We start from the raw sequence: 71775 nt of genomic DNA, 5'->3' as shown, positions 1-71775 counted from the left end.
ATGTGTGTGGAGATGGGACCAAGCTAGATGGATGCGATAATAGTATTCCTTGGAGATGGGAAACTGCCAGATGATCATAAAGAAGCACACAAGATTAGACAGAAGTCGGCAAGATTCAGTCTGACAGCAGAAGGACATTTTTACAGAAGATCTTTTGCTGGCCTCCTTTTGAGGTGTGTGCATCCTTCACAAGTTGAAAACTTCTTGTATGAAATACATGAAGGAGTATGTGGAAGCCACACTGGGGGCCGGTGTGGACGCGCCCTCGGTGCCTATGCTTTTCCACAGTTCGGACTCATTTGTCACAGTTCTTAATCTGATCCCACAATGTGCGATGTGAGATTGATAAATCACTAAAGAGTCCAAAACCGACAAATCGTTTTGGAAAACAGATTTTTGAGAAAGAAGTGCTAAATATGGACTGCTTTGCCAGATACAGAGTCACCACCTAAATATTTTATTTTGGGAGAATTTAAGAAACCCTGACTCGTGCCTAAGGCCACGTGTCCGTCATCACCAAAGTTGCCTCGGCTTGGGAACTTGGGTACGATTGGGGAAAGTTAGCTATGAGCACCCTCGCTCGCCCGATCAAAGATCGGCATTTACTAACCATGATATTGAGTTTTGAAAACATATGTGTTCTTATTCCGGTTGATTAGCTAATCTTACTATGTGATGCGCACAACACACAAGTATAGACTAGATCGCCTAATTTGGAACAAAACATCGCATATCCGTTTTGTCTTGGAAAATTGTTTGAAGTTTGCTACTCGTAAGTAGGCTAAAACACGTGTTTCGATGAATTATTCCAATTCAAACAACCCAACCTTCACCCACAGGCATTCAGGCAGTTATATCACATAAGCAAATAGCTTCATAGTAAGCATGCTGTCATGTTAACACTTACACACATGCAAGATGCTAAAACATAAATACTCACAGTGTACTCTGAGCCAAAACCAGGAACATGTTAGTAATCAAATGTATGATCCAAGTCCATGTTAAGATGGCTAATTCATCGCATACAAAATGCAACAAGAATAGGCTCGGCTAATCTAAGGATGGCATGTGAAATGCAACAACTCGATACACCTATTCAACTTGGAATCTGAAATACTATGTAGTTAGTATGATGCGCTGAGCCCGGTGCATGCAATACAGATGAATGATGCAAACATGCATAGCATAAGGATGCTAATTGAAACGTGCCCTAGAACTAACCATCATAAGCGGTTAAGTAAAAGGGGGAAAGAAATGGTAGTTGGAAGACATGCATCACATACACGCACGCTTATTACAAAATTGCCCTCTCTCGGAGGGTCCGAATGAATAATACAAATTAATTAACTAACAAGCTAATTAAATATTACAGTCCCTTAATTAATTAAACAAATTAATTAAATTACTGAAAGCAGTAAAATAGCCTCGGGAAGAGGGACGAAGGCATGCACGCTCAGCTCCGCTCGGAAATCCATTGCCATGTCACATGTTGCCTCTGTTTACACTGCTTTGCACCTCTGAGGACTGCACAAGTTTCCAAATTGCTTCTGAAATACTCCCTGAGAGTTGTGGGAGGCCACCGACCAAGAGGGAGCACCACCGGCCATGGAATTATGGTCATCGACAAAAAATTATATCACCGGCTGGGTATTGATAGTTGACCGGCACTGAAAGTTGCCGACCGGCCATTTCTTCCTGCAGAATACTGGTTTGCTGCAACAGAGGACAGACAAGGCATGGCGATGCATTTCAAAGCAATGTTTGCACCACCACCCTTGTTTGAGACTCAAAGGAGTATGGTTCTCGACCCTCGGGCCACTAATCACGCATTTCAAAGCATGATAGCCCAAGGTGCCAAGTGTGCAACTCAATATCAAATGAAATGCACAAAACACATAAAGGGCCCCAACCTCTATCATGATTGATCAAGAGGCAAGGAATGCACACACAATGCAATGCAACCTAGGCAAACAAGCAAGCAGGCAAATAACTCAAGTGCGCAACAAATCTAATGCAACATGAGCATGTTAATATGTAATATGCAATAGGCATACAACCTAAACATGTGGACATGTATAGCATGCAACAACATACAAAATGAAACAAGCATGCAACAACATGGTGAGATGGACTTACACTAACATGGGTAGCTCTCAAGCATGCCAAAATCAATGGCCAATATGATGCAACAAAAGCATGGAATAGATATGCAAACATGCATGCACAAAGGCATATCATCTAAGGCATAAAAGAGGCAACTCTTAAACACATTTAATAGAGACTAATATGGACAAATGATGAGCATGATAAGCTTTGAAATCATATTAAAAGTGGTGCCAAACCAATCAAACTACCCAAGTAAAGCATGCAAGGGAGTCCCAAAACTTGAGGCTAGTCGAGGGGTTCAAGCCATGACCATATCAACCAAGCCCCAAAGGGCCAAAAGGACTTAAAACAGTTCCAAGGCAGACCAAAACAAGGTTAGAGCATGCATGGAACAAGGCCAAAACATGCTAAGAAACGGGCCCAAAACAAAGGGTATTCAAAGCTACAAAAGGGAGCATTGCTCTACACCTATCACAACCAACCATGGCATGGATTATTCAATGCAAAACAGAATCATATCATGCCAAAATAAGCCCTAAAACCCACTTAGATGGCATCTAAATGGCCTACACATGATGGCATACACAATGGTCCAAACATGGAGCATAAAACAACAACTCTTTAAGGCATTAAAGGAGCATCAAATGTAAGTAAAACACATGTTACAACATGATACATGTTAAGGCCAAAACATGGGATTACAAGACAAGTGTATGGAGCATATATGGCATGTCTAAACCAACTTTGGACAGAGATAAATCATGGCAAAATAACACCAAATATCAAATGGGCAACATGAACTTAAACAAGGTGCTCACACATGAGGCAAATATGACAAGTATTGAAGACAACAATGAGAGGGGATGACCCTTTCCTTCTTAGGACCTTAGAACACTAAAGGGATTTCAGTGGTGAGAAAGCCAATACAAGGTGGTCCCGGAGCTCACAAAAAAGGCACAAAAATGAGGCCAAACAAGGCCTAAGAGGGGGTAAACAACCCCAAACACCAAAGTGATCTTAAACAACTATTTTAAACACTTAAAAATAGAACTTTTATCAGTTATAACTTAAGCTTAGAAATAGATTCAAGATAGGCTAAAAGCTTGTGCAAAAAAGGGGAATCTAAAGTAAGGAACTCACCCTTGTAGAACCTCTTCAAGAACCAAGCTCTTGCAGGTTTCTTTGATCAAAATCAGCTCAAAAACCTTAACAACAACCCTCTAATGCCTCAGCAACCCAAGGGTGGTGTAATGCTAGGTGTTTAAGTGCAAAAGTAAGACACAAACTCACTTTTGAGGCACAAAATGGGATCAAATAAGGGAATATAGATAGAAAGTTGTATCTCACTCTCTAACCCTAATTCTCTGAACCTGGAGGAGGGAGGAGAGGCTCCCCCTTTATAAAGGTTCAATTCTAAAGCTTCTAAGAGAAGCTAACCAAGAGGCAAATCCCTCCATACACGTGTATGGAGGGGGTGTAAAGTGGATGCCAGCTGTGACAGCTGGCATAAAATATCTACCAAAAGCAGATGGAAAGGGGTCGGCTGGAAAATATGGCTGATTGACCAACAAAAATGGCCGGCCGACCAAAAACATTGCTGACCGACCAAAATATTTGGTCGGTAGAAAGAAAACAGAGCCGGTGGCCTTACGCCAAGGTCGGTGAGGTGTGGGGATGGCCAACAAGCCATTCCCTGCCCTCAGAAGCAAAAACACAAGTGTTTGGTGTACAACCAAGCACAAAACAAACAAGTCGAGAGGTCTTGAGGCAAGGCGCGCGACCGGAACCTCCGAGAACTCAAGACAAACATGAACATGGATGATCACCTAGTGTTCAAACGGTGACGTCCAAGTCTTGAGGACGGTCAAGAATGAGGTGTTTACAGCAGGTCACTTGCTCATAGGGCCATTACTTAGGGGTACTGGTGGCCCTATATGCAGAAAGATACTGAAGCTTATGTCAGAAAGTGTGAGAAGTGTCAGAGGTTTGCACCTTTGATACACCAACCAGCAACAGATTTGAACCCAGTGTTCAGCCCTTGGCCATTTGCCCAATGGGGCATGGATCTTGTTGGACAACTACCTCAAGCGACTGGACAAAGAAAGTTCCTGCTAGTGGCAACAGATTACTTCACCAAGTGTGTTGAAGCTAAACCCCTTGCAAAGATTCAGGACATTAATGTAAAGAACTTCATATGAAAGAACATCATCACCAGGTTTGGGATCCCAAGGGCAATAATAGCATACAATGGTACGCAGTTTGACAGTAACCTAATCAAGAGCTTCTGTGTAAAGTACAAGATCAAGAATTATTACTCTACTCCAAGCTTCCCTCAGAGTAATAGTCAAGCAAAAGCAACTAATAAGGTTATCTTGGATGGGATCAAGAAGAGGCTGGAAGCAGCAAAGGGAAAATGGGTGGATGAGTTGCCCAATGTACTCTGGGCATATATGACTACGCCGAGAAGATCTACTGGGGAGTCCCCATTCGCTGTGGCTTATGGCACAGAAGTAGTTATTCCTCTGGAGGTTGGCATCCCAGGGATCAGAACCCAGGGAGTAGAGAATGAGACTAATGATGCATTTTTAGCCCGAGATCTGGACCTATTAGAAGAAAGAGGAGAGAAAGCAGCGATTTTGCTGGGGGCATACCAGCAGTAGCTTGCTAGGGCTTACAATAAAAAGATCAACCCACGAGAGTTTCAAGTTGGTGACCTCGTCTTGAGAAAGGTCGTCGGCAACAAGAAGGATCCCAGAGAGGGCAAGCTTGGCCCAAATTATGAGGGACCTTATAGAATCATCTTGGTCCTGGGCAATGAGGCATATCGGCTTGAAGATAGTGAAGGCAAAGAGTTGCCAAGGCCTAGGAATACTTGCAACCTGAAGTTTTTCTATCATTCGATTTCTTTTTGTTTTTTTTTAAGTTTTTTGTTATTAGCCGAAGTAATAATAAAATTTTAGCTTGATTTTTAATTTCAAACATGTGTAAAACGATTAACCAGTCCCTTGGCGATGTTTTTGATTGAAACATGATGAATAACTTAGACTTATTATATGGCAGAGTTGAATTATACTTGCATTAATACAGTTGAACTAAGTTGGCAATGTTTCTGATTGAAACATGACAAATAACTTAGACTTATTATATGACAGAGTTGAATTATACTTGCATATAATAGAGTTGAACTAAGGTGGCGATGTTTCTAAATGAAACATGACGAATAACTTAGACTCATTATATGACAGAGAAGAAATTATACTTGCATATGATGAAGTTGAACTAAGTTGGATTAACCTAGATTTGCCATATCGGCAAAGTCAAACATAGATTGAAATTAAGAGCATTTGAGTAAACAGAGGAATCCAGGTTGAGAATCTCGGCTAGTCTTTTTTTGAGTATAACTTCGGCAACAAGGTCATAGCCACATGCTTAATGAGAACCTAAGTGAAACTTAAGTTCACAATAGGGGGCATAGAGCTAGAGAATGATGCTTGGGAGTTAGAATTTACAAGCTAAAAGTTGGCTTAACACTTGTTGAAATTTTCAAGAAAAATTTACAAGTTGAAGTTAAATAGTGGTTATATTGTAAGAAGTATCTGCGTACTTGCCGAGATTACCAGGTTGCCAAAACTTGAAGTATGGAAGACTGAAGTCTTGATAGAAGACAATGAGAATGTGGCAAGTTTTAAATAAACATCTGTGAGAATATTTTTTACAAAATGTTTTCAAGTGTTAAGATAAGACCGAGATAAATAGTCAGCGGGTATATCCGAGGTATTTTACCCCAAGAAGATTGCACAGTTGAGAGGTACTCTGAAGACATGCAAATTATTCTAAGTATGGAATCATACAAGACAGTAAAGAAGACAAACATATAAACACTTAAAAGAATAAGTTGTACTTGCATTCAAAGAAGAAAAAGGGCACTTCGGCCTACAAAGGGATTACTTGTTTAGATTATAAAAGTGGCACATCAGCCAAAAATGAAAACTAAAAAACATTGTTCAGAAAAGTACTAAGTACAAAGAAAAAAGCTTGTAAATAGATTACTCGGCGTCGGTGGCAGGCTGTGTCTCGGCCTCAGAAGACAACTGGGAAATCTTCTCAGAAGCCTTCTTAGTCTCGAGCTTGGCGTCGATCTCTTGTAGAGTCTGATCGATGCTCTTCTCGGCGATTGGCGCCTCAGATGTTGTTTTCTGGGGGGAGGCACATTTTAAAACCTTGTCCTCCTCATCCTGAGTCAAGTCCAGGACTTGTTCATTCAGAGTTGGGGACTTGGTCCCAGCAGGAATTTCAACATCAGCCACCTCGGCCTCTTCGTCTTCGGCTTCCTCTCCTTCTTCTTCTTCTTTTTTTTCTTTTTTTTCTTCTTTTTTTTCCTCCCCAGTCTTAGCCTCGGATTGGCTTGAAACGGGAAGGAACGATAGCACAAGTCAGTCTACATCTCTAAGAGGAGAGTTCTTAAGGACAACCAACTCCTTCAGAACAGCCATCCAACCAAGGGTGTAACCCTTGTTGCATGTCTCTTTGACTTGTTTTTTGTAATCCTCGCGGACGTCGGCTGCCCCCTCGACATAGGCCTTTTCGTCCGCCGCTTTGATCTCGGCAGCTTTTGTGGCCAGGGCATCTCGGAGTTCGGCTTGGGCTTCGATCGTTTTTGCCTCGGCCCCTTTCTTTTCGGCCTTGAGGACCTCAGCGACAACCTCTGCAGCCCCGGCCCTTTCCTCGGCCTCATCTTGGGCTTGTTTGGCTGCCTTGGCCTGATTTATCAATGATTTCATCTTGACCTCGGCTTTATTTATGGACTTAAGCAAACCAGCAGCCTCCTTAGTCTTACGGACCAGCTCCTTCTTCATTTCCTCTGCTTGCATGGCAAAGGAGTGGGCATGCTAGATCACCTAAAAGAAATGCAGAGAACAAAGTTAGTATTTTCATTAAGTGTGAAAACAGAGAATACATAGAACCAAGTGTTAAGGATTTACCAATACAGAGTGCTACAGCATTAGAGCGAAATTCTCGTATTCGCTGACCTCAGTGTTGCGGTTGAGGTCGTTGGGAAGGAGTAAGGCAGTAGAGAGGGCAACGTTGACCTCGATGTTAGTGACGCTGTCACCGGCTCTAACTGGCTTGTTCTCAATTGTGATAGAGGGGCCCAGGGGTTATTAGACTTGAGAGAAACCGAGGTGGCTGCAGAGTCCGACCTCGGCTTCTTTGACTTAGTTGATTCGGAGGGGTCAGCCTCGACGGGCCTCTTCTTGGCGGCGGAGGAACTTTTTTCTACCTTAGCCATTTTTTAAATCGGCAAGGTGTCCTTAGAATCGATTTGAGTCACCGTTGCCTTTGCTTGGGCTTTCTTCAGTCTCTTTGGCTTCGGTTTGGGCTGGGATTGTGAAGGTGAAGATTGGTGTCATGACCCAAACCAGCCCCCGTGGGTTGAGGACATAACCGACCAGTAATCATGAGATTACCTACGGCCTCAAATCAAACCAAACGTATTTTAACAGAGTTAGAGGGGGGCCAAACGGAAGCAATTTAAAACTTTGTCCATAGAGCTGTGCTTACATGGCACATCATAACAAACCATACATATGCATATTAATAACTCACAACAAAATATGTACCACACCAGGTTCTGTACATATAGGATCATAATAGTCTAAGTCAACCCATCAAAACTATATACAACAGATGCAAAGTCTTCGCCAACATGATGGAATATAAATACATAACAAAAGGGCGAAGACGGGTCTCGTGCGTGAGACACAAGGGCTGACTCTCCAAAAACCTTGTTGTTCCACACATACTTCACTGGGGCTGGGTTTGGACTTCTCTTGGCTCACCTATAAACACATGAATGAGCGTGAGCGATAGCCCAGTGAATAATATCAAATACAAAAGTTATACAAACGATATGTAGAATAACATGCTTCAAACGGCCTTGGGCCCAATTCATATTTCTATTTAACATATATACACAATTTAGGTCAAGTGACTGTGGTTCCGAACAAACTGGCCTTTGGCCCATTTAAACTTTCATTTGTATCAAAATAGCCCTTGGCCCGGTTCCGAACAAACTGGCCTTTGGCCCATTTAAACTTTCATTTGTATCAAAACGGCCCTTGGCCCATTCAGATGACAAACTGACCTTTGGCCCATTCAAACTTTCATTTGTGTCAAAACGGCCTCCGGCCCATTCATTCGTGTCAAAACGACCTCCGGCCCATTCATTCGTATCAAAACAGCCTCCGGCCCATTCATTCATGCCAAAACGGCCTCTGGCCCATTCTTTCATGTCAAAACGGCTTCTGGCCCATTCATTTGATATAGCAAACATTGTCCACCAATTGAATCAATGAACTTATAAAACTTACATGGAAGTAAGCAATACAACAACATATTTCAAATATCTCTGTTAAGATATTACTCACAGTGATCGGTTGGTTGGTTTGCCCTGGAGCTCAACCCTACGCATTTCACGAACACAAAAGGATTACAAACAATTCAATCCGTTCTAAATTCACATTTTCCTCTTTAGGCTTCATTCTTATCTTTTTAACTCAATTACAATGCTCAATGCATGCCTAAGAGTACTTGGAAGTGAAAGAGAACAGAAAATGAAACACAGAATGTCTTTACAAAATTTCAGAGAACAGGGTCCCTGCTCGAGCGTGGACTTCCCCGCTCGAGCGGACCCTTGAGGCCTGCAAAAGTACTGGATGTGTCAAGTTTACGCTCGATCGCGAACTATGGCGCTCGAGCGGAAGGCCACACTACATGGCTTCTCGCTCGAGCGTGAAATTACCCCGCTCGAGCGGACACCATGTCTGCAAAAAGTGCTGGATGCATCAAAATTACGCTCGAGTGTGAAGTCTGGCGCTCGAGCTGAAGGTCTGTCTAAATAGTTCCTCGCTCGAGCGTGAACTTACCCGCTTGAGCGGACATCCAAGTCTGCAAAAATACTAGGAGCACGAATTTCACGCTCGAGCGGCGATTTACCCGTTCGAGCAGACATCAAAATTCTGGAAAACCCAGAACATGTACTTAAGCTTCAATTCGACATTCCATCCAACATTTGTTGCATGCAATAGCTCAAACTTCAAATATACTTGTACTAACATGGTATAAACCCCAAATTACAACCCAATGAAGCTCAATTTCACAAATAAATCACATGCATGTCCCAATCTTTCATCAAACTCATTCTAACATAACAAATTCATGCATTCAAGCTCATATTCTCATGAATTGTACATGCATGTGCTATATAACCCTTACTCTCAACTTTGATGATGAAGAGGTGATCAAAACATGAGCTTCAACTACAAACTTACATGGATCATACCCTTTGTGCTCAAACATGCAATATTCAAAGCAATTACACACATGCATGCATACATTGACCTTCAATTCAACATAATAACTCAATTTCATTTCAATTCTTACTCTTGATTACCCAACTAGCTTGTTTACACAAAATTACAAACTAGAATCCATGAATTACTCACCTAGGAGCTTTAATTCCCACAATTTATAGCAAATTCTTGAGTAATCTTCAAGGTTTCCAAGCTTTGAGATCAAACTTCAACTCTCTCTCTCTCTCTCTAGCCGACCCTCACTCTCCTTCCTTAGAGCAATTCGGCTCAAACAAACAAGAAAGAGGAATTGAGTATGTGTAATGCCCTTCTTTAAGTCCCACTAGTCACAATTATTTCTATATAAAATATTTAGGCACTAATTCATCAATTTAATCTAATCCGAATCAATTTTTAATTAAATTTCACCGTGGGCTCTAAAAATTATGCCAATCACAATGGCGCAATCAATTTCGATTTCTATGGCCGATGGGGCCTTCAATTAAATTTCCAAAGCAGATAATCAAACAGATGTTCCTACGGTGAATAGATAGAAATTCAAAATCACATATTTTTACATAATGGCACACAAAATCATATTAAACACATAATCATACACATATTAAGGACCAATTAACATATTACGGAACAGGGATATCACAGTCTTCCCCTCTTTAGGAAGTTTGGTCCTCCAAACTTATTTTACCTTCGTCGGGAAACAAATGTAGATAGCGTAGTCCCATTTCCTCCTCTTTTTCCCATGTAGCATCCGTCCCATAATGTTCTTTCCATTCCACTTTCACCATTGGGATGGACTTGCTTCTCAATTGTTTCACTTGCTGTTCAATAATTCGTTCCGGCCATTCGGCGTATTCCATATTTTCATCAATAGCTACCCGGTGATAATCAATCACATGAAACGGGTCTCGGAGGTAACCCCTCAACATCGACATATGAAACACGTTATGGATTTGTTCGAATCCCGGTGGCAAAGCAACTCTATAGACAACTGGGCCAAGCCTTTCCAGAATCTAAAACGGCCCAATGTAACGGGGAGACAACTTGCCCTTCTATCCAAATCTGACTTGGCCTTTCATCGGAGACACACAGATGAACACATGGTCACTAACCTCATACTCAAGAGGTCTTCTCCGAACATCTGCATAATTCTTTTGTCGGTCTTGTGCTGTTTTGAGCCTTTGCCGAATAATCTTGATTTTCTCAGAAGTGTCTTGCACAATTTCAGGCCCAGGTAAAGTTCTATCCTCGACTTCTGTCCAACAAATAGGTGATCTACACCTTTTACCATACAAAGCCTCGTATGGTGCTATACCGATGCTGGAGTGGAAGCTGTTATTGTATGCAAACTCTGTAAGTGGCAAATAATCTTCCCAACTCCCCTGAAAGTCCAAAGCACACATCCGAAGCATATCTTCCAAAGTCTGTATTGTTCGTTCTGATTGCCCATCGGTCTGTGGGTGGAATGCAGTACTGAATCTTAGTTCTGTCCCCATAGCTTCCTGCAAACTTTTCCACAATCTAGATACAAATTTCGGATCTCTATCCGACACAATAGATACCGGAACTCCGTGTAAACGAACAATCTCATCAACATAAATGGTAGCCAGTCTATAAGCATTAAACGTGGTTCTAACCGGTAGAAAATGTGCAGATTTAGTCAGTCTATCAACTACAACCCAAATAAAATCCATACCTCGAGAAGTCCGAGGTAGGTCAACAACAAAATCCATAGTCACATGCTCACACTTTCATTCAGGAATAGGGAGAAGTTGAAGTAGACCGCCTGGTTTCTGATGTTCAGCTTTAACTTGCTGACACTAAAGACATTTGGACACATATTCTGCAATTTCTTTCTTCATTTTAGGCCACCAATAAGTTTGTTTCAAATCCTGATACATTTTATTATTACCCGGATGCATAGTAAATACGGATCTGTGGGCTTCATCTAAAACCCTCTTCTTTAGTTCCGGAATATCTGGGACATACATTCTGTTTCAAAATTTCAACACTTCATTTTCAATACTGAACTCTGCCTTCGGACTTGTCTCAAATTCATCAATCACTTTCTTGAGGAATTCATCCTCTTTTTGTTTCTGCTTGATTTCGTCAATGATTGCCGGCTCGGCTGTAATAGCGGCTATCAATCCGCCCTGTTCACATACAACCACTTCAATTTCTGACTTCTCAAAATCTTGCAAGATCTCTTTCTGTTCAGTAAGCAAACAAGCCATATTCCCTGTCGATTTTCTGCTCAAGGCATCAGCAACTGTGTTAGCTTTCCTAGGGTGATACTGAATCTCTAAATCATAATCCTTTATCAATTCCAGCCATTTCCTCTGCCGCATATTCAACTCTTTCTGTGTGAAAAAGTATTTCAAACTTTTGTGATCTGTGTAGACTTCACACTTTGCCCCATACAGATAATGCCACCAATTTTTCAAAGCAAAAACAACTGCGGCCAATTCTAGGTCATGTGTTGGATAATTCTTCTCGTGTGGCCTCAACTGTCGGGAGGCGTAAGCAATAACCTTTCCATTCTGCATTAACACACAACCCAAACCTTTATAAGACGCATCACTAAAAATTACAAAATTCTTCGTACCTGAAGGTAGTGTCAAAATTGGTGCAGTGGTCAATCTTGTTTTTAGTTCATGGAAGGCAGCTTCTCTTTCGTCGTTCCATTCAAACGGTTGCCTTTTTCGTGTCAATTGGGTAAGAGGCACAGCTAATTTCGAAAAGTCTTTCACAAACCTTCTGTAATAACCAGCTAAACCCATGAAACTGCGAACTTCTGTCACATTTGTCGGTGTAGGCCAATTCACAATTGCCTCTATTTTCTGGAGGTCCACTGAAATTCCTTCCTTAATGATCACGTGCCCTAAGAAAACAATTTCATCCAACCAAAACTCACATTTCTTTAGTTTAGCAAATAATTTCCTTTCCTGAAGTATTTGTAGGACAGTTCTCAAATGATGTTCATGTTCAAGTCTATCTTTAGAATATATCAAAATATCATTAATAAAAATCACAACGAATTCGTCAAGGTAGGTTTTAAAAATTCGATTCATTATGTCCATAAATGCCGCCGGAGTATTAGTCACTCGAAATGGCATAACAAGATACTCAAAATGTCCATACCTCGTTCTGAATACGGTTTTCTCAACATCCTCTGCCTTAACCTTCAGGTGATGATACCCGGACCTCAAATCAATCTTAGAAAACACTTGTGATCCCTGCAACTGGTCAAATAAGTCACCAATATGGGGTAGGGGATATTTGCTCTTTATTGTTACCTTGTTCAATTCCCGATAATCGATGCACAAACGCAAAGTTCCATCTTTCTTTTTCACAAACAATACTGGTGCACCCCAAGGCGAAGTGCTAGGTCGAATAAACCCCTTGTCAAGCATGTCTTGCAACTGTTTTTTTAATTCTTTCATGTCGGCAGTAGCCATTCTGTAGGGAGTTTTAGAAATGGGCTGGGTGCCTGACACAGTTTCAATAGTAAACTCTATCTCCTTATCCACCAATTCCCCCGGTAATTCATTTGGAAACACATCTGGAAATTCTCTAACAATAGGGATATCATTCAATTCAACATTCACAGACTGTTTAGACAACACATAGCATAAATAACCCTGGCACCTTTTCCTGATTAGTTTACATGCTTTCATTGCAGATATCAAATAAGGTGGAGGCACTACCCCATTACCCACAAACACAATCTCTTTCTGTTCTAGTGGTTTAAACACAACCCGTTTTGTCACACAATTCATGGTGGCACAATATTTGGTCAACCAATCCATGCCCAAAATTACATCGAAATGCCTAAAGTTCAAGGATAACAAATCCACATATAGGATAGCATCCTCAACACGCATATCACAAAACCGGTATATAGATTCACACAATACAGATTCCCCAGATGGAGCAGACACACATAACAGATATGGCAGTAATTCTAAGGGTCTATTCAGTCTAGATGCAAATGCATATGTCATAAAAGAGTGTGTGGATCCGGAGTCAATTAATACAAAAGCATCCTGATTACATATAGAAATGGTACCTGAGACAATTGCATTGGCATTCTGTGTATCGCCCGGAACAAACGCAAAAACTCTTCCCTGTCTCACGGTATCCCCGGTGGTAGCAAATCTCAAAGTATTTCCGGACTTTGGGATCGATGCAGTGGAACTAGCAGCTATCTTTCCACCATTCTGATTACAATCTCGGGCCATATGCCCTTGTTTCCTACATTTGAAACAGGCTCCTGATGCACGGTAACAAACTCCACGGTGCCTTTTGCTACAAATGTTGCACATGGGAGCTGTGTCTCGGGAAGAATTTGAAGTATTTGAGGAGCCCGTGTTTTGCTTTTTCAAAAATTTCTTCTTTGAAAAGAAGCCTTGCCTTTTGTTGTCTTTCCATTCTGTCGTTGGCTTAGCTTGTCTAGCTATGTTAGCCTCTGATATGATAGCCCTGTCTAGCACCCCAATGTAGGTCTCCAGCTTCAAGACATTCATTTTTTCTAAAATGTCACTTCGAAGCCCACCTTCAAAATGTCTTGCCTTCTTATAGTCAGTGTCAATCACGTGTGGTGCAAACCTGGCCAATTCGGTGAATTTGGCCTCATACTCGACTACAGTCATACTATCTTGCCTTAGTTCCATGAACTCTGCTACTTTCTTGTCCCGAACACACTGCAGGAAGTACTTGTCATAGAAAATTTCCAAAAATTTCACCCAATCAACATCCTTGTGATTTTCTCGCATTAACATCCACCATCTTCTTGCCTCGTCTTCTAACATAAAAGTGGCTAGAAGCACTTTCTGTGTCTCTGAACACGGGAACACTTCAAACAGTTTCTCAATGCCAAGGACCCACGCTTCGACTTTCAACGGATCTAATCCACCATGGAACTGTGGTGGTTTCATTTTCTTGAATTCTTTGGTGAGAGCTATTATCCGATCATCATTTTGATTATCTGGCATGGGTGGTGCCGGAGGTGGAGGTGGCGGGTGTGGTTGCTGCCACTGCTGTTGCCACTCCTATTGCTGTCTCAAAGCTTCTGCCATTTCCTGAATCAACCTTTCCATTTTATCTATTCTAGCAGTAGAGGACTCTTCTATCTCATCACTTCTTGTTCTCACTATCTGATTAGACTTACATTATACTTTGCACAAAAGATTCACAGGTATGTATATATTAAAGAGCATACATATTCAAATAATTTGCAAAGTAAGCAAATCACAAACTTATAACACATAGTTGTTCACATTGAAACATTTAGATGCATTCTCGATACTATCAAAGTCATACTTATCACATGAATGCATCCTATATCTTTTATAGACGCTTATTGCTCTCTGGACAAGTGTGTGAGTTATTAACTCGTGCTCTGATACCACTCTGTCATGACCCGAACCCGCCCTCGTGGGTTAAGGACATAACCGGCCAGTAATCATGAGATTACCTACGGTCTCAAACCAAACCAAACGTATTTTAACAGAGTTAGAGGGGGGCCAAACGGAAGTAATTTAAAACTTTGTCCATAGAGCTGTGCTTACATGGCACATCATAACAAACCATACATATGTATATTAATAACTCACAACAAAATATGTACCACACCAGGTTCTGTACATACAGGATCATAATAGTCTAAGTCAACCCATCAAAACTATATACAACAGATGCAAAGTCTTCACCAACATGCCGGAATATAAATACATAACAAAAGAGCGAAGACGGGTCTCGTGTATGGAACAACAAGGTTTTTGGAGAGTCAGTCCTTGTGTCTCACGTACGAGACCCGTCTTCGCCCTTTTGTTATGTATTTATATTCCGTCATGTTGGCGAAGACTTTGCATCTTTTGATGGGTTGACTTAGACTATTATGATCCTGTATGTACAGAACCTGGTGTGGTACATATTTTGTTGTGAGTTATTAATATACATATGTATGGTTTGTTATGATGTGCCATGTAAGCACAACTCTATGGACAAAGTTTTAAATTACTTCCGTTTGGCCCCCCTCTAACTCTGTTAAAATACGTTTGGTTTGGTTTGAGGCCGTAGGTAATCTCATGATTACTGGCCGATTATGTCTTTAACCCACGGGGGCGGGTTCGGGTCATGACAATTGGACTATGACAACGTTGGGAATGTCAGCTAGAAGGTTATCTGCGACAGTCTTTTTGCGACCTATCTCGTCGACGGCAACGACGACAGTGACCTCAGTGCCGAAGTGGATCGTTGGAAGTGCAGTCGGTGGGTTGGCTGGATCGTAAATCGACGCTTCAGTACTTCGGCGTCTTCGGCTACGAGTTCTGCCTGTGGGGGCAAGCAGTGGGCTCGACGTCAGCGTTGGTGCTAAGAGGGTGAAATCAGTTGTGGAGCAGAATTTGATGGCTATTTTGTTGGGTCAGATGTTGAGGCTTGATCGGGCCTTAGTGATGAGGTAGTTGGGGGAGTTGTTGTTGACGGTGAAGACTTGCTCTTCTTGGGGAGGTCGAGAAGGACGGATTTGTAAGTCGGGATGTAGTTTAGCAGTAGAGGAGCCTTGCGCTGATTAACAGGCAAGTCCAGCAGCCTCTTGAAGTCTTTGTTGGGAAAGAATGTCTTGCGAAAGTCCTTTGGGGCTGAGGAAGGACTGCAAGTAAAGAAACAGATATTAGAACATACAAAAATATCAAAATATAAAGACTTGAAAGCAAGTAAAGTGACACTTGGCTCTTACCATTTCCCTCTTTGAACACTGTTCGGCTTAAGGGATAGAGGTGAAGGTCATCATCTAGTGAGAACTCCCAATTGTCCAAGATGATGAAATAATCATCTCCAGCACCCTTGTTGGAGTTTGGAAGGTCGGCGATAAGTTTGTATTATATGGATCTCGGCTTAAGGTAATAGATGTAGCCCTTTTTCTGATTTCAAGCCACACATTGTATAGTAGTACTGGATATCAGCTAAAGTTATCCTAGCATTCTCTCAGCTAGCTAGGGCAATTATACCATTAATAACTCGGTAAGATTTAATGGCAAGCTATATTGGGTTCAGTTTGTAATAGTTAAATACTTGGCGGAAGAGGATATCAAGGGGAAACTTAAGCCCACACTCAATAAAGGCTACTACAGGGAAAGGCATGGAGTCCCCATCAGGCATGATGGAGTCCTTCTCCCTTGCCAACCTAAGGTGGACATCGGCAGGGATGGCAAACTCCTACCTAAAATACTCTAGCTTAGCAGGGGTGTCTACTCTCCACCTAAACATACCTATGATGTCGACTAAGAGGGGCAAGGCGAGAATTCAGAAGAAAATGGTTTATATGGGTTTGAAGTACCTCGGCTAAACCCAAAACAGAAACGGGGGCAAGGGTTTTTCAAAGAACAAGGGAAGAGTGTTAAATTTCCTAAAGTTTGTGAGTTCTAAGGCAAATCCCAAACGTAGAGCTATTGAAGCAGAAATTAGGAGCAAGAATCTGGAAAATAAGACAAAAAGAAAACAGAAAAGGAATGTGATTCAGAACCCATAAAGCAAAAATCAAGAACGATTATACAAAAATGTGTGCAAATGAGTAACAAGCAAAGAACAGTAGTAAGATAACAAGTGTGTGAACCAAATGTGTACCCAGAAAAAGATGGCACATAAGCAGGATGGCAAACAAATATGATAAAATTCAAAAACATAAATAAGGAATTCAAGAACTTGAATGCATTCACAAAAACAGTATATAAGAGTAACAGAGTTCGAAGTAAGTCAAAAATCTTAAAAGAGGGAAGAACAATAACTTACCAAAGAAAATGGCATTGAAGTGAGATTCGCTGAAGTTAGACGACGACGGTGAATGGAACGGAGCGATGAATACTTCACTGAAATGGATGAATGGAGCAGGTTGCAGAGCTTGGGAGCTTGAAGCAATGGAGGATTTGGGAGATAAGCGTTAGAGAGAGATAGCGTGAGAGAAAACGAAGATGCAAAAGTGAAAAGACGGAGAGAGAGAGGCGTTTTTTTATCAAAACATGGAAAACAACAAATTTGCAATTAGTGTGCTTAGGACGACGTGTCCGTCAGGCGGCGTGCGTAGAAGCGACGCGACCTGATGGCGCGTGTCAGGTACAGTTCAATGGAGAAGAGACGCGTGACGAAACGGTTGAGTTACTGTGCGTGATAGCTCACACGCGTATAGAAACTCTTGGAGTTCTTGATTTAATTAAGCAAAGACCTCGGCTATGGGAACGATCTCGGTTAAAGAACTTGAAAAAACTTTGTTCTTGGTTCTAAGGCATTGATGAAAACAGATTACAAGTCTGGGTTATACGGAGCCGACGAATGATGACCTCGATAATGAAAGATAGAGCAAGCTTAGCCGACGTGCTATATGAACAAATGATATAGGTTCCATCACCTCAGGATGTCGAGGTAATAGAATTTAGGGGCAGTTGTGGGGACATATTTTTTGAATGACAACACGTGGCCTAGGTGGCACCGAAATGCCAGCCGAGGTGCCACGTGTCCTGGTCATGACGTCGAGATGATCTCCGCTAGGCCGAGGTTTCCTACGAAGATACCGGAATCCGAGATGAACGGATAAGGGAAAAGAGTCCTAGAATGAGGGAGGACTTCAGCCTGGATAAGGATAAAGCTCTTAGGGAGTTTATCTTTATCTATTAGGGAGTCCATGATGAGCATTAGTCCAGAGTCCAAGGAAAGCTAGGCTTCTACAAGGATCAGGTCAGTACTGACTATAAAAGTAAGGCACCTTCATGGGTTTAAGGTACGCTTTTTGTATTCTGACTAGTGAGTATCAGGGATGGCAATTTAAACCCGGCTTGACGGGGACCCGACCCCCTGTTCCCGATAAGAGTGGTTTTTTCCCGAAAAATACCCCTGACGGGACGGGGATGGTATTTAAAATTGAATCCCCGATTAGTTTCGGGCCAGGGACGGGGATAGCTTTCACAGCCCTGGACCGGCCCCGGCCTCGTTTTTCCCTCGAAATGAAATTACCATAATACCCTTTAATTTATTCATATATATAAGCCCCCCTTTGTTAATTACTCCTCTGAGTTGCCTCTCTCTCACTCACTCACTCACTCACTCACTTACTCACTCTCTCTCTCTTCTCCCACTCTCTCTTTCTTCTCCGCACGCAATCAGCAATGGCGTTGTCGCTCCTGCTCACCGCCTCCTCCGTCGGCGATGGCGTCCTCTGAGTTGCCTCCTTCGTCGCGCCTCACTGCCTCCTATTTCTTCTCCTCCTCCGTCACTTCCTCCTCCTCCTCCAAGCCATCGCCGAACCGTCGCCTCTCACTTCCTCCTCCCTCCGCCATAGCAGATCTGAACAGATTCTCCCTCTACTACTCAGATTTGAGCAGATCCTCCCTTCGCCACCGTCTGTCTCTATTTTTTTTTTTTTTAATGATGTTGCCATTGATTATGTTGTTGATGAAAATGATGTTGTTGGTGTTGATGATTTATTATTGATGATGTTGTTGTTCATTCATTCCATATACAGATTATTATTATTATTATTTTGGTTGAACAGATCTCTGTGTGTGTGTTGTGAACAGGTTTGTCGGAGATTTTTGGGTTGGAGAAACCCGATCCCCGTTAGGGGGCGGGGGTGGGGGAGGTGATGCCTTCCCCGTCAGGGATCGGGGCTGGGGCCGGGGACGGGGACGGGGACTTTTTAATCTTCGGGGATCGGGGACGGGGAGGGTGATCCCCGGCCCCGTTGCCATTCCTAGTGAGTATAAGCACTATTTGGTATCTTTGAGAGATAATTGAGTACTGACTTGATCATCGAAGTGCCCCTGGGTGGATGAACCACCGCCGGAGTTAGGGCTGGGCATAGGGTCATCCGACCCGCCCAAACCGCCCTACCCTACCCGAACCGAACCGCACGCATGTGGGTAGTTTCGCAAACACATTAGGGTAGGGTATGGTTTGAATTTTATATAATTTTGGGTTGCGGGCGGGTTGCGGGTTTGAACCGCACCCGCCCAACCCGCCCGCATTAAATAAATTTTTTTTCCTCTTTCAAATCTAAACCGTCCATCTCTTCTCTCACTCACCTATACTATAACAAACAAAACAAAAGAAAAAAGAAGCCCTAAATCTAATCGGCTCCTCTCCTCCTTCACTCTCTCTCAGTCTCATCTCACTGTCTCTCTTTCTCACTCTCTTCTCGTTTCTGCACCACACCGATCACTCTCATCTCATCGCACCGATCATCATCGCACAGCACAGCTGATCTACTTTATTCACAGGTGAACTCTGTCTCTCTCTCTCTCCCGATCGTTGATTTTTTGTGGATAAACAACAGAACTGATTTTTTTTATCTCTGATTTTTTTCATCTCGGATCTACTTCACAGGTGATCTCGCAGGTGATCTCTGATTTTTTTCATCATCGCACAGCCGATCACTCTCTTTCTCATCTCATCGCACCGATCATCATCGCACAGCCGATCTGCTTCACAGGTGAACTCTCTCTCTCAATCTCTGTCTCTCTCTCTCTCCCGATTGTTGATTTTTTATGGATGAACAGATTTGATTTTTTTCATCTCTGATTTTTGATTTTTGTTGTGGGATCTGATTTTTTGTGGACCAAAACAGATCTGATGGGATCTGATTTTTTGCAATACCTCTTGAACTTGTCACAGCTCCGATCATCTTCTTGGTTGGATTCTCATCATCAAGAAACAATTTTGGTTTTGAGACTACCTTGAAATGCTAATCGATTCAGAAAAATTCAATAAATTGAGTGAATACATCTTTTATTCTTAATTTTTTCTCTATCATATGATTAAAATCAAAGCAATTTGTTATATGGTGGAAAAAAAGTTCAATCCGCAAACTGCCCGCAACCGCCCGCACAACCGCGAACCCTATCCGCACAAACCGCAAACCGCATTGCGGACGGTTGTGGGTTGATTTTTTCCCAAACTGCATAGATGCGGGCGGGTCCAAACTGAACCGCAAACCGTCATAAACCGAACCGCGGACACCCCTAGCCGGAGTCTCATCTTTCTGTGACAGGTCGTTTAAGCGCAATCTATTCTGTCGGTATTTTCTAACTGAGTACCTGTTTGGTAGTGTAGTCAGAAAACAGTACACACAGGTAAAAGTAATAAAATTTATAATTTCATGTTACAGATGAAAAAACAACAAAATTATTGATAATAGATGATTAATTAATAACACATAAGACATTAAAGTGAAAAATTATTTTGTGATCTGGAGAGACATCATGGGACTTTATGCCTTGACTTGTTAATCACGAACCACCACGCCTTATTCCTCGTGCCTGAACCATCAAAATACCTTGTCCCTTGAAACACTTAGGGTTGATTTGGTTTGCAGATATAATTTTTGAAATTTTTTTTTTTAAAATTTTGTTTAATTTAAAATTTAAAATTTTTTTAAAATTATTTTTTTTTCTTACACATCAATTAATTATTTTTTCTCTCTCCTTTTTTTTCTCAATCACTTTTTCTCTCACACATCTATTCAACTATAACATAATATCAAATCATCTCAAATTACAAAATTATTTTCAAGACATACAACCAAACAAATCAAAAAAAATTCTAAACTTTCTTCTCAAAATTTTTTTTTTAAAATTTATTTCAAAACACAAACTCAGCATACCTCTAATATTTTTTTAAAAATTTTATTTTATGAAAATGACAGCCCACCACCACCCATCATAATTGGGAAGTTCGTGTGTTGGTTTGTTTTTTGATTTTTTTCACTAAAAGATAAATTTTTTATAAAATTAAAAAAAATAAATTCAAACAAAATATCACATCCAACCTCATAATTATTTCATTTTTTTTTCTCACAAATATCACATCCAATTACAAAAAAAATCAACTGTCTTTTCAAACACCAAAAAATTTTTCTTCCAATAATATCTTACAATTAAAAAAACCTAAATAAAAATCCACTTCTCAAACACCCAGATAATCCAAATAAAAATCCCAAGGCTTGGTTTAGAATGTGAATTGACTTTTTAGATTTTTAAATTTTTTAGAAAAGATTTTTGATTTTTTAATAATAGAAAAAATATAATAATTATGAATTAAATAAAATATCTAATTAAAATTAAAAGACCTAATTTATTTTTTAAACTATTTTAAGCCCAAACTCACTTCCTAAACAATGCCTAAACAAGAAAAAGCAAACCACCATCTCCATCGTACTTATTTAGGAAAACCGTGTCGTCGACGTTATTCTCCCTCCTCACTTTACTCTCTCTCTCTCTCTCTCTCATATCTCTATATCTCACCCACGTCGCGTAAAGGATTCAGCTGCAGACTCTGTAGTCCCCAAAAAAGCCAGACCACCCAAAACCATGAAGTCCATATCCACCAGCCTCTCAGCAGACTCAAACACGACCTCCACTTTCCTCAAAGTCGCCTCTCTCTCTTTCCTCTCCCTCTCTCTCCTCTTCCTCGCCAAGCTCTTCTCCGACTCCTTCCAACCCCACATCCTCTCCTTCTCCACCACCACCACCGCCATCGTTAATCCCAACACTTCTTCCCCTCCTCCTCCGCCGCCGCCTCTGGCAGTGGAGAGAACGGGGATTGTCGACGACAACGGCCTCATGACCGACGATTTCGTGGTCGGGGAGTTCGATCCGAGTGCAATTGAGAGCGTCGCGGACGCGAACGCGAGAGAGGGGAGACAGAGTGATGAGGATGATTTTAGGAACAGGGCTAGGGTTAGACTTGAGAAGTTTCGGGTGTGTGATGAGAGTATGAGAGAGTACATTCCTTGTTTGGATAATGTGGATGCGATTTCCAGGTTGAATTCGACGGAGAGAGGGGAGGGGTTCGAGCGGCATTGTCCTCAGAAAGAGAAGGGCTTGAATTGTTTGGTGCCGAGGCCCAAGGGGTACAAGCTCAAGATACCTTGGCCTCAAAGCAGAGACGAGGTAAAGCAATTGAATGTATGTGATTGTTGCCAATTAATATTTATTTATTTTTCATTTTGGATGAATTGTTATAGAATTGAATTGACTATTTTTTTTTATTTTTTATTTTTTATTATAGTTGTTATATATCACAATTTGAAATCAATCACTTTGTGCAAATAATGCCATATATTCGAAGTTTAGTTCAGTTGGAGCTAAAGCTAGTCTAGATAAATTATAGTAGGACTGTGCTTCAATTTGAGGTCTGGTTCACTGGTTTCAATGTAGATGATGTTATGATAAGACTCATAATAGTTATGGAGAGTCAAGTTCTTCACAAATAAAAGAAACCATCATTCATCAAAATGCTCACTTTAACAGTTTATATAAATGGGTGCCTTCATTAGAGACAATTGTCAGATGCAGCTTAAAAAATAAATCTTGGAAATGTAATTCTAGCACTTTGATTCATTAATCTTGAGTCCACACTATGTTCCCTGCATCATATCAACTGTTTATTAATTGGAGTTAGACCAGTTGACTTGCAATCTGCCTTATTGCATGATTAGACTGACAAAAGTCCTCTTGTTTTTTTTTTTTTTTTTTTTGTTTTGTTTTTTTGTTTTTTTTTTTCAATTTTTTATTCCGTGGTCTGTTGACTTTTATTGAGGTGGCTAACACCCTCGTGCATATAGGTTGATGTGTTACTAGAAATTGACCCAGGGTTAGCATGCTTTGGGAACATTTTTAGTTTATTCGTAGTTTCTAGGACTCACTTTCATTGTAGGATAGTATTGTTACAGTTTTTACCATGAGTACAGTGAGAAAAGAATTCAGATAGTCTCAGAATCTCATTAATCTTGTCTATTTTTGTCCTTTTTTTATTTTTGGCACAACAAATTTGATCACATTTAAACATCAGAGCCTATCATTTTGGTGTGTAATAATAGCTATTGGCATTGCTCCATGCAATAGGAAGGGTGTAACAATCTTTTTGAAAAAAAAATTCTTGCAATGGATGGTTCTTTGATTGATAGGCTTCATTCCTTTTCTATGACATGCTTTCCCTTCCTCTTGTAAATATCAATGTTGCAATTATTTTATCTCTAAACCTTTTTATGCACTATCTTATTGAATTTAGAATATCCTTTTAGCTGCTTTCAGGCTCGTGTTGAGTATTCTCCTAATATGAGTTGTGTAATTACTAATCAATGTGAAAGTACTCACGCTTCACGATTGCATTGAGTGAATTTCTTTTATTGGCTTGATCTTTAGTTGCAGTATATGACTGTTTACTTGATTCAGAGGAAGATGTCTCCACTAACTTTGAGATTTTAGTGCAGGTGTGGTTCGATAATGTACCCCATACACGCCTGGTTGAAGATAAAGGAGGCCAAAATTGGATATCAAGAAAAAATGATAAATTTATATTTCCAGGAGGTGGAACACAGTTTATCCATGGGGCGGATCAGTACTTGGATCAGATTTCCAAGGTTGGCTGCTTCTTCATTTCCCAAAGATTTTTATACTGTGTTTGGATAAAATTAAATCATCTTGTCATTTGAACACGCAGATGGTCCCTGACATTGCATTTGGCCAACACACCCGAGTTGTCTTGGATGTTGGTTGTGGAGTAGCAAGTTTTGGTGCTTTCTTATTTGATCGTAATGTGACTACTCTGTCAATAGCACCGAAAGATGTTCATGAGAATCAGATTCAATTTGCTTTAGAGCGTGGTGTGCCTGCCATGGTGGCTGTATTTGCTACACACCGTTTATTGTATCCCAGCCAGGCATTTGACTTGATACATTGTTCAAGATGCAGAATTAACTGGACTCATGATGGTACGGACTTTTCTATTTTATGTTTTTATGGTGGAAAGATGATCTCTCTCTCTCCCTCTCTCTCTCTCTCTCTCTCTCTCTCTTGTTTTTTATTGACGTGGATCAGAAGTTTTTTTTGTCTTAAATACATCAGTTAGAGGAATGAATGATATCTATTACTTGGTGGAAGTCATTCCTGCCTTCTTGATGTTTAATGTGTCTTTTCGTTTGGTTTGTTGTGAAGATGGAATTTTGCTTCTCGAGGTCAACAGGATGCTAAGGGCAGGAGGACACTTTGTTTGGGCAGCACAACCGGTTTATAAGCACGAAGATATCCTACAAAAACAATGGGAAGGTAACCATCATGTTGCAATTACTAGAGTAAATTGGTCAGGAACTAACTACAATTCATTTTTTTTATTTATTTATGCAATCATATCAATGTCGCCAGTACTTTTTTTCCCCTTCCTTTTTGGCATCTGCTTCTCTTTCTTTTGGATTTTTTGTGGGTCATGTTGATTTTATATATATAATTTTTTTGGGGGGGAGGGGTTGTTGTATCTTTTTTTTGTTGACGATAATTATGCGCAGAAATGGTGGACCTTACTGAACGCATTTGCTGGGAACTTGTAAAGAAGGAAGGGTATATTGCTATATGGCGGAAACCTCTGAACAACAGCTGCTATTTTAATCGTCAGCCTGAAGTACAACCTCCTATATGTCATACTAATGATGATCCAGATAATGTTTGGTATATATCCCATTTTACCCCTTTCAGTTTGCAACATTACATGGCAAGTGTTTTTACAATTTGTTTGAACATTTTTATATCCATACCAACAACTCCTTGTTTGTAAGGAACGAGATTCCAATTGTTAATCTTTTCCAAAGTTGCCCATAACAGGTAATCTTACAATTGTTGTGAGCTTGTAAATGATTACTCAAATGGTAATTTTGAGTTGTCACACCATTTCTTCAAGTTCTTATTTTCCTACCCATCTAATTTAACATTTCTCTTTCAGTTGGGTGAACAATATCCTGTTTTCAATTTTGACTCAAAAGTAAGAAATAAAGCAAAACGTCTTAACAATGGTAATACATTCTTGCAGGTATGTTGGTCTGAAGGCATGCATCACTCAGTTACCTGAGAATGGTTCTGGAGCTAATGTTACCACATGGCCTGCACGCCTTCATAATCCATCAGACAGGCTTTTTACTATAAAAATGGACGCCTACATGTCCAGAAAGGAAATATTCATATCACAGTCAAAATATTGGAATGATATTGTAAATGGTTATGTTAGTGCCTTCCATTGGAAGGAATTAAACCTACGAAATGTGATGGACATGAGGGCTGGATATGGAGGGTATCTTTATATTTCTTTTGCTTCTCTTCATTCATGTTAAGCCTTCTCTAATTCTGCAATGCTTTGTAATTTTGATAAAGAGAACTATTTTAACTTAAGAATTTTGTTCATGGCAGGTTTGCTGCAGCATTACATGATCATGGGGTTGATTGCTGGGTTATGAATGTTGTTCCTGTTAGCAGTTACAATACATTGCCTGTTATTTTTGACCGTGGACTCATAGGAGTTGTGCATGATTGGTATGGGCTATGCACCTTTTCTATATATTGTTGTGAAATAAATTCACTTGTACAAATTCCATTTTCTTGAATAGCTCAGGCCATTGAGATACTGCAAAACTTCATCCACTTAAGTTGTAACTCATAAGTTTTAATTATTTTTCAAACTAATTCATCTTCATTGCATAAAAAAAATAATAATAATAATAATTTGGTCCATTGAGATTCTATAATTTGAAAGATATTTTGACTGTTAGTTTTCCAGAATAATTTACCTAACATGTCACAGGGTTCACTTTTTCTTTGCTCCCTCCTCACTTAAAAGAAAATTATATAGGGACAAAAGAAATTAAATTCTAGTTGTAGAATGCTCCTCAAGATGGGGAAAATTATAAATGCATCAGTAGTAGGAGTAAGGAAGAAAAGTGAAAAGATTTTCTTGATTTAATCCCCTTGAAAGACATTGGTATTGGAGAGGATTTCATTTGGCAATGAAGACAATATTTTCCCTCCTAAATGTTAAAAAAATATTTTCCCTCCTAAATTGGTGCTTGAGATTTGTAAATTTTTGCTCGTGGAACTAGAGGAATAGAATTGGCTGATAACTATTTTCCACTTTCCTATTCAATTTTGAAGACAAAATGGTTATTAGAAATTGATTGGACCATATCCAGGTGATACTGTCTTGATCTACAGAGTTTCTTGTCAAGATATGAAATTTGTTATGTTTTTTCATTCCTCTTGCCTTCTTTTAGTAAGATCTTGAACTCTGTGATAATGATTTCAATTATGTCCTAGGTGTGAACCATTCGATACTTACCCAAGAACATACGACCTACTGAATGCAGCAGGTCTCTTCTCTGCAGAGAGTAAAAGGTTAACTTTCTTATCTTTCATGTTTGTATCTTATCTGTTTGCATGCAGTCACATCTTATTTTTAGAAAGAACATTGTTGTATAAATCACTTTTCTTTTTTCTCTCTCTTTTCTTCAACTTAAACAGATCTAGATGTAATATATCAACAATCATGCTTGAGATGGATCGGATATTAAGACCAGGTGGGCGTGTTTATATTCTCGACACTGTCACTGTTATTGAAGAACTTAAAGATATAGCAAATGCCATGGGATGGCCAACCTTACTGTTCGATACCATTGAGGGACCTCATGCAAGCTCGAAGCTTTTGATCAGTGACAAGCGTCTTTAAACATAGTTATGGTTGCTCACTTTTTTCCTTGTATAGGTTAAAAGCTTCTTTTTCTCTTAAAAAGAAAAATCTTCAAATCTTTTTCGCCTATATGTTGAAAGCATGGATTCCTCCCTAATCCTTAAATGGCAGTACTAGAAAATAGAGATGGTGCTGAGACTGACTTATTGTAATATATTTCTGTAAATTATCAGTCAGTCATGGATAGCATCCTAACAGAGGCATCTGAAGTCTGAAGATGATAATTTCATATCCATGTTTTAGGAACACAATATTGAATTATTATTTTTTCCCCTTAATTTTCTAGATTGCCTGATTTGGTATCATTTTTGTTTTCCATGCTTTTTTGAAACAAAATAATGGAAAGTTTGAAATCAGCTATCATTTTCATTTTTGTGCGAAAATGGTTTTAAAAAAAAAAAAAATTGGAAAATGAATTGAGAAGTGTTTCTTAAAAAGGAGTGTTTTCAGAAATATCTTCAAATTCATTTTGTCTCAATTTTTCGTCACCAGACGCCCTTAATTTGTTCCTAACGTGTCAGTTTTCTCATAGATCATTGAGTGCTGATTAGACAAATTAGCTAAATTCTAGGTATAACCCAAAAGGAAAATCCATCCACCCTAACAGTGTAAATACTGCAAATTTGGTAGATTAAGAAAGACTACAAGACAATTGGTTAACAACATAACATTGGTATACATAATCTTCAAGTTTGGGAGTCCAATCTTATTGGCATCCATTTAATTAGGGATGTTAAAAAAAAATCGATCAAATCAGTAAACTGATTCTAGTTGGGCCAAACTCTATGGTTTGATCCATCTTTTTGAGGGGATGATTTAGTTCCAGTTTCAAAAAACTGTTCAGTTCATGGATTAAGATTCAAAAAACTAAGGCCAAGTTTGGGATACTTAAAAAAAGTCAAAAAGTTACTCAAAAAGTTAAAAAGTTAACACTATTCACCAAAAGTCAACAATTACGGCTGCACAACTCCCAATCCTAATTTTCCTCTACAAATTAATTTTTATAATTTTTTATTACACATTTTTCATAAAAAAATCAAAAAGTTAACCCAAACATTCATATTTTTTCTCTCAACTTTTTAGTTTAAAAAGACAAAAAGTACACTTATTTAGGACACTCCAAACAATCCCTAAATAAAATTGAACTAAAACAAAAAACCGAATAAAATCCAATTAAACCATTTGATAAATGTGTAAGGTTTCTCTCAATATACTTATCTTCTTGACCTCCTTATACCTCAAAATCATTTCAATCCTGTCCACGAAGTGATGAAATTTCTGAAATTTCTAACCTAGAACTGCAGAACCAAACTGCAAAAGAGATTTGTTTTAGTTTGGTTCCAAAGATGTTTATGATTCGATTTGGTTTCAAATTTTTTGAACCACAGGATTTGGTTTTCAAGTTTTTAGAACCACACTAATGTGCAAATTTTTTGGTTTTCTAACCTTGATCATCAACCAAAATGCCTCAGGGGCTTGTTCTCAAAAGCAAAAGATTGTGCAAATAAAGACTAAAAGAGCTGAATCAATTACCAGTTCTGAATGATCAGGGATCTTATCTTCATTTTCACCAAAAAAGGATCCAAACTAATGTGCCTCGATCATTAGTTCACGAGAGACTAGAAATATATCTTCACTTAGTAAATGCTTGTTTAATCGTGCTTCATCAAATTGACAGCTAACAGCAATTTGGATGTATTTTAATATAAACTGATGGCAGATGAGAATGAATCACACAGTTTTCAATAACAAAATTACCAAAAAAATAAGTCATCTGACCCTGTAAATTCATTTACATCCAGTTTCCTTCCACCAGACTATGAACACAAAACAAGTGACAATCAAATCCAGTGAACAAATTGAAACCAAAACTGGAAAATAATTATGCATCAGCTTTCCATACCCAAACAAACCACAATTGTACTTACTTACCCTATGACTTCGATGGCGAATCTTTATGTGCAGCAGTATTTACCTGTTTAGATAAATATGCTTCGTAGATTTCTACAACAATCCGCGGATCCTTCTCCACGAGTTCCATATACTCCTCTCTCTTACTAAGCTTATCCATGTTGTCCATGATCAACGATAAGGCTGCATCAAGCAAGTTCTTGGCATTGTGTTGATGAGCAAAGGCGTAATTCACAAGTGCGCTTTCCCAGTTCAACTTTGACACCATGAACTTCTCACAATATGTCTTGAGATGTTTCACTTGATATTTTTCGGCCAAGACTAGAAGGTCACAGGCCATTTGCTCGTCAAGGCACGCTTCGGCAGTGTACAAGTAGTTGACAAAGGCGCGAAGAGCATCGTATGAGACGTCGCTTATCTTGATGGTACCACTCAGGCTTTCCTCCATCTCATTTTCAAGCATGGCTCGGAAAACTGGGGAACGGCTGGCCTGAGTAATTATTGAAATTATCAAAGAAATTAATGAAATAAGTAAATGAAAAGAGACCCCCCCCAAAAAAGGAATGAATTTGGATTTCAATTATTAGATTATCCACTCCACTATGGAAAAATAAAGGTTTGTGTCCACAATCACAATACAATGGCACAAAGGCCCGTTTGATATTCCAAAATAACAGGCCAAAGTTTTTAAGTTTTGAAAATACCCCCTCTTAAATGATAAGTCTCTATTCACTGAATGCTATGGATTTCGGAAGGAGTGATCATTAGTCACGATGTGTGTAAAAAAGTGTACAGAAATATGTAAAATGTTTGGGAATATTTAAAAAGTGCATTGGGATTCTAACTATTTTGGCAAGCCTCCCGTTAACATGACCCTTAATTCGAAGAGAAAGCCTAAGTGCACAGAAGATTTTCACAACCTTGTCTCATATTTGTGTCATATTTTGTGAAAATCTTTTTAGCTGTTTTCATAAATACAACTTACAAGATCTAAGATCATATTACCTTCAATAAAGAAAGGCAGTTGAAAAAAGAGGGTGCTACAGAGCACCGCGAACTTTTGGCAAATTCAAATGGTGCAGCATATGGTAGTGATCCTACTATGTTATATCAGAAAAACAAGACTTAATCAGATCAAATATAATACTGCCATAGATCAACCATATATAATCGAACGAGCCACAAAATTGTGCAAGACTTTTTGCAAGATCAAGAACATGAAAAATACAGTGCCATGTATTAGAGCATCTCCAATGGTGCATCAAATTTTTCCTCAAATTTGAGTAAAAGGTCAATTTCATATCAAGTGCTCCAACGGAGGTTTGTGAAGTTTCATTAGAACACCGGTTGACCGGACGGACGATCGAACAGTGTAAATTTTTCACAAATTTTTGCCTTGAGACGATCATTCAGGGGGTCTACCGGGCGGATGTTCGGACGGTCAACCGGCCAGTGTAAATTTTTCACAAATTTTTGCTTTGAGATGGTCATCCAGAGGGACATCCGGTGGTGAAAATCTAACGGCAATAAACAGTGATTTGATGAAAGGCATATTGGTTCTCAATTTGATGAAAGAAAAATGAAATTCTGAATTTGATATCTATTTGATGAAATCGTTGGAACAGAAAAATGAGCCATTTTTCATCAAATTCAAATTTGATGACAAGTTTGAGTAACCATTGGAGATAATTTTAATGCCATGCACAAAGTTCTTTTGCAGCTATAATAGAGGGGTCTCAGTAGACAGTACTGATGTCAAACCAACACGACACCCACTATTTAGAGAATACCAACAGAGAAAAAATGTTTTATTGTTTTGTAGGTAAAAAGAATCCTATCAGGATTGCCCCTTGAATCCAATTCTACACCCAACAATCCGTTTATCTCCCAAAATCTTCTCTGCTATAATCAGTAAAAACAAAGAATTATCACATCTGGTGGAGCTGCTGGAATGCGCTCTCCTCTCCTCTCTAGTCGAAGATGAAACCTTCAAGCCTTACTGTCCTATGTTACCAAGGGTGTAGCCATCAAAGCTTTAGTATCCTAGAGTGGAGGTATTTGAGGAATAAATTACAATCATGAGAACTCACTAGCCAATTGCTCATAGTTAGTGATAATGGCACACCTTCAAATTCATTAGCAGTAAAAGCCTAAACAAAAGCCAATATTAACGCATTCGGTTTCATTTTCAAATATTATTCTTTTCTCAGTAAAAATGATAAATTAAAATTGATAAAGAAAAATTGTTTGCCGACTGTTTCCAAAAACAATTTCCTTAGGCAAGTTTGAGAAGACTAAGGCCTCGTTTGGGAACAGGCTAATTTAATAATTTTTTGGCTATTTGGTTAAAATATGAGCTAAAAAAAACTAATATATTTGGGATGACTTTTTGGCTTTTTACGAAAAGATGTGCAAAAAGTAGAGAGAAAAGAGAATCTTTGACTTTTTGGTATGAGTTGTTGGCTTTTTAGCTAATTTAGTAACTTTTTGACTTTTTGACTAAAAAATTCAATTGCCAAACGAGGCCTAAATAAGTGTACTTTTTGACTTTTTTTTGTATTATGTGTAGAAAAAGTAGAGAGGAAATGTTGATTGATGTGACCCAAAAAAGATAAAAAGATAAAATAAGTGTACTTTTTTAGGTTAGTCAAATTTGGCCTTAAAATACCCATTTTTTAGGACATAATTTTAGATTAAAATGATGGTGTTTCCGAGCTTGTCATTGTTATTGTTTCTAGAACATGATAAACGAAAATCAAAACAAACATTTTGAATTCAATATCAAACAGAAATTTTGCCCAGATCTTCATTACATCATATTATGGCTCCTCAAAGATTCTAGAACTTGAACTCGTTTCCCACCAAATATTCCAAACCACTTAATAAGCCAAAGCCAAATCCAAATCCAAATCCAAAACAGACATTAGGAAATAGGGTAAAGGGACAGAAAGATGGTTAAAGAATTCAACTTTATTGATGCATGTCAACTAGAATTGACCCAGTTCATTCTATTAGTTTAGGAGTCTTCAATTAGTGTTGAATTGGATATAAAAGTACATCAATCAGACAATCACCAAAACCAATGATCCAAATTCAGAGTTTATCATCACTACCCATTTCAGAGTTTGTCCACACAATCCACATATCAAACACATTCAATACACAAGAAAAACACACAAAGAAAGTTAAAAATCGAAATGGGTACTCACTAGAACGGCCTTATGGGCAGAGACGGGAACAGGGTTAGACGCGGGTTTACCGGAATCGTCATCGGAAGCGACTAAAACGATGTCGGAGAAGCAAGGGGTAGAGCGATGGTGATAGTGATCGAAGGGAGTCCAGAATCTGAGGAAGGACACTTTGGATTTGAGATCTTCAATCTCGCGCTTCAGCTCTTCCTCGGTCTCGCTGGCTTCCTCATAGCACTCCCTGCAAGTGCCGGCGTCACGTGGCTCGTACTCGTCACGGCAAGACACGCACTTCATCGTCCCCGCCGCCTCGTCGGCCTCTGAGTCCGATCCGAACTCCGACGACGGTCGCCGGCGGTGGCGTCGCATGATGATTATAGGGGCTTTGATTTGATGAGTAGAGGGGAGAGAGAGAGAGAGAGAGAGTGGCGGTGGGATGGGATTGGATTTTTTATGGAGACAAATAAGAGGGTTTGGATCCGATTTGGATTCCTTCACGTGATTCGATTTATTCCCCCTGGTTTTTTTCTTGGGGGTAATTACACAGTAATTATTGAGTAATTTCGAATCATTAACTTGTGGTATTTTATAATATTATAATTAATAAAAAAATAAATTAATTAAATATTATAATAAATAATTAAAGAATACAACGAGATATATTAAATAAAAATTGATTAAAGAGTATAAATATATAGTACTCAAATATTGAATAATTTCTCAAATTACACATATGGGTGAAAAAAAATGAGATATAACTTTATTTTTTATATTTATTTTTTTAGATTTAAAAATGTGGAAGAAAAATTATTGGTTAATAATTTAAAAAATATAAAAAAGAAAATTATCTTAAATATTTTAATTGATTGATATATCATTAAATTTGAAAAATGGATTTGATTTTTAAATTTGAATAATAATGCTCTAATTCTAATTATTAATATTCATAATATTTTTTATTTTTTTATATATATTTTTTCTCACTCCAATGATATGTAATTCTCTTTTTTAATTTTCAAATAAATTTTTTTTTTTTTTTTGGGTGGCAGTTTTGTAGTGTTTGGGTTTTTGATGAATATATAATTTAGAAAAATTACAACTTTTATTTTTAAATATGACAAAAAGTCAAATGAATATCATTTCTGTGATGCTATCTACTGGTGTGTTGGGTATGATTTGAAAATAAAATTAAAATGAAATCTTAGATGGCAGATTGATAAATTTATTATTCAGAATCAAATTGTAATTTGGGTGTTTAGGCAGTTTTAACTTATTAGTTAATTATATAATAATTTTAAATAATTATTAAATATTTTCATAATATATAAAATTAATTTATATAATATTATATATAAGATATTAATTGATTTTACATAATATTTTTCATATATGTACACTGCTAATGTACACAAAATTTTATATTTCAGATCTTTCTCACGTTGATTTTTATTTTAATATTTCATTGATAGTAACACACACACACACACATATATATATATATATATATATATATATATATATATATGTGTGTGTGTGTGTATTAACTATAGCAGGGTAGGGTGATTTCAAAGACAAATTATAAATTTTAATCCACGGATCAAACTAACCTACAGTTAGCAAGTAGATCGATATGAATTAAGTGATTTTAGTGAATTGAGTGATATTTTGCACTGTTTTAATTTTGTCAATCTCATTGAGGAATTAGCAAATGAGATGATGTCATAATAGACTTATATATAATGAATTTTGTTAATGTGTATAATGAATGCACATGTTAAGAATTTAAAAAATTATACATTGTACATGAAAGTGAGTGTAATAAAAAAAGTATAATACTTTTAAGTTCGGTGCCACTACGTAGCCTAAATTTCACTTAGTTCAAATGGCCCGAATGAGTTGGCAAGAGGTTGTCTTCTCCTTTGCCCAGTCGCACACCTTCGTGCAAGCACACTTTTGATTTCCAAAAACAGAGGTGAAGCGAGAATAGAGATGAAAACGAAGACGAAGCGGGAGTAGAGAGAGAGGAGGACGAAACTGTAGCTCGTGACCTACTGGCCGACTTGTGTGCCACTGCTGATCACCGGCCTGGTTGGTGTTGCTCACGATCAATCTGGGTGACCACCGACGACTACCAAAATTATCCTTTTGCCACTAGCAGCATCGACTTGTTCGTGAATCACATTTCGACTGTTAGTGGCTGCAACTCACAGGTACGTGTGTCTTCAACTTCAATTCCTTCGGTCCCTGGATTTGTATATATATATATATGCCTATGAAATGTTGGAATGATTTGCTTATGTAATCTGCAACTCACGGGTACCTGGATTTTCTGCTCTCAAGATGTTCAATGATTTGCTTGTGTTGAAATGGTGGAGTAATGATCTGGGATAGTTAAGGTTTACAAATATATTGATTAATGATCTGAAATTTATGGAAGAAATCTTGAAACAAAAAGAGATTTTGTGGGAGAAATCTTGAAACAAATTTAGAGTGTGAAACAAATCATGTGGAGTTTAATATCAGAACCTCATATTAAATGCTGGAAAATATTTGAGGCCTTCTTGAACATGTTTTGCTTTGTTTGTTTGTGTTTTCCTATAAGGTGGTTTGTTTTTAGAAAATTTTCCTAATAATAGTTGTGAAAAACTATTCAGTAGATACAAGTAGAATGCATGTAAGGTTGTAGATACAAGTATAATGTATGTAAGGATGGCCCAACCCTCAATGGGGCTTAAGGAAAAATCTTAATAAGAGGCCTTCTTAACCATTTATCCTGATAATTTAATAATATATGTTTTATAGCAATGTTTTATTCTAATTAAATAATATATGTTTTATTCTGATTATTCTGGGGCTATTCATAGCAATGTTTTATTCTGATAATTTTGGGGCTAATTAATACATGCTTTCTTTTATTCTGATAACACATGTTTTCTTTTATTCTGATAATTTTGTGGCTATTCATAGCCTTTACTATTACAAGTTTTTGGACAAGGAGAGTTTTTCTTTTTGCTTTTTAAATTTTTAAATCATTATGTGTAGACAAGGAAATTTTGTTCTTTATTGGGCTTTTGGACAAGGAATGTTATTTTAAGTTTTAAGCTGCTATCTGAGTACGTAAAGCTTTGGAATTATTTAGGATTGTATACTCTTTCTCATTGTGAATCTATATTTCAGTTTTAAGCTACAATGGAAATAGATTCAAACAATACTTCATCCGATGGGATTGAGGAAGTTGAAGAACAGGAGAACAATCTTTCATTAAATAAGAATGGTGAAGTTGAAGAGCCGAAGAATGGTATGCATTTTAGCTTAAAGTAAGAAGTGTACAAGTTTTATGCGAAATATGCAAAACACCTAGGATTTGCTATAGCTTATAGAACACAGAATATTGGAGATGATGGGGAGGTAAAATACTTTGGAATTGAATGTGTGGGGACATATTTTGTGAGTAACAACACGTGGCCAAGGTGACGCCGAAGTGTCAGCCGAGGTGCCACGTGGCCTGGTCATGTGCCGAGGTGATCTCGGCTAGGCCGAGGTTATCTGCAGAGATACCGGAATCTGAGATGAGTGGATAAGGGACAAGAGTCCTAGAATAGGGGAAGATCTCAATTTGGATAAAGATAAAACTCTTAGGGAGTTTATTCCTATCTAGCTGAGAGTCCAGGATGAGCATTGAGCCTGAGTCCACTGAAGTGAGGCTTCCACAGAGCTCAAGTCAGTGATGGCTATAAAAGCAGGGCACTCTCGTGGGTCTAAGGTAGGCTTTTATTTGTGATATACTGTGAGCAATAAGTTCTTTCTTGTGAGTTAAACACAATTTGCTATCTTTGAGAGATATTTGATTATTAACTTGAGCGTCGGAGTACCCCCAAGTGGACGAACTACCATCGGATTCTTATCTTTTTGTGATAGGTTGTTCATGCTTAATCTATTCTGCCGGTGCTCTCCAGCTGAGTTTCCCGTTTGGTTGTGTGGTTAGGAATCAACACCCACAATTTGGCGCCGTCTGTGGAAACATAAGGAGCATAGATGGCTAATGACAGACAGGAAGAAAAGATCAGAGACAACGTCCCATGTGGGAGTAGTAAACATGTCAATCCTAACATCGAGGAAGAAAATCATAATGAAGGAGCACGGGATCAGAATCCCAGGGATAAGGATGCCAGCAAGGATGGAGACACCCCGTAGAAATCAGGCTGAGATGAGTATTACGACGAAAGCGACCTCTAGGTATGGAAAGATAGATGCCTGAGGAGGGATGGCGAGATGAAGGGAATGGCCAACAAGTTGGCAGATTTATAATCGGTTGCCAACTTCATGATGCAGAGCAACGTTATGCAACTATCATTTTTGTTGTAAGATACAGCGATGCCAGAAGCCAAGACTGACGCCCAGAAAGGGGGGCAGAAAATAATCCTAGCAGTCCCACAGCATGGTAGGGAAAAGGAGCCCTCACATCGGCTTTCACGAGATGTCAGGCGAGGAGAGTTGGTCAGAGGTGACTCGTAGAGGACACCTCGTACCAGGGAGATGTATGTCAAAGAGCCCCGGAATATCCAAGGGAAGGGCCTGTGTTTTGACACTGTGAATGAAGAGAAGTTCAAGAAGACACATAACGACACTAGGAGTAGCGCACCAAAAAAATTGAAATCTATTGACAGCCGAGCTCTTAGTCGGATTAAGGAGGATTTGAGGGACTACCTCTAGAGGAAGCGGAAGAATGCTGAGGTCACATCCCCCGTCAAGCCGAGAACACCGTTCTCCGTAGAGTTGGACAGATTTAAGGCCCCAAAAAGGTTCCACATGCCAAGGTTCCAAATTTATAACGGTAAGTCCGATCCGAACTTTTACATCGGTTTATATCTGAATTCAATGGCTTTGTATACCGAGAACAAACCATTGTTGTGTAAGGTGTTCCCCTCATCCTTGGGGGAAACTGTATCGGATTGGTTTCACAAGTTGCTGAAAGGAACTGTTAAGAGTTGGGATGGCCTGGTCGAGATATTTGTGGCCAAGTTCGTTATAAACAAGTTACAGCCACTAAGGGTAGACTCCTTGATGGCTCTAAAAATTAGCGAGGGTGAAGGCCTCAGGGCTTATGCCAAGAGGTATTATGAGGTGTTCAACCTAATACTGGGATGCAACCAGGAATTGGCAGTCATGTCCTTTAAGAATGGCCTGGAGGATGAATGCTCGTTTCGAAAGTCGCTGGAAAAAACTCTACCAAAGAGTATGGAGGAGCTCATGGCACGGATTGAGAAATATGCCAGAGCAAAAGAGGATATGCCGAGAAATAAGGCACCCAAATAGGAGAAGAGGAACGGTTTACCAAAGCGAGGTCGAGGTAATACTCGTTTTAATAGGTAGGAAATAAGGTTGAGGGCTACCCAGGCAGTCACCACTATGTTTCGAATATCAGTTTACAAAGTTCTAGAAAGGATCAGGAACGAGCCATACTATAGAGCGCCAGAGAAGGTCCCTAGTGAGTTCATGGGAAGGAGCCTTGGGAAGCATCGTGTCTACTACAATGAGGATGGACACCTGACTCAGGGGTACAGAGCCCTGAAGACGCACTTGGAAGACCTGGTCAGACAGGGTCACTTAAGGGACCCAATAGATGAGGCCAGAACGAGGGAAAAGCATGCAAGGCTTTCCCCAGCACTAGTAGCACCACCATCACCCCAACAAGCAGAACCTTGATCAATGTGATTCACTCGAAGGTTAATGAGAATTATATGCGAGAAGAGACCCAAAAGGTGAGGCACTTACAGTATGTGTATCAGGTCCAGCAAAAGAGGCCTAGGGCAAACAAGTACTACAGACCGATGGTGTCCTTTATTGAGGCAGACCTAGACATGGTACAACATCCACACAATGATGATCTGGTAATGACCCTCAAGGTTGGAGAATACCAAGTAAGGCGCATTCTGATGGCAGCTCTTGTGACATCATGTATGTCAGATGTTACAAGGAGCTTGGCCTTCACCGAGATAATTTGAAGCAGTCTAACAGCCGAATGGTTAGGTTTAACGGAATTTCGACGTGGCCCTTGGAAGCAATAAATTTGGAGGTGCAGGCAAGCACTAGGAAGGTAAGCATAGAGTTTACAATAATTGACACCCTCTTCCCTTACAATGTTATCTTGGAAAGGCCATGGTTGCACGCAATGAGGGCTGTTCCCTCAACACTGCACCAATTATTACGATTTCCAACTGAACAGGGGATTGATGAAGTCAGAGGGGATCAAGTGCAAGCAAAGAATTACTCCATGGTAGCAATGAAATCCAACTGCAATGTGTGAGAGGCAGAAAAAGTGGAAATCGAGGACAAGGACAAAGAAGTCCTAGATGATGTTGGCAAAGAATCGGCTAAGAAGAGTGAGGAAGCCTTGAAGAAAATTCTGGTCCAAGAAGGGGATGAATAGCGTTTCTTCCTTCTCGGCTCAAGCTTGGCCAACGATGAGGAAAGGGAGTTAGAGGCTTTCTTACGGGCCAACATAAAAGTATTTTCTTGGACGCCATATGAGATGCCAAGCATTGACCCCGAGGTCACATACCATATGCTCAATGTAGACAGGTCGGCTAAACCTGTCATCTAGCGATCGAGGAGGCCGACATTAATACATGTTGAGGCAGTTGAGGAGGAAGTGAACAAACTGTTGGAAGCCAAAGCCATTCGCGAGGTGAACTGCCCTACTTGGCTATCCAACACTGTGGTAGTGAAAAAGAAGAATGGTAAGTGGAGGGTCTTTGTGGACTTCACCAGTCTGAATAAGGTTTACCCCAAAGACAACTTCCCTCTACCTAAGATTGAGCAGCTGGTGGATGCCACTTCAGGGCATGGAAAGATGAGCTTCTTGGATGCCTACAAGAGATACCATCAGATAGCGATGTATCCCCCAGATGAAGAGAAGTCTACTTTTATCACCCCAAAAGGGTTGTACTGCTACAGAGTAATGTCTTTTAGGTTGAAGAATGCAGGAGTAACCTATTAGAGGTTAGTGACCAAGATGTTCAAACATCTGATTGGGAAGACAGTTGAAGTGTATATTGATGACATGGTTGTGAACTTGGGAATCATCTGTCCGATTTGAAGGCAGTTTTTGATATCCTAAGAACATATCGACTCCAACTCAAAGCTTCGAAATACGCATTTGAAGTCGGGTCTGGTAAGTTCCTGGGATACTTGGTTACCAGAAGGGGCATTGAGGCAAGCCTAGATCAAATTAAGGCCATTCTTGACTTAAAAAGCCTGACATCAACCATGCAGGTCTAGATTTTGACCGGCAAGGCAGCAGTCCTAAACAGGTTTATCAGTTGAAGTTCTAATAAGTGTAAACCATTTTTTAGTTTGTTGAAGAAGGCTGTAGACACCCCATTTTTGACCGACCTTAAGACTCAGACGCCATCGATTGAGCTCTCGGTGATGGTGCATGTTATGCTTGTTTTGAGGTTTCGGAGTTTTGGCTAAGAGCCTTGCTTCCGGCCTCTGAACTCTTTGTGCTTTGGCTCGGTTTGCGGACCAAGTCTTGTTTTCCCTTCCCGAAGGGAGGGAGTGGTCTTGTAGACCATCTCTCTGTGGTTTTAGACTACTCTTCGTGGCCGTAGGTCACTTTTCCCGTTTGGAGACTAGTTTCCGATTTTTGGAGCCTTTGGTCGCACGCCTTGTCTCAGGACCGCTTAACATTCTCTGTTTGGCGTGATTTTTGAACCACACCTTGTTGCCTCTGCCTAGAAGAACACTGTGGTCCGGGAGACCACTTTTGTGGTTGCATACCACTTTTGATGCTCGTCAGCTAGTTTTCGGGGCTTTTGGCCACGTGTTTCGCCTCCCGATTTCTCGTCTTGCATCCGCTTTGGTTTCATTTTGGTACAAACCTTGTTTTCCTTGTTTAGAAGGTGGTATAAGGGTGGGAGACCAGTATTTCTTCTGGCCGACCACTTTTCTTTTCTCCAGCTAGTTTTCTTGTCAGATAACTGGCTTTCTTGGTCTTTGGACCATCTTTTTCTGGTTGGCCACCACACCACCACCTTGCATTTAGTGTGTTGACCTCTCCCACCTATGGCCGACCAGTTTTTGCTCAGGTCGATCACCAAAAGTGGTCGGCTGCTTTTTGGCACATTTTTGGAGATATTTTCCTTCAGCTGGCATAGCTGGGGGACATTAGACCTACCCTCCATACATGTGTATGAAGGAATTTGCTTGAGGCTTAGCTTCTCCAAGAGGCTTAGCTTCTCGAAGAAGCTTTGCCTTTCCTCTTCTATAAGAGGGAAGCTCCTTCTCCCTCTTCTAAGTTCAAGAAAATCGAGGGAAGAGGATAGATATAGTGTTGTATCTATATTGCCTTGTTTGCTTCATTTTTGTGCCTTAAAGTGTAGATTTGTCTTACTTTAAGACACAAACACACACTCAAACACCATCCTTTTGCTACTGAGGTGCTTAGGGGCTGATTTTGGTGTTCTTGGGTTGCCTTGAGCTTGAAAAACCTGCTGGAGTTGCAATTATAAAGAGGGTCTTCAAGGATCACTTTTGTGTTTGGGGTTGTTTACCCCCTCTTAGGCCTTGTTTGGCCTTGTTTGGCCTTGTTTTTTAGCCTTTTTTGTGAGCTTCGGGACCACCTTGTATTAGCCTTCTCACCACCGAAATCCCTCTGGATTTCAGTGGTGGGGATGGTGTTTTAAGGTCCTAAGAAGGAGAGGGTCATCCCCTCTCCTTGTGCCTTCTTTACCTGTCTTAATATGCCTCATGTTTGAGCACCTTTACTAAGTGTATGTTGATCATGTCTTAGCTTGTATTTGTGGTTATTTTGCTGAGGCATACCACTGTTTTTACTTGTCTTGGTCACTCCATGCATGGTTAATACACTTGTAGTGTAAATCACACACACTAGCTTTGTATGCTTCATGAATTAGCATGTATTTCTAGCCTATGTTGTGTCCATTTCAGCATGTTCTTGGGCTTGTTTTACCATGTCATACCTCTGTTTAGGTTTGGTTTGGTTAGCCTTTGCATGCTCCTTGCACTTGTAGTGTATTTCCTTGAAATAGCCTAACATGCATCATGTTGTGACATCTCATTCTAGCATGCTTTTGGCTTAACTTCATGAAGCTTTTGTCCATGTTCTAACATGCTTTAGCTCCGATTTTGGTTGTTTTGGCCATGCATGACTTGCTTTGTATAGCTATAGTTCAATCTAGCTTGTTAGCTTTGTACACCAAGTCCACTAGCATGCTCTACTTGGCTTATTTGAATGATTTGGCATCACTTGTTATGTGATTTCAGTCCATGTTTCATGTCCATGCACTTGCATTTATCACTCATTCAATGCGTTGGAGGGTTTGCCCCTTTATGTCTTAATATGAACCATTGCGTATGCCTTCATGCCTTTGCTTGCGAGCCATCATTTCAGTGTTTATTTGGGGTTATTATGCCATGATATAACTTTGATTTTTATTGCTTAAGTCATTCCATGCTTGGTCTTAATAGGTGCAGTATAACCCACCTTATTTGCCTTGTATGAATCATGCTTCATGCCCTTTTTGCTAGCATATTTGGGCCTACTTCCATGCATGTTTTAGACTCATTCTAACATGTACCAGGACTATTTTGGGTTGCCTTGATCACATGCTTCATGTTTTGCATACTTGTAGTACAAGTGTTCTTGCTTGCCTCAAGCTTTGAGCATCATTGCATGCTTCATTTGTGTTGTGTACATGATTTAGCATCATCTAACATGACATTTCAGAGCTTATAGCATGCTTTTGTTCCCACTTCATTTATGCTTTAAGTGCCTTTAAGTGTTGCGCATTATGGCCTTGCTATGGCCTTAGCTTGCATGTTTGCATGCCTAGGCCTTTGGGCCCTCATCTCAGCATGTTTAGGTCCTTGTTTTGACCTACTTGAGCTCTGTCCACGCCTAGTTCATGCATTTGTGCCATGTGTTGCGTGCCTCATTTGTGTTGTTCTTTGCTAGCTTTCATGCCGTAGGACCCTAGCATGCTTTACTTATGTTGTTTGAATGATTTGGCATCATTTCTTGTCTAATTTCAGTGCACTTAGTGTTGCTATACTTCCATACTTTTCACTCTTTAAGTGTCCTTGAGAGTTGCACCTTAGTGCCTTAGTTGGTGAGCTAATTGGCATGCATGTTTGTATGTGTTTTCGGTGCCTTCATTTTAGCATTATGGCCACTGTTTTGGAATGACTGAGGTCTATCCATTTCGGTTTAAGTCCATTGAGTATATGGTTTGCATGTTGTAGCATGTTTGGTGCATTACACATTGTTGCCCTTGTTGCATTGCATTGTGCATGCATACATTACATTGTGTTAAGAACCCACATGATTGCCTTGCATTGAGTATGCCATCTAGTTCTTAACATTTAGCATTGTGTATGCCATGTTATACCTTGCATTGTCTATGCTAGGTTGCTAGCTGCATTGAGTATGCCATATAGTTTATTCGCATTGTGTATGCCATGCTTGCTTGCATTGTGTTTGGAATAGGTGTTAGTCCAAACACAGGAAACGAGGGACGTTTCATACTTAAAGTGATGAAACGTTCCTTAATTCCCGATCGCTGACGCTCTTGATCATCCATGATGGAGCTTTAGGCTTTATGTGTTTACTTATGCATTCATTTTCATATTGAATTGTGCAACTTTGCCTCTCGGCCATCATGCATGAAAATGCACGATTGGTGGCCCGAGGGTCGAGAACCCATACCTCCTTGAGTTCATGACATGATAGGGAGGGTGGTTGTGCACACATATCTTGCAAATACATTGCCATGCCCTTTCTTGCTCTCTGTTGCAGAAAACTGGAGTCTGGCAGCAACAACTAGTCGGCCAGCCAGAAAAAGTAGCTGGCCGACCACTTTTCTTGGTTTTCAACAACAAAAAGTGGTCGGCAGGGGTCTGGAGAGACCAAAAGTGGTCGGCCACCCTCCCACTGGATTCCTAAGGTGGATTTTCATCTTTCTGGAGCTTGGTACAAGTTTCTGAAAACAAATGAAAACAGAGGCAAATCGGGGCATCGCATTGAATTTCCGAACGAGGCGACCGGACATGCATGCATTCCTCTACCTCTGAGGCTCCTGATTTATTGTTTTCCTTAGCTGCCATGCTTAGATAGCTAGGTTTTGCTTTGGTCTGTACCTTTAATAGTTAATGCGTTTAGCTATTTCAATTTGTTTTGTAATAATTAGTTAACTAGGATTAGTTAATTAATTTGTTGTGTAATAATTAGTTTAATTAGCTTAGATTAGCTAGTTAGCTTCTTATTCGGTCCCTCCTTCGAGAGGGCACATTATTGTAATAAGCGTGCGTGTGTGTGATGCATGTCTTCCAATTCCTATTTCTTTCTCTCTTTTACTTAACCGCTTACGATGATTAGTTTTAGGGCATATTTCATTTAGCATACCTTATGCTTGCATGCGTGCATCCATTCATTTGTATTGCATGTACCAGGCTCGGCGCATCATGCTAACTGCATTGTATTTCAATTCCAATTTGAATACATGTACCAAGTTGCATCTCACATGACATTCTTAGGATAGCCGAGCCTATCTTAATTGCATTTTTGCATGTGTTGCATTAGCCATTTTAACATGAACTAGGATCATGCATTGATTTCTAGCTAGTTTTTTATTTTGGCTCGAAGTACACTGTGAGTGTTTACGCTTTAGCATACTGCATGTGTATTAATGTTGCCATGAAAGCATGCTTACCATGAGGCTATTTGCTTACGTGAAGGTTGGATTACTTGAATTGAGACAATTCATCAAAATTCGCATTTTAGCTTACTTATGAGTAGCAAAACTCAAACAATTTTCCAAACAAACGGATATGCGATGCTTGGTTCCAAATTAGGCGATCTAGTCTATACTTGTTTTGCTGTGCGCATCACATAGTAATTCTAGCTAATTAACCGGAATAAGAACGCATGTGTTTTCAAAAACAAGATATCATGCTTAGTACAGGCCAATCTTTGATCGGGCGAGCGGGAGTGCTCATTAAATGACCTTCCCCAATCATACCCAAGTTCCCGAGCCGACGCAACTTTGGTGATGACGGACACGTGGCCTTAGGCACGAGTCAGGGTTTCCTAAATTCCCCCAAAAATAAAATATTTAGGTGGCGACTCTGTATCTGGCAAAGCAATCCATGTTTGGCACTTCTTTACAAAAATCAATTTTCCAAAACGATTTGCCGGATTTGGACTCTTTGGTGATTTATCATTCTTACATCGCACATTGTGAGATCAGATTAAGAACCGTGACATTGAGTCCGAACTGTAGCATGAGGCCCAAGGGCGCGTCTACAGTTTCTGGCGACTTTGCTGGGGAAATTAGAGAACTTGACTCGAACTCATGATATCTTGTTTTGTTTACACTTATGTGTCTCTTTGCATTGCATTTGCATTGGTGCGCCTAGGACACCGTGTTTGCCGTATGCTATTCCTGAACGCTTTGCCAGAGGCTCACTTCGAGAAACGTGCCATAAGGCTGACCGGTTGCGGGCTCTACCACGACGGGAACACAAACCCCGATTTTTACCGGGGCACTCTTTTTGACCATTCGACCTAGTGCATATTCGGAATCCATAGTGACTATTCCAAACTAGGACAGGTTGCTTACCTGATTATAGGTTGTTTGAAACCACTGTGTGCATAGTGAAACCCTAGCTCTTGACAACATAGGACAGGGAAACCCTACCTCAACATATGGGTGTTTTTGGCTCTCATTTGCCTGCTATGTGCTGTCAGAGTGTGTCTCTACAGGGTTGCACGTATCAGTTTGCAAGTCTGGGTATCAGGCCTGAGGGCATCAGTATTTGAGAATCAGTTATATCTATGGGTATCAGATTCAGTTTTGGGGCAGCTATTTGGGCAACAACGATCAGTGTTTGAGAACAGTGTGATTTAGCTCGCAAATATCAACTGTGTGTTGTATTTATTTAAAGCCGTTATGCTGTCTGTTTTTCTGGTCGTTTATTTATTTATTATGCTTTATTTATCTTTTTGCAAGGTAGTTTAACACAATTGCATCTGACTAAGCAAATATTCCCTGAGCACTCTGGGTTAGAGGTCGAAGACTTAATCGATCCAGGGATCTGATAGACGGACAAGCAGTGTTTTTTTCTTTACCCCTGGTTGCTAGGCGAAGGTCAAGAAGGCGCAATGTATCAGTACAGAGGTTGTCAGATCAGTGGTTCTTGAACAGTCATGCTGAGGTCTTAGTTCCTACTACAGAGTTAGATATACCGATTGTCCAGTCCAATCCAGACAATATGGCAGGTTTGGAAGAGATGATGCGTCAGCTCCAGGAAAGTATGAAAACCATGCAGCAGGATGCTGCCCGTCAGACAGAAGTATCTGTACGTCAAGCCGAGGTAGTAACCCAACAGGCAGATTTAATTGCCAGACTACAACAGCAAACCAGAGCATCTACTTCGCACACAGCTCCTCCACCACCCAGAGTTCCAATACTCGGGGAGACGCCAAATGTCTAGGAAAATACGGACGTTTCGACAGGGCCAGCTCTGCCCCCAGTCCTACCCCAGCTATCTAAAACACCCACCAACCTAGTGGATTCGCCGTTTGAGTTTGAGGTAGATCCAACGGCGTTAAAAGTAAGCAGGCTAAAAAAGCTTTTCAAGAAGTCTTAAGGTGTGAAATCCATTCTAGATATAGAGGATGGGTATACTGACTCGGCCGTGACATTGCCAGATCGGTTTAAAATGCCACACATCGACCGCTTTGATGGGTCTGGGGATCCCATGGTGCACCTGCGGTTGTTTTCAGATATCCTTAGGCTGATGGGCCTTTCCAGATTGCAGAAGCTTTCTTTGTTCAGCCGGACCCTGTCGGGTGTAGCGGCCATTTGGTACGCAAAATTGGAAGACTCTGTTAAAAGGAGTTGGGAGGAGATAACTGAGGCCTTCATAGCTCAATATTCCTATAATACACAGATCGAGGTCACAACTCACGATCTCGAGACTACCAGGCAAGAACCGAAGGAGAGCTTCTCCGACTTTGTAACCCGTTGGAGGGCCAAGACCTCGATAATGACCATCAAGCCTGTTGACAAGGATCAAATTCGGATGGTTGTGCACAATCTCCAACCCAAGCTCATGCAGAAGATGATAGTTCTCCCCCTCCCCACCTTTGCAGACCTACATGAGATTGGGGTGCAAATAGAGGACGCCATGAAACAAGGCCTCATTGATAATGAAAGAGAGCAGCCCAATAGGGCATTCAATTGCGGTACAAATGCAAGCACAAGTAGTGCTGCAGCTGGTAGAACTTCAGATGTCGGAATGGTCACCACCACCACTCCCAAAACCCTCACAGCTACCCCATTCACTGGTGCGCCCAGTAGTAGCTCACAAACAACTAGATATGCGCTCAGAGGCCAAAGAACCTTCACCCCACTATACATGCCCCTATCCAAAGCTTTGGGGGGTTTTGATCAAGAAAGGGCACTTGAAGCCCCTAGAGCCGCGACCTTTGCTAGAAAAACTTCCTCCTTCACATAACCCAGCTAAATATTGTGCCTATCACCAACAGCATGGTCACGACACCGACCAGTGCTTTAGACTGCGTCACGATATCCAAGATCTCGTTGACAATAAGATGATCGCACCACTGGAAAAACCAAACGTCACAACCAACCCACTCCTACCACATAACCAAGCTCCACCTCCTAAACGCATTAACCTAATCCAAATTGGGGTTGTGTCATACGACCCTAGAATATATATCACCCTTTTTCGCCTACCCAAGCTGGAGGTGCTCATTTCGGAAAGCACGGATTTGTGTATGATGAGCACCTTCCAAACCCAACCCGAGCCGGTGGTGGTGACTATCGAAGATAGAATCAGGATGATTGCAGGAGCAGATAGAAATGATTATCTAGAACTTGAGGGATCTATGAGATTTGTGTACAACCTGAGCGGTTATATCACACCAACGGGTTAGCCTAGGCCAAGGGTGGACTTCCCAGTAGGGACAGAGGTCAGTGTTGTTCGAGAGGATGAACCTAATCAAGGGCTAGATGACCTAGCAGAATTGGAAGAGGATATTACCAACCTTCAATTCTTTAACGAACAGGATACGGGGGACGTGACTGTCAACTGGTTCAATCTGGAAGGATTAGCAGAAGCTACGGGATAGCTCAGTGACGAGTCAGATGTTATTGAACAACTTCAGCCAGACCAGGGGCAATCAGGGGTTGGAATATCATCAGCAATGGTCGAGAATCAGGAGCAACCGCTGGAGAGCACCGGTGTTAAGAATTTTGCTCAGGATCTGAACAGTTTGAGTACAAAGGATGTTGAACAGCAGGCTGCACTGAAACAGTTTGAGCAAGAGAAGATCGAAGATCTGGAGAGGGTTAGAAAGGCCAAAGCCCCTGTGGGGACTAAATGTGCTGTGAGTACGGGAACAGAATGTGCTGTGGGCACAGGAACGGTTGTAATAGAACTAGATAGTTGCTTGTCGATGGTCGACGAAATGTGGTGGGAGGACGACGACCTGTGTCTCGCCCACACAGACGAAGATTGGGAGAACAACCAACCGGATGATACCGGGTATATTGGAGAAGTTGACCACATGTCTAGAAGTGGGCGGTATTTTAAGCCCCTACACCTAGATTAACCAGAGGCATCCGGAAAGGACAGGGAGGCAGAGAAACAGAAAGAAAAGTTGTTCGAAGAGAAGGCTGTGCTGAAACAGTTGAAGAAGATATAAGCAGACATCTCCATCTGGGGACTGCTTATGGCTTCAAGAGTACAAAGACAAGTTATCCTTTCTGCAATGGACAGAGCCAAACTTTCAATCGATACCATGCCTGAACAGCTGGTAGGGTTGGTTTTTTCGGGAGGAACTTCCCCGACGTTAACCTTTACTGATAAGGAACTACCGCCCGAGGGCGCAAACCATAACAAACCACTTTATATCTCTGTGGAATGTAAAGACAAGTGGATACCGATGGTTCTTGTCGACACAGGATCCGCCATTAACGTGTGCCCGTCGAGGACAGCATATGCAATCGGGTTAAAGCCTGTGGACTTTATACCCACTGCCCAAGTGATTCGAACATACGACAACACCAGTAGAGGGACTGTGCAGGTTCAGACTAAGATCGGTCCAGGACAACACGATATTGACTTCCATGTCTTGGACGTTCCCATAACCTTTAATCTACTCTTAGGGCAGCCGTGGCTGCACCAGGTGAAGACAGTCTCTTCCACCCTCCATCAGATGTTGAAATACCCCCACGGGAAGGGGGTGGCCATAGTTTTGGGGAATTCGTCAATCCATCCGCCGCTAGAGGTGTCTACGCCAGTACTGGAGATCGAACATGGTGCGGAGGATGTGTTCCTGTCAGGGTTCACCCTAGCCGAGGCCGGGGTTGTACAGAACATTCTAGCTATTGATGAGGGGCTCTATGTTAGCGCACAATCAGTGTATCTCATGAACAAGTTACAGCACATCCCCGGGATGGGATTAGGGCGCAGTGACCGGAAAGGCATTGCAGCATCGGCCAAAGTCCAGCATAACCCACATATCTTTGGTCTAGGTTATCTACCTACCAAGGAGGACTGGGTGAGGAAAGGCAAAGAAATGGCTGGAAGGACCAGAGCTAAGCAGACGGGAAAGCATTTTGAGTTGATGCACCGACCAATCCGGGGTACCCTAAACGGACGCTTTGTTCGGGAGGGGGAGGACTTCCCGTTCTGCGACTTCCTAGAGCCATGGTTGAATGCAGAGAGGCGGCGCTTGTCGGGATTTGAGATTTTCTTCGACTTACAATTATCTGGGGATGACGTTGCCGAGGAGCAAACAAACCCAATAGCTGAGGCTAAGCAGTGTAAAGAGAAGGTTTCCGAGAAAATAGAGATTGAAACGGGGGTAGCACTGGCTTGTCTACTTTCAGATCCTTCAATCGTACATGAGTGCTTGGGGAATGACCTCTCAGTGTTCATGATTGGAAATGAAACGGCTGCAAGCCCATCTTCAAATATCTGGGATGCGTCCATTGCACCTTCCCTCATTTGGCAATACGAGGAAGGCTTCTTATCGAGCAACACCGGGTCAGGTAATGAGCCAGAATCTGATTCCACCAAGTCCGTAGGGTGGGAATCAGGTTCCAGCTCGTCTGAGGCTGAGTCCGGTATTCCTAGGAGTGATAACCCAGATGTCACAGTCCTGTCTAGGTCGTCTTTTTCTTTTTCCTTTAAGTCTGTTGTAATCGAGGAACCAGGTGACTTGGAAATACTTAATGAGAATTGTGCGGCTGTGGCCTTCGATTACTTTTCTGTGCCCTTAATTTATTGCATGAATTCGGATTTTTAAAATTTTGATGAAAACGACGAGGAAGAAATTCCTCCAGTTTTGCAATATTTGCTTGATCAAGAGCAGGAGAGATTTGTTAAAACCTTGGTTGATGAAATCACCCAAATTAACGTTGGTACTGAGAAGGACTCGCGGCTAGTCCAGATTGGGTCCACGTTGTCTTCGGAGGAGAGCGAGCGCTTAGTCGCTTTATTAAAAAATTTCAAAGTTTTTTCGTGTGGTCCTACGAAGACATGCCTGGAATCGATCCTGAGATTGTACAACACCGGATCCCTCTTGACCCAGAGGCCCGACCTGTCAAACAGAAGCTCAGAAGGATCCGCCCTGACTGGGCTCTCAAGATCAAAGAAGAGGTCACTAAACAAATTGACGCAAGGTTCCTGCTGGTATCTGAATACCCAACTTGGTTGGCCAATATAATTCTAGTGCCGAAGAAGGACGGCAGAATTCGGGTATGTGTGGACTTCAGGGATTTGAATGAAGCTAGTCCGAAGGACAACTTTCCTCTGCCATATATCAATGAGTTAGTGGACTTCACTGCAGGGCATGTGTTGCTCTCGTTCATGGATGGGTTTTCTGGCTGCAATCAGATATTAATGGCACCCGAAGACTGGGAGAAGATTGCTTTTACCACCCCGTGGGGAACCTATTGTTATAGGGTGATGCCGTTTGGGCTGAAGAATGCTAGAGCTACGTATCAACGGGCTGCGACCACAATATTGCACAACATGATCCACAAGGAGGTTGAGGTGTACGTAGACGACATGATTGTCAAGTCCAAAGAAAGAAAGGACCACTACACCGCCTTGCAGAAGTTCTTTCAACGAATCAGAGAGTATAGGCTGCGGCTAAATCCTCAGAAGTGCACATTTGGCGTTACAGCAGGGAAAATGTTGGGGTTCTCGATCACACAGAGAGGTATCGAGGTCGATCCTTCCAAAATCAAGGTCATCTTAGAAATGCCACCACCAAGGACTGAAAATGAGGTGCGAGGCTTTCTGGATAAAGTGCAATTCATAAGACGGTTTATTTCAAAATTAACCTTGACTTGTGAACCACTCTTTGGTCTCCTGAAGAAAAGAACGAAGTTCCAATGGGACGGTCGATGCCAAGCTGCTTTTGAACAGATCAAACAATATTTACAGAACCCATCTGTGTTGTCACCGCCTGAGTCGGGGAAACCGTTGATTTTGTACCTTTCAGTGACTAAAACTACAATGGGCTGCATGCTCGCGCAAGAGTCAGAGGACAAAGTGGAGAGAGCTATCTACTATCTAAGCAAGAAAATGCTAGAGTATGAGACTCGCTACACTCCATTGGAGAAGGCTTGTTTGGCCTTGGTATGGGCTACCAGGAAGCTGTGGCACTACCTGTTAGCTCACTCTGTAATACTGGTTTTGAGATTGGATTCCATCAAATATCTCTTTAAGAAACCAGCACTTACGGGTAGGCTAGCCCGTTGGTTGCTTTTGCTTTCCGAATTCGATCTGAAGTATGTGACGCGCAGGTCAGTAAAAAGGAGAGTGGTAGCGGAGTTCCTAGCCGATCACCCAGTTGAAGGGGATGAAGTAGTTGAGTACCTATTCCCAGACGAGGCCATCTTGCATATCGAAGATGAAACTTGGACGATGTACTTTGACGGAGCGTCAAACCAATATGGGTATGGGGTAGGGGTGTTGTTGATAGCACCCGACAATTCCCGTATACCTCTAGCATTCAAACTCCGGTTCAAAGTCTCGAACAACGAAGCAGAGTATGAGGCATGTATTGTCGGTTTAGAAGCCGCCTTAGAACTAGGGGCAAAACGGTTGGACGTCATCGGGGACTCGAACCTTATTGTATCTCAAGCCAAAGGAGATTTGAAAATCAAAGAAGAAAGGATGAAAATCTATCACCAAGCCTTGGATGTGCTAATTCCTTGGTTTGAGAAGCTGAATTTCGCCCATCTGTTAAGAGAGAACAACAGGTTCGCAGATTCACTAGCAACTCTATCTTTCATGATAGACATCCCTTTTAGAGTTCGGATGCGTCCGATCATCATCGAACAGAAGTTTGTGCCGGCCTACAAGCTGCTTACTGCCATAGAAGGGGTACAAGATGAGAACCCCTGGTATTATGATGTTTGGAACTTCTTGGAAAAGGAAGCGTATCCACCAGGGACAAACGCCAAAGATAAGAGGGCAATTTGAAGAATGGCTGCTCAGTTCATCGTCTACGGGGGTACACTATACAAGAAAGGTCATCTTGGGATGCATAAACTGTGTGTTGATGTTGAGGAATCCAAGCGCCTGATGGAGGCCATCCATGGAGGAGAGTGCGGAGCGCACATGAACAGGGTGATGCTAGCCTGGAAGATCCTTAGACAGGGTTACTACTGGTCCACCATGGAGGAGGATTGTATTAGCTTTGTTCGGCGATGCCACAAATGTCAGATCCATGCAAATCGCATGAACATTCCGCTGTCGAATCTATACAACATGACTTCGCCATGGCCATTTTCAGTCTGGGGGATTGATGTGATTGGAGCTGTCACTCCAAAAGGGTCCAATGGGCATGAGTACATTTTAGTAGCGATAGACTACTTCACGAAGTGGGTTACGGCCCAATCTTATACGGTGTTGAAGAAGGCATCGCACGTTGCAAAGTTCATCAGGAACAACATCATCTGCCGTTATGGGTTCCGAACGAGATCATTTCAGATAATGGTTCCCACTTTAAGAAGAAGGTGATCGACTTGTTGGACAAGTATAACGTGGCTTTCCATAAGTCATCTACATATCGGCCGCAAACCAATGGAGCAGTCGAGGCCGCCAACAAGAACATCAAACACATATTGCAGAAGATGGTGGAAACTTATCGGGACTGGCCAGATAAGTTGCCATTTGCTCTGTGAGGCTATCGGACTTCAATTCGAACTTCTACTGGAGCAACTCTGTATTCCTTGGTTTATGGGATGGAGGCTGTTTTGCTTATTCAAGTTGAGGTTCCGTCATTACGGGTACTGGCCGAGTGTCAGATAGCTGAGGCAGATTGGCAGCAAAACAGGTTCGAAGAACTCATGTTGTTTGATGAAAGAAGACTGAAAGCACTGTACCATGTTCAGGGTTATCAACGGAGAATCGCCAGGGCTTTCAACAAGAAGGTTAAGTCCAGGAATTTGAAAGAAGGGGATCTAGAGCTCAAGGACAACCGAGCTCCCATTCACGACCCTAGGGGCAAGTTCAGACCCAATTGGACTGGTTCTTACATCATTAAGTCTATCTAGTCGGGCGGAGCTGTCGTTCTGATGGGCCTAGATGGTCTAGAGTTCTCCCAACCGATCAACATGGACAAGTTGAAGAAATATCGTCCTTGAGTGGCTCGCTAGGCCGAAAACCCGAAAGGGCGACCTAGGCAAAACTTAGTGCATGAAAAATTTGAAACTATAAAAACTGAGTTCGCAAGGCTGAAAACCTGCAAAGGGCGGCCTTAGCAAAAGTTAGAGCGCAAAAGGAGAGTGTAAATACTCGAGTGAACCTGAGCCGAACTACGTAAGGCTTGATTCCCATCTTTGGGATACGTAGGCAACTTCATTCTGAAGTCCAGCCATAAACACTTCCTTGATCAACTTTGTCCATGTGATCATGTTTGGTCATCTTTGTCTACTCTATGTTCAAGAGCTCGGTTGTGATCTCCGATGCAGTGCTATTCAGACTAGGGGCAACTTTCTATAGTTGCTGGGATCCGAGATTGTGTATCTCAGTGACAGATCTCAGGTATGTCCAGTTCTGATCCATATCGAAAATGGTTTTGAAAAGTTTTAATAAAAGTTGATTTTGTTCAAATTAATCTTTTTACAACTTAGACCATTTTTGGACCAAAAGGGAAATTTTTAGTACCCACACAACCTTCAATTTCATTGATTTCGATACAGAGTTCTCTTGCTCTTGAGTACAAAATTGAAGTTACTTTTTATTACGTTCATAAAGAAAACTTAAAAGTATTGATAAAGCAATAAATTCGGGGCATGGATAAGTCAGGTGTTCCTGTGCCCCCTCCCAGAGCTGGTCGAAGCCTCTGATGCTAAAGTAGGCCCAGTCTGCGCCTCCTCAAAAAGCCAAGCTACACACTCATCAGAGAGAGTACAACAGAAAGTGGGAGTAGGGGCTAGAAGCTCTCTAGTCCTCCATGCCGTGGCATACCGAGCTAGCTGAGTGCCTCGGACCGAAAATGCAGCGGGGTACTCCATCCCTTTTACCGGGCAAGTCTGATCATGTTCGAACTGATGCTGGAACCGGAAAGGAAAATAGAACACACAGTGTGTCATGCCAATCAGCTGGATCCCGGGCTGGCGAGTCATGCTGTAACTTATCGCCGACAGATTAAGCCAAGGGCACCGCCAAGCAATGCGGGAAGAAATAGCCGCGAGCTGAGTATGCTGGGTACGAGTCCACAATCTTCAATTTGTCCATCAACCATATCTGGGGAGGGATTAAAAATGAGAGATTAAAGAATAGAGAGGTGTACGTCAAGAGAAAAAGTAAGAAAAGGGTTTTGAGAGAAAAACTGAGCTTGAGGGCTGAGTGATGTGAGAAATATATGTGAGATAGGGTGGGAAACATTACCTGTAATAGTAGTGGACTCCCCGTCAAGCTAGCTGTCTCTCAGCGATGAAAAGCGTCCAAACCTATCAATGTCTCAGCTAATGTCATGGCGATGCAGCTCTTGCCCTCTCTTAAGCCCTGGGCGACTTCAATCAAACGAGTGCTAAACCCACCAGAGCCTGGGGCAAGCAAGAAATGAGATAACATGCACAAGCAAAGTGCATGTTGCCGATAACCCTACCAGTCATGATTGCCGCAGTTACCAGCATCAGAAAATCGATGAATCAAGCTGGGATATCCAGCACTCCATCGCGAATCAATGACCGAGCGTCATGCGAAGTGAGCCCACACATCCATCCTAAGGCTTGGACATGGCCAAAGCGGAATTGCGGCAAAATTTCCTCATTGCGCTCGGATTCCATTAAAGCTTGGAAGTCTTCAAATGTGGGACACATCTCTTGTCCCCCAAAACTAAAGACGTGTGTTACCAGGTTCTAAAACCTTGTCGCGGCATGAAGAAACGGAAAACGCAGCAGGGTGCGGCTCAGCATGAATAGTGCATTTATGCCAAAGCCCCAGAAATTCACTTTTTCGAGCCATCCAGGGAAGCAGTCTAATTTGTGAGATTTTGGATGAGAAATGCCTCCATTTTGGTGCAAAACTGAGTTGGAATGAGGGAACCACGAAGCTGGAACCTTTATAAAGGATAAGACACTGTTTGGAGGACAAGTGTCAGAAAACTGGAGGTTCTCAGATCAAGTGGTCGGCCGACCACTTTTTCTGGTCAGCCAACTACTTTTGGGGCTACAGATAGAAAAACTGGTCGGCAGGCTCCTCTGGTGGTCAGCCATGAGCATGAAAGTGGTTTACACCTGTTTCTTGCCTCCATGAGTGGGTCTCTAACTTCCCCGTGTGCTGAGAGTGCTAAAGGTTCGAATTTACCTCTATTTCGGATGCATTCTGTCACTTTGTTTATCGAGTTGTTGCTCATTTGTTTATCGAGTTGTTGCTCATTTTGTTTATCGAGTTGTTGCTCGTTAGTTTATCGAGTTATTGCTTATTTGTTTATTGAGTTGTTAATTCGTTTAACGAATTATTTTTGAGTTGAGTTGTTTAGTTTGTCGCGTCGGTTCACTACCTGACTTGGCAATACACGTTATTCTATTTTCATTCAAATTTCATTTTTGTGCAAAATGGTGCGATGCGATGCTCAAAATACAAATATAACACTCTTTGAACGAAAAGCCATTTTCATCCCATCATAGCTTCTTTTTTACAACATTTTACAAAAGGGTACAAGTTTTGGAAGAAAAATAAAACTGCCTAAGCTGTATAATATGCTACAACTACATGTAAAAAGAAAAATAAAGCAGGAACATCTGCATCAGTGCTGTCTAGCTCAAGACCGAGAGGCCCTCTTCACCCTCTTCAGTTGAGCAGCCTCCACGCCATCGGCACCGGCACCGGCACCATCATCTGAATCGGAGTCACCGTCCTCGGAAGCCTCCTCGGTGTCACTTCCGTCCTCCGAACCAAAACCTGAGTCATCATCCCTACCTGTAGATGTCTCAGACTGAGGATGTACCGACTCCTCCTCCTCGCTAGACTCCTCATCATCTTGACTGACAGGTGCTCTGCGTCCGCCTCGGCTGCATGCTGAGACTCCTCTCCTAGCTGCTCGGGAAGGCCTAGATGGCCTAGTTCGCAGAGGTGGGACCTAAAAAGGACAATTTGAATGCGTCAGCCAGTATATATATCAGATGCAGGTGTAGATACAAGAATTACATAGAGTGGGTGCATAAAGATAGAGTGTGTGAATGCGATGTGTCAGATGTGCTCTACACATGGAATGAATCAATGCAATGAAATGTTCAGTTTCCATATGTCATCGGAAACATGATAAATGCGAGGAAATTGAAAAGTACTTGAACGCCGGAGGCACAAAGCATCGTCTCCCTCCGCAGAACCATGCCCTCGAGTGAAGCCACCACTCCGAGTAACCCCTCGGTATACTCCCTGGGAGGCTGAACACACAAGTTCAAGTCATCAGTGAATGAATGAATGTTTAAATAACTGAGTGATAAATGAAAACTGTAAAACATACCAGTGGTGAGTTAGGGTCACTGACGTATCGATGGTCGGGCATCGGAGGCTCCAGTGGAATCGGGTAAGAAGTCCCATACTGCCAGCCCGTCAGCTCGGTCAGAAGATCTGGCCATCCAACATACTGGCGAGTCGAGGGCATCCATCCGGTCCCGCCCCTCGATGAGCCTACCTCACTGGTCGAAGAAACGCCTCCAGCTCGGGCGCGACTCGAGGAAGGCATGTCAACAGTTCTCATCCTGGAGATACGAACACCTGATAGCGGAGGCATCAGGTGCGTATGGCGATATGTCACATAATCCCCCTCCTCCAGAAAAAGGACTGCATCAATACCCAGCATGAGGTCCTCCATCTTTCGGGACGTAAGATCCCCTACGGACCGCATCTCTGGTGGAAGCGATAAGGGAACGTCCTGATCGGAGTTGCCCATCGTCTGGTGCATGAAGCGCTCTCTGAGGAACCAGATTCTGTCGACCGATCCCTCAAGCAGAACCCTGTATCGTGAAGTGCCCCATGCCCCAGCGAACAGAAATCGAGGATTCCCTGGCATGGCTATCCAAGGCTGCCAGGACACCTGCTGGTTGCAAGTGCATAAATTGATTAGATGTCATAAATATGCAAGATAAATCAAAGTGAAAAGCATGAAGAACTGAGAGTTCTAGATTACCTCCGTCACCCGTATAGTATCGAAGAACTGCCGGAGAGAGGGCAAAGTCTCCCGGGGCCTAGGTCGATACGGACCCTCAAATCTGCGCGAGTAAGGGATCACAAGCGGTGCCTCGACCTCTAACTCAGGGGCCAGCGTCGGGAAGTACGCATAAACCCACAACTGTGAAAGGTAAGACAACGGATGTCAGAACATAGAATGCTGTGTGCAGTATACAATATACAGAATGTTGAGTGCAGAATGTCAGAATACATAATGCTGTGTGCACTGTACAATATACAAAATGCTGAGTGCAGAATGTCAGAATACAGAATGCTTTGTGCAGTGTACAGTATACAAAATGCTGGGTATAGTGTACAATATACAGAAAATACAGGAAATGCAAAATGCTGAGTATAGAATGTAGAATACAAAATGTGATGTGTGCAGTGTGCGGTGTACAGATAATGAAAAGCAGAACTATAAATTAAAAGGGCAGAATGTACCTCTCAGGCTCGCCAGCAGCCTCCAACTATGGTCCCCCGCTCACGGGAGGTCGCGCTCATGTAGCAGTAAAGGCTAGCAAGGCCCGCGCCACCCCAATCATACTGACTGACCCGTGATAGGTCTACCAGAGCACTGAGCAGATAAAGCCCAACTGTGTTCCCTCTGTCGGAGAATAGTGTGGTCTTGAGGAGGAACATCAAGAATCCCCGGGCGTACTGCTATACGGTCTCAATGGTCCGAGGCGAAGTCCCTCTGTACTGCTTGGCAAACCAGGTGTACCTGACCCTACCCGATGATCTGTCGATCGGCGGACGGGTTCTGAGCAGATAAATCCAAGCGGCCTCCCACTCGCCCATATCTGCGTCGTATGGGATTGGCCGGCCCGTCACGTCAAGGCCCGTCAACATGGAGAAGTCATATGGGGTCATCATCATGTCCCCAGTAGCTGAAAAATGGAAGGAGTTGGTGGTATCCCACCATCTCTCTACAAGTGCGCCTAGGAGGGCACTACTCGCTGGATGACGTGACAATCTTGCACAGAATAGGCCAAACCCTGCCTCATCCACTATATGCCGGACAGCGTCTGGGAGCTCTATGTACCACTCCCTCGCGAGGATGGACCCATAACCTCGTGCGAAACGGGAAGATACCTGTATTCAGAATGATTAGATATATTCAATTTCAGAATTGAAATATATGGGCATCGTGCAAATGAAAATGTATGAGCTGCGATTTCAAATTCAAGTGTATGGGCTGTGTACAAACAAAAAATGTGAGCTGCGTGTTCAAAATTTCAAAAAAATGTGAGCTGCGTGTTCACCATCAAAAGTTTGAGTTGTGTGTTCAAAATTTCAAAAAATGTGAGCTGCGTGTTCAAAATTTCAAAAAAATGTGAGCTGTGTGTTCAAAATTTCAAAAAAATGTGAGCTGCGTATTCACCATCAAAAGTTTGAGCTGCGTGTTCAAAATTTCAAAAAACGTAAGCTCACCATCAAAAGTTTGGGCTGCGTGTTCAAAATTTCAAAAAATGTGAGCTGCGTGTTCACCATCAAAAGTTTGAGCTGCGTGTTCAAAATTTCAAAAGATGTGAGCTGCGTGTTCACCACAAAAGTTTGAGCTGCGTGTTCAAAACTTGAACAATGTGAGCTGCGTGTTCACCACAAAAAGTTTGAGCTGCATGTTCAAAACTTGAAAAATGTGAGCTGCGTGTTCACCACAAAAGTTTGAGCTGCGTGTTCAAAACTTAAAAAATGTGAGCTGCGTGTTCACCATAAAAAGTTTGAGCTGCGTGTTCAAATTTAAAAAATGTGAGTTGCGTGTTCACAACAAAAAGTATGAGCTGCGTGTTCAAAAATTCAAAAGTTTGAGCTGTGTGTTCAAAATGCAAAAGTGTACTGTGTTATGAGCTGTGTGCCGGTCAAACAGAATGCTGTGTTATGGAATGAGTGTTCAGATTGAGCAGTGTTATGAGCTATGTGCCAATCAAACAGAATGCTGTGTTATGGGCTGCGTGTTCAGATTAAGCAGTGTTATGAGTTGTGTGCCAATCAAACAGAATGTTGTGTTATGAACTGCGTGTTTAGATTGAGCAGTGTTATGAGCTGTGTGCCAACCAAACGAAATGCTGTGTTATGGACTGCGTGTTCAGATTGAGCAGTGTTATGAGCTATGTGCCAATCAAACAGAATGCTATGTTATGGACTGCGTGTTCAGATTGAGTAGTGTTATGAGCTGTGTGCCCAAATGAGCTGTGTGCTCAAATATACTATGTGCCCAAATGAGCCGTGTGCCAAATTAACGGAATGCTGAGTATAAACTGTGTATGTAAATATGCAAAAAAGTGCAAAATACATCGCAGAAAATGTGCAAATGTAGTACGTACCTCATGCGCGTGATGAGATAGATGGGACTCCGGCTCCCGCAGTAGCATGTCTTCAAGTGCCCGCCGTGCGAAGTCCGTGAAGTAATAGAAGGTGCTAGGAGGAAGAACATGCTCCTGCGGGTTGTACTCCTCTGGGTCGAATGGCCGTATCCTCGGAGGCAATGGTATGATGTCGGGCTCGTCCTCTGCATATGGAAAGCCTCCGCCATACGGAATATCGTCGGCCATCTGAAAAAATCTGCAAAAGATGCAAAAACGAGCGAAATAAGCCAAAATCACAAAAAGTCAACAAAAGTCAACTCTTGGGAAGAGAAAAAGTCAACAAAAGTCAACGCCCGAGAAAAGGTGCCAAACTTTGAGACAAACATACCTCAAGTGGTGAAAATGGAGAAAGAAACTCCAAAAACAAATTCTAATCGGTGCAAATCGAAGAAAATTGAAAGTTTTCGCGAAACAACTTCGCGTGGGGCGTTGGAAAACGTGTATAAAGTGCAGATTTGAGAGAGAAAAGGGTCTAGGGAGCAAGAAGAATGTATTTCGGCCTTGGAGGTGTGATACAAACTGATTTGGAGTTGTGTACTTAAAGAACTGAAGCTAAAAGACCAAACTGCCCCGAATTTCTATAAACTGGCTAGCTAGTTTTTCTGGTCGGCCGACCACTTTGGTGGTCAACAACTGGTCGGCCAACTTCCTAGGTGGTCGGTCATCCCTCTAGGTTGGTTTCCAAGGTCCCTTTGTTCTCCCTATGTGTTTTGATAATGATTGGAGTCCTCGGCTCTCGAGAAACTACAAGAAAAGTACACTTTTCGGTTCAAACATGTCCCCGCGAGAACTTCAATTCAAGTCTTCGATGCGTAGCTCATCGTTTACTCGTTAACAGCAGGGTGTATCCTTTTTTGAGTATGTTGTGACCCTTCCGAGAGGTAAATCGGGGGTTATGTTTGAATTACGCTTTTCTTTTTTAGTATTTCCTTTCAAACACGCATTTGAAGTTGCGTATTTCTTTTGCATTACCTCGCACTTTCGACATGCGTTGTCGCGCATGTTTCACCTGCATTGTTATGCACACCATTTGTGGCTTTGTTATACACTTACTACTTGTGTTGGCACGCTCGTTTCGGCTGCATTGTTTTGCATCCATACCACATTGTTATACATCACACTTAGGTTGCATTGTCATACTTCCCTCGACTTGCGTTATTACGCACTTTTCACTTGCATTGCTATGCATGTTTCTAACAATATTGTACCTGTTGAGTTTCTCTCTTTTACAGGCACGATATTGTATCTACGGTTCATTTGAAGCTGGCATGACCAGACGAACCCGACAGTTTTGTATTCTCCGCGTGAGACGTAGTGAGAATTGTATAATTCTCTTACATCCTTTCTGCATGTAATGTAGTTTGGTTCGTATTTGCCTGCTTAAAACTGTTGCATTTATTTTGCATAATTGCTTCGTTACAGTTTTCTTCGCATGATCATAAGTTATGTTCGGCTTTGTGCATGTCACTTGCATTTTGCCCCTGCCTGCGGGCACATCTTTTTATTATCTTGCATGTTTGTCAAAGTCTTCGGCCTTGTCAAAAATGGGTTGTCTTTGGGCTTTGACATTCACTCCCGTCACTTGTGACTTTCGAGTTCTGTCAAAGAGGGGCAACTGTAGACACCCCATTTTTGACCGACCTTAAGACTCGGACGTCATCGATTGAGCGCTCGGTGATGGTGCATGTTGTGCTCGTTCAGAGGTTTCAGAGTTTTGGCTGAGAGCTTTGCCTCCAGGCCTCTGAACTTTTTATGCTTTGGCTCAATTTGCGGACCAAGTCTTGTTTTCTCTTCTCAGAGGGAGGGAGTGGTCCTGTAGACCATCTCTCTGTAGTCGTAGACTACTCTTCGTGGTCGTAGGCCACTTTTCCTGTTTGGAGACTAGTTTCTGGTTTTTGGAGCCTTTGGCCGCATGCTTGTCTCGGGACCGCTTAACATTCTCCGTTTGGCGTGGTTTTTGAACCACACCTTGTTGCCTCTGCCTAGAGGAACACTGTGGTCCGGGAGACCACTTTTGTGGTTGCATACCACTTTTGATGCTTGTCAGCTAGTTTTCGGGGCTTTTGACCGCGTGTTTCGCCTCCCGATTTCTCGTGTTGCATCCGCTTTGGTTTGTTTTTGGTACAAACCTTGTTTTCTTTGTTTGGAAGGTGGTACAAGGGTAGGAGACCAGTATTTCTTCTGGCTGACCACTTTTCCTTTCTCCAGCTAGTTTTCTTGTCAGATAACTGGCTTTCTTGGTCTTTGGACCATCTTTTTTGGTCGGCCACCACACCACCACCTTGCATTTAGTGTGTTAACCTCTCCCACCTATGGCCGACCAGTTTTTGCTCTGGTTGACCACCTAAAGTGGTCGGCCGACCACTTAAACTAGCAGGCCGATCACTCTTTTTGGCACATTTTTGAAGATATTTTCCTCCAGCTGGCACAGTTGGTGGACATTAGACCTATCCTCCATACACGTGTATGGAGGGATTTGCTTGAGGCTTAGCTTCTCCAAGAAGCTTTGTCTTTCCTCTTTTATAAGAGGGAAACTCCTCCTCTCCTCTAGGTTCAAGAAAATCTGAGGGAAGATGATAGATATAGTGTTGCATCTATATTGCCTTGTTTGCTTTATTTTTTTGCCTTTAAGTGTAGATTTGTCTTACTTTAACACACAAACACACACACAAACACCATCCTTTTTCTATTGAGGTGCTTAGGGGCTGATTTTGGTGTTCTTGGGTTGCCTTGAGCTTGAAAAACCTGCTGGAGTTGCAGTTATAAAGAGAGTCTTCAAGGATCACTTTTGTGTTTGGGGTTATTTACCCCCTCTTAGGCCTTGTTTGGCCTTGTTTTTGAGCTTTTTTTGTGAGCTTCGGGACCACCTTGTATTGGCCTTCTCACCACTGAAATCCCTCTGGATTTCAATGGTGGGGATGGTGTTTTAAGGTCCTAAGAAAGAGAGGGTCATCCCCTCTCCTTGTGTCTTCTTTACATATGCCTTAATATGCCTCATGTTTGAGCACCTTTACTAAGTGTATGTTGACCATGTCTTAGCTTGTATTTGTGGTTATTTTGCTGAGGCATACCACTGTTTTTACTTGTCTTGGTCACTCCATGCATGGTTAATACACTTGTAGTGCAAATCACACACACTAGCTTTGTATGCTTCATGAAGTAGCATGTATTTCTAGCCTATGTTGTGTCCATTTCAGCATGTTCTTGGGCTTGTTTTACCATGTCATACCTCTGTTTAGGTTTGGTTTGGTTAGCCTTTGCATGCTCCTTGCACTTGTAGTGCATTTCCTTGAAATAGCCTAACATGCATCATGTTGTGACATCTCATTCTAGCATGCTTTTGGCTTAACTTCATGAAGCTTTTGTCCATGTTCTAACATGCTTTAGCTCTAAGTTTGGTTGTTTTGGCCATGTACGACTTGCTTTGTATAGCTATAGTTCAATCTAGCTTGTTAGCTTTGTACACCAAGTCCACTAGCATGCTCTACTTGGCTTATTTGAATGATTTGGCATCACTTGTTATGTGATTTCAGTCCATGTTTCATGGCCATGCACTTGCATTTATCACTCATTCAATGCGTTGGAGGGTTTGCCCCTTTATGTCTTAACATGAACCATTGCGTATGACTTCATGCCTTTGCTTGCGAGCCACCATTTCAGTGTTTATTTGGGGTTATTATGCCATAATATAACTCTGATTTTTATTGCTTAAGTCATTCCATGCTTGGTCTTAGTAGGTGTAGTATAACCCACCTTATTTGCCTTGTATGGATCATGCTTCATGCCCTTTTTGCTAGCATATTTGGGCCTACTTCCATGCATGTTTTAGACTCATTCTAACATGTACCAGGACTATTTTGGGTTGCCTTGAGCACATGCTTCATGTTTTGCCTACTTCTAGTACAAGTGTTCTTGCTTGCCTCAAGCTTTGAGCATCATTGCATGCTTCATTTGTGTTGTGTACATGATTTAGTATCATCTAATATGACATTTCAGAGCTTATAGCATGCTTTTGTTCCCACTTCATTTATGCTTTAAGTGCCTTTAAGTATTGTGCATTATGGCCTTGTTATGGCCTTAGCTTGCATGCTTGCATGCCTAGGCCTTTGGGCCCTCATCTCAGCATGTTTAGGTCCTTGTTTTGACCTACTTGAGCTCTGTCCATGCCTAGTTCATGCATTTGTGCCATGTGTTGCATGCCTCCTTTGTGTTGCTCTTTGCTAGCTTTCATGCCTTAGGACCCTAGCATTCTTTACTTATGTTGTTTGAATGATTTGGCATCATTTCTGGTCTAATTTCAGTGCACTTAGTGTTGCTACACTTCCATGCTTTTCACTCTTTAAGTGTTCTTGAGAGTTGCACCTTAGTGCCTTAGTTTGTGAGCCAATTGGCATGCATGTTTGTATGTGTTTTTGGTGCCTTCATTTTAGCATTATGGCCACTGTTTTGGCATGACTGAGGTCTGTCCATTTCGGTTTAAGTCCATTGGGTATATGGTTTGCATGTTGTAGCATGTTTGGTGCATTACACATTGTTGCCCTTGTTGTATTACATTGTGCATGCATGCATTATATTGTGTTAAGAACCCTCATGATTGCCTTGCATTGAGTATGCCATCCAGATCTTAACATTTAGCATTGTGTATGCCATGTTATACCTTGCATTGTGTATGCTAGGTTGCTAGTTGCATTGGGTATGCCATGTAGTTTATTCGCATTGTGTATGCCATGCTTGCTTGCATTGTGTTTGGAATAGGTGTTAGTCCAAACACGGAAAACGAGGGACGTTTCATACTTAAAGTGATGAAACGTGCCTTAATTCCCGGTCGCCGACGCTCATGATTATCCATGATAGAGTTTTAGGCTTTATGTGTTTACTTGTGCATTCATTTTCTTATTGAATTGTGCAACTTCGCCTCTCAACCATTATGCATGAAAATGCACGATTGATGGCCCGAGAGTCGAGAACCCACACCCCCTTGAGTTCATGACATGATAGGGAGGGTGGTTGTGCACACATATCTTGCAAATACATTGCCATGCCCTTTCTTGCTCTTTGTTGCAGAAAACTGGAGTCTGGCAGCAACAACTAGTCGGCCCGCTAGAAAAAGTAGCTGGCCGACCACTTTCTTGGTTTTCAACAACAAAAAGTGGTCGGCAGGGGTCTGGAGAGACCAAAAGTGGTCGGCCACCCTCCCACTGGATTCCCAAGGTGGATTTTCATCTTTCTGGAGCTTAGTGCAAGTTTCTAAAAACAAATGAAAACAGAGGCAAATCGGGGCATCGCATTGGATTTCCAAACGAGGCGACCGGACATGCATGCATTCCTCTGCCTCTGAGGCTCCTGATTCATTGTTTTCCTTAGCTGCCATGCTTAGATAGCTAGGTTTTGCTTTGGTCTGTACCTTTAATAGTTAATGTGTTTAGCTATTTCAATTTGTTTTGTAGTAATTAGTTAACTAGGATTAGTTAATTAATTTGTTGTGTAATAATTAGTTTAATGAGCTTAGATTAACTAGTTAGCTTCTTATTCGGTCCCTCCTTCGAGAGGGCACATTATTGTAATAAGCGTGCGTGTGTGCGATGCATGTCTTCCAACCCCCATTTCTTTCTCCCTTTTACTTTACCGCTTACGATGGTTAGTTTTAGGGCATATTTCATTTAGCATACCTTATACTTGCATGCGTGCATCTATTCATTTGTATTGCATGCACCGGGCTCGGCGCATCATGCTAACTGCATTGTATTTCAATTCCAATTTGAATACATGTACCAAGTTGCATCTCACATGACATTCTTAGGATAGCCGAGCCTATCTTAATTGCATTTTTGCATGTGTTGCATTAGCCATTTTAACATGAACTAGGATCATGCATTGATTTATAACTAGTTCTTTGTTTTGGCTCGGAGTACACTGTGAGTGTTTACGCTTAGCATACTGCATGTGTGTTAATGTTGCCATGAAAGTATGCTTACCATGAGGCTATTTACTTACGTGATTAACTGTCTGAATGTCTGTGGGTGAAGGTTGGATTACTTGAATTGGGACAATTCATTGAAATCCGCATGTTAGCCTGCTCACGAGTAGTAAAACTCAAACCATTTTTCAAACAAACGGATATGCGATGCTTGGTTCCAAATTAGGCGATCTAGTCTATACTTGTTTTGTTGTGCGCATCACATAATAATTCTAGCTAATTAGCCGAAATAAGAACGCATGTGTTTTCAAAAACAAGATATCATGCTTAGTACAGGCCGATCGTTGATCGGGCGAGCGGGGGTGCTCTTTAAATGACCTTCCCCAATCGTACCCAAGTTCCCGAGCCGAGGCAACTTTGGTGATGACGGACACGTGGCCTTAGGCACGAGTAAGGGTTTCCTAAATTGCCCCCAAAATAAAATATTTAGGTGGTGACTCTGTATCTGGCAAAGCAGTCCATGTTTGGCACTTCATTACAAAAATCAGTTTTCCAAAACGATTTGCCGGATTTGGACTCTTTGGTGATTTATCAATCTCATATCGCACATTGTGAGATCATATTAAGAACCGTGACATTGAGTTCGAACTGTAGTATGAGGCCCAAGGGCACGTCTACGAAGGCCACCGATTTTTTGTGGACAGATGAGTGTGAAATCGTCTTGGCCGACTTGAAAAAGTACATGACAACAGCTCCAGTTCTGTTAAATCCAATACCTAGAGAAGAATTATTCCTATACTTGGCAGTTTCAGAGCACGCAGTGAGTGCAGTGGTAATCAGAGAAGAGAATTGAGAACAAAAGGCAGTATACTATGTGAGTAAAACCCTAACTAGTGTAGAGACGAGGTACTTATCCCTAGAAAAATTGACACTAGCCTTAGTGATGGCTTCGAAAAAACTAAATCACTATTTTCAAGCCCACAAGATTGTGGTACTAACTAAGCATCTTTTGAAGTCCCTATTGCAGCAAGGAGATCTGGTAGACAGGGTAGCGAGATGGGCAGTAGTGTTGGGCTAATATGACTTGGAGTTTAGGCCCAGAACAGCAATTGAGGGCCAAATTCTGGCCAACTTTGTGGCTGAGTTCACCCAGGGTGCCATCCCGCGTCGGACTCCAGTAAGCCGCGGCTTAGGATGCCCAGGGGAGCAAGAAGAAACCCAACTAGGGCCCAAGTACCTAACTGTAGCAAAACAGAATAAAAAAGAGAAACCAAAGCCCCACGACATTTACATCGACGATTTCTTCCGCCTGTTTGTTGATGGAAGCTCAAACCGTCAAGGAGCGGGGGCAAGAGTGGTGTTAGTGTCACTAGATAGGCGAATGTCAGAGAAGTCTATTCATTTGGGATTTAGGGCCTCAAACAATGAAGTAGAGTATGATGCACTGATTGCAGGGTTGAAGTTGGCAGCAGCAATAGAGGCCGATGAGGTGGTAGTCTTCTGTAACTCCCAACTTATTGTGAATCAGGCAACAGACGAGTATGCAGCCCGAGATAAACGAATGATAGCCTATGTCAAAGAGGTTGTCAGACTGCTAGCATTGTTCCAAGATTGCTGGCTACAGCAAGTTAGCCGAGATTACAACAGTCACGCCGACGCCTTGGCAAACCTGGCTAGTGCAATGAAATCAGGTGAGGCAAGGACCATAATGGTTGATTATTTGTCAGGCCCAAGTGTGGAGCCCCAGATCATAGAATACGAAGCAATGTGTGTGGAGATAAGACCAAGCTGGATGGATGCAATAGTCATGTTCCTCAAGGATGGCAAGCTGCCAGACGACCAAAAAGAGGCATACAAGACCAGATTGAAGTCGGCCAGGTTCAGCCTAATAGAAGATGACTATCTCTACAGAAGATCCTTCACTGGACCCCTATTGAGATATGTACATCCCTTCCAGGTTAAGGATTTTCTATATGAGATTCATGAAGGAGCCTGTGGAAGCAATGCTGGGGGTAGATCACTTGCTCATAAGGCCATCACTTAGGGGTACTGGTGGCCCTACATACAGAAGGATGAGGAAGCCTACGTCAAAAAAGTGCGAGAAGCGTCAAAGGTTTGCACATTTGATACATCAACTAGCAGTAGATTTGAACCTAGTGTCCAACCCTTGGCTATTTGCCCAGTGGGGCATGGATCATGTTGGACAACTGCCCCAAGCAACTGGGCAAATAAAGTTTATGCTAGTAGCAATTGACTACTTCACGAAGTAGGTAGAGGCTGAACCCCTTGCGAAGATTCGAGATATTGATGTGAAGAACTTCATATGGAAGAACATCATCACTAGGTTTGGGATCCCAAGGGAAATAATAGCAAACAATGGTACACAATTTGACAGTAAGCTAATTAAAAGCTTCTGTGCAAAGTACAAAATCAAGAACTACTACTCCACTCCAAGTTTTTCTCAGAGCAATGGTCAGGCAAAAACATCCAATAAGACTATCTTGGATGGGATTAAGAAGAGGCTAGAAATAGCAAAAGGGAAGTGGGTGGAAGAGTTGCCCAATGTGCTTTGGGCATATCGGACTACGCCGAGAAGATCAACTGGGGATTCTCCTTTTGCCATGGCTTATGGCACTGAAGCAGTTATCCCACTAGAAGTCAGGATCCTTGGAATCAGAACCCATGGAGTAGAAGATGGGACCAATGAGGCATTCTTAACCCGAGATCTGGATCTATTAGAAGAAAGAAGGGAGAGATCAGCAATTCGGCTGGGGGCATACCAGCAGCAGCTTGCTAGGGCTTACAACAAGAAGGTCAAGCCAAGAGAGTTCAAAGTTGGGGAACTCGTTTTGAGGAAGGTTGTCGGCAACAAGAAGGATCCTAGGGAGGGCAAGCTTGGCCTAAATTGGGAGGGGCCTTATAGAATCATCTCGGTTGCCAGCAGTGGGGCATATCGGCTGAAAGACACTGATGGCAAAGAGTTACCGAGACCCTGGAACACTTGCAATTTGAAATATTTTTATCATTAGTTTTTTTTTTTGAAGTTTATGTCATAATTTTATTAGCTGAAGTAATAATAAAATGCTAGTTTGATCTTTGTGAATTTGAAATTTGTGCGATAGGACTAACCAGTCCTATGACGATGTTTCCAAATAAAACATGACGAATAACTTAGACTTATTATATGGCAAAGTTGAATTATACTTGCATATAATAGAGTTAAACTAAGTTGGCGATATTTCTAAATGAAACATGACAAATAACTTAGACTTATTATATAACAGAGTTGAATTATACTTGCATATAATAGAGTTAAACTAAGTTGGTGATATTTCTAAATGAAACATGACGAATAGCTTAGACTTATTATATGACAGAGTCGAATTATACTTGCATATAATAGAGTTGAACTAAGTTGGCGATGTTTCTGAATGAAACATGATGCATAACTTAAACTTATTATATGACCAAGTTGAATTATACTTGCATATGATAGAGTTGAACTAAGTTGAATCAACCTACACTCACCATATCAGCAGAAGTAAACTCAGAATGGAACTAAGCTCGCTTCAGCTAATAGAGAAACCAAGGTTGAACACCTCGGCTAGCCTTTGTTTGAATATGACTTCGGCGAAAAAATGCATAATGTTAGCCTAAGTGGAACTTAGGTTCACATTAGGGGGCAGGGAGCAGAAATGATAAATAAACTTGAGAGCTTGGGACTTGTTGAAATTTTTAGAAAAGTTTCCAAGCTCTGCGCATTTAGCCGAGGTAATAGTGAAAGATGTATTCGAGATACATCTTACCCAAGATGACTAACCAGGTTGTCAAGCTTGGAAGGGTTGGAAGGGTGAAGTCTTGCTAGAAGACAACAAGTATAAATAAAGGAAGAACACTTGTAAAAATACTTTGAATAAAATATTCTTAAGTGTGGTTGGATCGAGATCATGGTAAAACAAGAAGTCCGAGGTTATTTGGACCGAGGTGACCAATTAAGGTTGCACCTGAGAAGACTCAGTCCGAGATAGTGCTTGGCTGGGGTATTCTAACATGAGGTGATCACACAAGAAACTTGTACTTAGTATGGAAGTATGGAAGCATATGAGGCATAAAAGAAAAGCAGTGTAAGCATACAAGAATAGAAGTATTCAACACTTAGTGAAAATGAGAACTCACACTCAGCAAAAGGTTACTTGTTCAGATACAAAAGGAGGCACATCGGCCAAAATAAAGATTGATTGTTCAAATTACTAAGGAGTTACAAATGTTCAAAGAAAAAAGTATAAAGTAAAGACATCCTAAGTACTAGAAACATCGGGAACTGCCTCAAATTGCTCAACCTTGGCCGTTGGCTGTAGGTTGGCCTCGATTGGCAGTTATGCTTCGTTCTCCGCCGCGACCTCGGCGTCTATCTCGAGCAAGGTTTGGTCCAGGCTCTTCTAGGCGGCATTGACTTCGGCTTCAAAAGTTGTTTTCTTCAGTGAGGCACTCTTGGTAACCTCATCCTCATCATCTTGAGTCAAGTCTAGGACTTGATTATTCAGAGTTAGGGACTTGGCCCCAGCAGCTGCAACTTCTTCAGACTTGTCGACTTCGACATCCTCTTCTATCTTAACCTCGTTGTCGGATTGGCTTGGAGAGGGAGGGAATAATAAAAGAAGTCGGCTGGCATCGTGAAAATGCGAGTCGTCGGGAACAACCAACTCCTTCAATGCAACCATCCATCCAAGGGTATAACCCTTGTTGCATGCCTAGTTGACTTGCTTCTTATAGATGTCCCGGACGTCGACTGCCCCTTCAGCGTACGCTTTTTCATCAGCAACTTTGAGCTCGGCCTCTTTTGCGGTGAGCGTCGTTCAAAGCTCGGTCTGAGCCTTGGCCTCCTTCTCCTTTGCTTTTTTTGCTTCGGCTAGTGTAACCTCGACAACATTTTCTACTAACAAGCTTCGGATACAAGCCTCGGCCTGGTTTAGTGAAGAAATGAGCTTGGCTGCCTCCTTTGTTTTTTTCGATCAACTTCTTGAATGCCTCGGTCTTTACCATAAAGGAGTGACCTTGTTAGATGGCCTGCAAGAAGAAATTAGAAATTTTGGTTAAGTGTAAGAAAAAACTCATAATTGAAATTATGCAATAAGAAACAAAGTACATAAAGCTTACCAAAACACAGTGCTACATCATCAGAGCATAATTTTTATACTCTATTAACTCAGCCATTCAATTGATGTCGGTCGACAAAAGAACGGCGGTGGAGATGGCAGCACCAACTTCCACGTTATCTAGAGCATTGTCCTCAGCCAACAGAGGCTGGTCTCTGACCATGATCGTCGGGGTCTAGGGTTCGTCGGCATGAAAAATGCCAGGTTCGGACCTTGGCTTCTTGGATTGCGGTTCGTCAAATGGATCGGCCTCGGTGGGCTTTTTCTCAGCGGCAGATGATTGTTTCTTGATCTTGACTAACTTTGAGATTGACATGGTATCTTCAGACTCAATTTCTATAACAGTGGCTTTTGCCTTAGCCTTTTTTACCCTTTTTACTCTAGGTTTTGCCTGGGACTGAGAAGGAAAAGAAGAGTGAACTGTTACCACGCCCGGGATGTCGACAAGAAGGTCGTCGGGAACAATTTTTGCACGACCTATTTTGTCGGCGGTAGTAGTAACGGTGACTTTTGTGCCAAAATGGATCGCTGGTAGGGTAATGAGTGGGTATGCTGGGTCGTGCGCCGAAGAGTCAAAGTCTCGGCCCTTGCAACTGTGAGTTCTTCCAGGGGGGAGCATTGGCAGGAGCTCAGCGTCGGCGCTGGCGCTGGGCTAAAGGGATTAACTGAGGAGCCAAGGTGGATGGCTGATCTATAGGATCGAATGAGGAGGCTTGATCTAGCCTAGGAGATGAAGTAGTTGGAGGAGTTGAGATGGAAGGTGAAGTTTTGTTTTGTCTAGAGACGTCGGGCAGAGGGCTTCTGTACGTAGGGATGAAGTTGAGGAGGACTGGAGCCTTTCGTACTTCAATAGGGAAGCCAAGAAAACGAACCAGATCCTTGCTTGGCACGGAGTATTAGCGAAAATCCTTTTCGGGCTGAGGAAGGGCTACAAAGCCACAGAGAAAACATTAGAAACAGAAAGATAGTTGTAGACCGCCCAAACTACGCTTCATGCGCGAGGGTGCGAATTGTGGTTCTTAGTTACTACAGTTCGGACTCACATCACGATTCTGAATCTAATCTCACAAAGTGCAATGTGAGACTGATAAATCACCAAAGAGTCCAAATCTGGCAAATTGTTTTGGAAAATCGATTTTAATCAAAAAGCGCCAAACATGGACTGCTTTGCCAAATTTCAGAGTCGCCACCTAAATGTTTTGTTTTTGTGGAATTTAGGAAACCCTGACTCGTGCCTAAGGCCACGTGTCCATCATCACCAAAGTTGCCTCGGCTCAGGAACTTGGGTACGAGGGGCAAAGGTCATGAAATGAACACCCCCACTCGCCCGATCAAAGGATCAGCCTTTACTAACATGATATGTTATTTTTGAAAACACATGCGTTCTTATTCCAGTTATTAATCTATCATTACTATGTGATGCGCACAGCATACAAGTATAGACTA

The 71775-nt window shown here is 41.6% G+C and overlaps 4 protein-coding genes across 5 annotated transcripts; 3 read left to right on the top strand and 1 right to left on the bottom strand.

Moving 5' to 3' along the window:
• The first annotated feature begins 21637 nt into the window (after positions 1–21637).
• On the top strand, positions 21638–27310 carry LOC114267049 (putative methyltransferase PMT10). 2 transcript variants are annotated; one of them, XM_082874617.1, is made up of 9 exons: positions 21638–22417; positions 23740–23889; positions 23970–24240; positions 24464–24574; positions 24811–24970; positions 25329–25586; positions 25703–25825; positions 26603–26680; positions 26807–27310. In XM_082874617.1, exons 1-9 carry the CDS (start codon positions 21836–21838, stop codon positions 27009–27011), a joined length of 1938 nt encoding a protein of 645 aa, XP_082730743.1. In that variant the 5' UTR covers positions 21638–21835; the 3' UTR covers positions 27012–27310. The 2 variants fall into 2 exon arrangements, with proteins under 2 accessions (XP_082730743.1, XP_082730742.1); XM_082874616.1 differs by having other exon boundaries at positions 21645–22432.
• A 1443-nt stretch (positions 27311–28753) lies between these two features.
• On the bottom strand, positions 28754–32643 carry LOC114267050 (BTB/POZ domain-containing protein). The gene is made up of 2 exons (XM_028208038.2): positions 32153–32643; positions 28754–29433 (listed from the first exon to the last, which is right to left on the bottom strand). The coding sequence occupies exons 1-2, from the start codon at positions 32498–32500 to the stop codon at positions 28966–28968; spliced, it is 816 nt and encodes a 271-aa protein (XP_028063839.1). The 5' UTR covers positions 32501–32643; the 3' UTR covers positions 28754–28965.
• A 4366-nt stretch (positions 32644–37009) lies between these two features.
• LOC145793544 (uncharacterized) lies at positions 37010–37837 on the top strand. The gene is made up of 2 exons (XM_082876393.1): positions 37010–37367; positions 37557–37837. Exons 1-2 carry the CDS (start codon positions 37010–37012, stop codon positions 37835–37837), a joined length of 639 nt encoding a protein of 212 aa, XP_082732519.1.
• Positions 37838–66554: 28717 nt separating this feature from the next.
• LOC145793543 (uncharacterized) lies at positions 66555–67217 on the top strand. The gene is made up of 2 exons (XM_082876392.1): positions 66555–66864; positions 66979–67217. The coding sequence occupies exons 1-2, from the start codon at positions 66555–66557 to the stop codon at positions 67215–67217; spliced, it is 549 nt and encodes a 182-aa protein (XP_082732518.1).
• The last annotated feature ends 4558 nt before the right edge of the window (positions 67218–71775 follow it).

The sequence above is a fragment of the Camellia sinensis genome, chromosome 6, assembly GCF_055761805.1.
Source record: "Camellia sinensis isolate YWXY chromosome 6, ASM5576180v1, whole genome shotgun sequence".
NCBI classification, from domain to species: domain Eukaryota; kingdom Viridiplantae; phylum Streptophyta; class Magnoliopsida; order Ericales; family Theaceae; genus Camellia; species Camellia sinensis.
The sequence above is the reverse complement of the archived record's forward strand: the minus strand, read 5'-3'. Positions and strand labels throughout refer to the sequence as shown.

Excerpts from the sequence above, each read along its gene's own strand:
- LOC114267049 (XM_082874616.1), top strand. The coding sequence starts at position 21,836 with ATGAAGTCCATATCCACCAGCCTCTCAGCAGACTCAAACACGACCTCC. Across the intron at positions 22,433-23,739 it reads ACGAGGTAAAGCAATTGAAT|GTGTGGTTCGATAATGTACC; the intron begins GTATGTGATTGT and ends ATTTTAGTGCAG. Across the intron at positions 23,890-23,969 it reads ACTTGGATCAGATTTCCAAG|ATGGTCCCTGACATTGCATT; the intron begins GTTGGCTGCTTC and ends TTGAACACGCAG.
- LOC114267050 (XM_028208038.2), bottom strand. The coding sequence starts at position 32,500 with ATGCGACGCCACCGCCGGCGACCGTCGTCGGAGTTCGGATCGGACTCA. Across the intron at positions 29,434-32,152 it reads CTGCCCATAAGGCCGTTCTA|GCCAGCCGTTCCCCAGTTTT; the intron begins GTGAGTACCCAT and ends ATAATTACTCAG.
- LOC145793544 (XM_082876393.1), top strand. The coding sequence starts at position 37,010 with ATGGCTTTGTATACCGAGAACAAACCATTGTTGTGTAAGGTGTTCCCC. Across the intron at positions 37,368-37,556 it reads GGAAAAAACTCTACCAAAGA|TTTACAAAGTTCTAGAAAGG; the intron begins GTATGGAGGAGC and ends TTCGAATATCAG.
- LOC145793543 (XM_082876392.1), top strand. The coding sequence starts at position 66,555 with ATGTCAGAGAAGTCTATTCATTTGGGATTTAGGGCCTCAAACAATGAA. Across the intron at positions 66,865-66,978 it reads GGCTAGTGCAATGAAATCAG|TCATGTTCCTCAAGGATGGC; the intron begins GTGAGGCAAGGA and ends TGGATGCAATAG.